This window comes from Ranitomeya variabilis, chromosome 2, assembly GCF_051348905.1.
Source record: "Ranitomeya variabilis isolate aRanVar5 chromosome 2, aRanVar5.hap1, whole genome shotgun sequence".
NCBI lineage: Eukaryota > Metazoa > Chordata > Amphibia > Anura > Dendrobatidae > Ranitomeya > Ranitomeya variabilis.
In genome coordinates, this window is record NC_135233.1 from 351,923,091 (window position 1) to 351,995,179 (window position 72,089).

Genomic DNA, 72,089 nt, shown 5'->3' on the forward strand with positions numbered 1-72,089 from the left:
ACAGACGAACGATTCTATGGCCAACAGTTGTCTATTGTGTATGGAGGAATTAGGTCTGAATATATTTAGAAAAATGGATCTGTGTAGTTCCAGAAAAATTGCCACTGTCTTCTTTGTGTTATGTCCAATATTGCAACTCAACCCTATTCCTGACCTGCGTTAATGGACACAACCTATGTACAAGTGTGGAGCTGTTTCTGAAAAAAACAAAAGAAAAACCCGATCCATTTATTTTCTTCTAATCACAATAAATAAGTGTTTGCTGGACCCCTATGGCAAGTTGGATTTATATACTGTATGTCTGAAGCGGTCCCAGCCACTGATATAATCCATGAAATGGACCAAAAGTTAAAATTTCTCTAGGACATGAAAAAAAAAATCACAACAATTCTACTGACGGTTCAGAGCAATCCGATGGAGCAGCGTGTATAATGCACGGTATTACTGTACTTATTGTATATGTGCATAACTCCTCCACCCCCCACCTATATGTATCCGGTACTGGGAGCCAAGGTCAGTCCCATATGCTGAGGGCTATCCCTTTCCCAGAGTTCTTTGCAAAATGTATGTGTGTGCCGTCTTGCACGTCTCACTAGAAGTAATGAGGAGGGAGGGAGGGGGATTGGGAGAGAGGACCCAGCGGGAGGTGGGGGAGGAAAAGAGGGAACTTGTCCCTTCACTACTGTCTATACACCCAAATATACCAACATCATGTCCTGTCTGCATGCCTCGCTGGCTCAGGAACTATTTATGTTGGGCTGAGGACTCATCACTGGAGATATATGTTGTAGAAGTCGCTTCAGTCTATCTTATTATTATCTGGTTATGTCTCCGAACACTAAGATAAAGGTGACGTTCCGCGAAGTCTCGCTCTCTATTACGGCAGTGTGTATGGGAAGCCCCAATATTTTGCAGGGTTGCAAAATAAAAATTCTTTGTGGTCCCCGACATAATGTGCGGACTGCGGGCACTTGTCACCGGTGACATGTGCTTAGGCTCCAATGTAAAATCTCCAACATGGCGTCCAACTATAACTATTGGTATTCTCATAAGGGCCAGAGGAACATTTTGGCCTCCCCTAGGCTCCAGGGACTGGGTGCGATTCCAAAAGCTGCACCGATTTGCGCCCGTTTGACACTCATCCATCTCATCGCAAAAATTGACGTTGACTTTAGAAAAGTAAAAACCATAGAAGACAGCGGCAACTGCTTGGCCCACCATTGTGTGATATCTATGCACAAGGACATCTGGGTTCACACAATGTGTAGAAAATGTTTTAAGAAAATAGCGCATACATGTGCTGCCCATTATTTTCACGGACTAAGAGACTTATATGCGTAAAGGCAGATGCAAACGACTATGTTCTCCATCTGAGAAAATCCGCCCGAAATCACACTCTGACCTGAGTTTGATGAGAGTGGGATCCTTTTTTCTCAGATGTAGCGAAAGACAAAAATTTTTTTCTCTACCTTCTCCATTCAGTCAGATCTCATCTGAGTGCAGTGCAATGTTTTCCACAGACCCATAGACATGAATGGGCTAGTGCTGCCATTTTTTCTGCTTCATTGAATAACATTGGTCCGATTGTGATACGATATTTTGGTGGATCGCACATGGACCGAAACTACAGTCGTCTGCACCTGCCTTTATTTTGATTTGCGATGCGGATCAAAAACTAAAGTCTCCGAGATTTTTTTTTGCATGAGGGGCGATTCATTAAAACTGGCGTAGGAACAACGCCTTGGTCTATAATGGGTGCGTGTTCTATACGTGAAAAACAGACCCCTGAATGAGTCCTTCTGTCACTGGGGCCATCTGCTCCCTGTGGTATATTGGTATTGTAGCCGGGTATTGGTTGGTGGGGGCCTCTTTTCTGTGATTTTTTTTTGCAATTCATGTTCTTTTCAGTGAATGTTTTTTACTTCTAGTGCAGGGACTCATAAGACAATGAGGATCCATATCGCGGGTTTCAAGCTTGCATTTTTAGCCATAATATCAGCTAATATCTCCTGTATTTTTTCACTTTTGCAGGATGCAACTGGGGCCTGTAGTGTTTGGTGGGGTAATTGGGGTGTTCTTCCCTGTGGTTGCACTATTATCTAATAGTATGGGTATCATTAACAGGCTGTAAGCCGGAACGGTGCACTACACATCTACATGCATTTGATGTTCTCAAATAATGTTTTACAGAACCATCTATGTGGATGAGATGTATGTGCTGTGTTTTCTATATGGATGGTGTGCCGAAACTTGCTTTTCTTGTCTTTTTCTAAATCCAATACATGTCATGTTCAATGGGAGAAGGGCAGATTTTACCCAGTAATTTCAATGTGGACCCTTAGGGTATGTGCACACGCTGCGGATTTTTATGCACTGATTTTGGTAAATCCGCAGGTAAACTGCAATTACTGTGGATTCTGCCTGCGGTTTTACACCTTCGGATTCCTATTATGTAAACCCGCAGCGGACTCCGCACTAAGAATTGACATGCTGCGGAATATAAACTACTGCATTTCCGTGTGTGTGTGTGTGTGTGTTTTTTTTTTTTTTTTTCCTTCCCTCCAGAGCATGTGTACTGTGGATTTTTATTTTCCATAGGTTTATATGGTACTATAAACTCATGGAAAACTGCTGCAGCGTCAAATCTGCTGCGGATCCGCAGCAAAATCCGCAGCGTGTGCACATAGCCTTGAGGTGTGTGCCCCTGCAGCCAAAGCCTACTCTTTTGGCAGTAAAAAGAAATTGCATGTGTTTAGAACACTGCTCTGTGTGAACATGTCCTTGGGGTATGTGTGCATATACTCCTTGTTTGTAGCAGAGAGATCTCTGTTGGCTGTATAAAATGGGTGTGGATTGTGTGGTTTTTTTTTTTTTTTAAATCTGTTGTTTCCAATTCATTTGGGTGAAAAAACACTGACAGAATTGACCTGCTGCTGAGTTGAAACTGCTTTAAGTTTGCAAGGAAAAAATAGGCAGCGCGTGCATGAGCTTTCAGAAATCTCATTAATTTTGCCAGTACTGAAACTTTTTTTTTTTTTTTAAACTTGGCCATGCACTACTTAGTCCTAATTAGAAATTAAAGCACCCTTCTATTCAAATGAATAGGCTGGTGGAAAATGAGACATCATGCTCTGATTATTTTATTTATTTATTTATTTATTTTTTTTAAATAACATGGTTTGCCATCTTGCAGCAATTCTCAACTGTCATATTTTATCAGTCATCTGTAGCCTGATATCTGTATATTTAGCAAAGGGGAAGGTGAATGTTCTGTGATGTCTGTGCAGGAGAGGAGGAGTTGCCCTCCTCGTGACTTGTCTGTCAAGAGGAAACCATAGGGTCACTGCCCTGGAGTTGATGGAAGTTACCCTGATGGTTCCAGACTAGGAGGTCAGAGTTCAATGACCCAATTAATTGAAAGTGTCGTGTCCTGGTATTTGGTCAGAGTAGTTCACTTTCCCTCATTAATGGACCCTCGGTATACTCTCCATGTGGAGTCTCTGATGCTGCTAATCTGGGGAAATTAAGGGTATGTGTCCACGGGCCGTATTACATCCGGAATAGCTGCGGATTGAACACTGCGTAGAGCCGCAGCGTTCAATCTGCAGCGTCCAGATGTTACAGCATAGTGGAGGGGATTTTATGAAATCCCGTCTCCACTGTGCATGGTAACACGCACCCGGGGCCCTGTGATTCCGGACATGCGGCGCGTCTTTTTAGAACGCAGCATGTCCGTTTACCTTGCGGCAACACAACACAGGGCCCTATGTGTGGGGTGCGATGATTCCGGATGTGTGCAATCCGGCATCATCGCGTCTACAGAAGGGGGCGGAGTGAGTTTTCTGCTCCGGCCATCCTGAACGTCGACACGTACCCTAACGCAGCAAAAAAGGAGCATTATTTACCTGCCCAGGTCTCAGAACTAATCAGGATGCAGCAAACCTATATAGTAAAGATGGCGACAACACGTGCAAAATACAGATGAGACAACCACTCGCAACCTACCAGTTTATGGAGGGGTTGATTCCTTAGTTTTCAATTCAAAGAAGCTTTATTGGCAGGACCAAATAAACATTAGTTTTGCTAAAGCACGTGTACAGTAGGAACTGTGGGGACTGTAGGAACGATGGTGGGGGCTAAGTCCATAGCATATCATTGCTGTCTTTCTCGCAGCCTATGGCACGCGCTCACATGCTGCTCTGCTATCTCCACTGCGCTCTCCTCTTCCCTGCTTTCATCTGTGAAGAGCACAGGGTGCCAGTGGTGAATTTGCCAATCCTTGTGTTCTGTGGCAAATGCCAAGCGTCCTGCGCAGCGTTGCGCTGTAAGCACAACCCCCATCTGTGGACGTCGGTTTCTAACCGTTTGTGCAGACACATGCACATTTGTGGCCTGCTGGAGGTCATTTTGCAGGGCTCTGGCAGTGCTCCTCCAGTTCCTCCTAGTGCAGGGCCCCAGAGTCCTGGTCGTTGCAGTACTGATGCTCCGCCGCTAAGGGGGGCTATGGTACGTCTGATGGCACTGAAGGAGTTCACCTGACCAGGTATCACAGACACCAATACACTTCACAGTCTGGCCTCCAGGGGGAGCTAAGGGTGCTATGTATTAGGCCACTCCTCACAATCTGGTAAAACTGGGGGTTAGATAGGAAGTTAGACAGAAGCTGACTGGGTTGGAACCAGGCAACATCCTGTGGCAGAGGGTGTTGCAGGGGAAGATTCAGGGGGGTCCCTGTCAGGGGTGGGATCCTGACAGAGGCCTAGCGAACAGAAAGAACGTTACGGGACCGCGCCTGCACTTCATTGCGGCGGTACCCCAAGAAAGGACAAGAAGCGAGGTTTATTGTGCTGAGTGAGAAACAAGATCAACGCAAAGAGAAACACCAGTAGGAGTCGTGCTGTAAGATCGAGGCAACATCCTACTGAGGCGCGCAGCCGGTGGCCGGAACGCCGAGGAAGTATTGGGCTCCAGGCCTTACTTCAAACCTACGGCAGGACAGTCAGTTCTAGGCGGGCTGTCTCACCCAAAATCACCCAAGCAGACACAGGGGGCAACATTTGGAGAGGGGCGACTCTAGGGTCCCGGAAGACCTCCGAGCCTACCCGTCATACGGGTACGTCCTAGCCATATCATCTGGGGGACGAAGAAGAACATCATAATCGAGTTGTGAGGGAACTTCAGAAACAGACACAACAGTTGTGAGGACTATCCCGTAAGCACAGCAGGACTACAACACACAAGCGCTAGAAGGTAGGCACAGACTTCCACCTGCAAAGGGAACTCTGGAGGTGCCATCGGACCGGCTGGACTCAGGTAGCCCGGTTAACCGTATTCCAGACTGAGGATCCTGAAGCCTTCAGTAAAGAGGTAAAGAGACTGTAACCTGGTGTCCTCGTTATTCACCGCGACCTACACCACATCACAACATCCCCACATTCTCAACTTTCACTGGACGCCCCTCAGCAGGGTCACGGACCGGGCCTAGCCACCGTGACAACCCCAGACCTGAGACACAGAGGCCCGGTACCGGGTGCCCCTCGGCCCTGCGGCAGTGGGGGTGCGCCAACTTGCACAAAAGCTGAGGTAGCGGTCCTGCAGCTGGGTTGTTGTCCTCCTACGACCCCCTCCACGTCTCCTGGTGTACTGGCCTGTCTCCTGGTAATCTGCTTAAAAAACACAAGAGAACATAGCCTAAAACTGCTGTGGCAACAAGAAACCTTTCTAAGGCTAGGTTCACATTGCGTTATTGGGTGATCGCTAACGGACAGCGTTGCACGGCGAAAGTGTCGCAATTAACGCCGTGCAACGGGTCCGTTAGCGCACCCATTGACAGCAATGTTGTTTCTGCCTGAAGCGCATCGCTAGCGTGTGCCTTTTTCGGCTCGCGCTAGCGATGTGCCGTTCTTTTGTGGCGCGCCTCGGACGCTGCTTGCAGCGTCCGCGGCGCGCCCGAGGTCCATTCCCCGCTCTCGCAGATCGGGGATCTGCGAGAGCGGGGACGTTAACGCGACCCCTAAACGTGACCCCAACAAATACATTGCGTTAGCGCAATCTGCTAGCGCTAAACGGATTGCCCTAACGCAATGTGAACCTAGCCTAATAAGGCCATGTTCACATGTTGCGCCTTTTTTTTATTTATTTATTTTTTCCTGCAGGCAAAATCTGCTTGAAGCTGCTACAAAAAACAGGTTTTGCTGTCTCTTGTGCATGCTGATAAAGATTAGTGCCACAAAAAAAAAATCACGCTGCAACATCCTTAAAGTTTTTGTACCAAAAACTGATTATGATTTACTATGGGTGAATAAACGCTGGGAGAAGTGACATGCTGCAGTCTTAAAAAACCGCTGCAGTTTTCCAAATTGGTTTTATCTTTCTGTCCGATATATGTGTGTATGAGATTTCTGAAATCTCAGACTCTGCTGGTACTGTAAAACACAGTTGAAAATTTGCAAAAAAAAAAAAAAAAATGCTGCAAAAAATGGAATGTGTGAACATAGCCTGACAGTTTAAAAGATTAGTGGGGCTTTCCTCTCCATTTTATTTACGAAGATTCATTGCAGAAACCTTGTTAAACAAACTTAAAAGTACACAGGTACTATATATATATATATATATATATATATATATATATATATATATATATATATATATATATATATATATATATATATATATATTTTTTTTTTTTTGTTAAAATAAACCTATTAAATTTGGATAATAGTACCCCCCCCCATTACTATGGATCCAAATCATTATCACATTTGTCCCTGTTTTTTCACCATTTTGATGGACAAAAAACATGCGAAATATGTATGCTATAAAGGGGTTAATACTGCAGCAACAATAACCAAATAAATAACCGTGATAATGGCACAACTAAAGTGACTATGTATACTACAGCCTCCTCCCTCTTGTGGCCACTATTGGGAATTGCAGCTGTCCCCCTGTCACATGATCATGGTGCACGTGTATATGACACAAAGCCTTATGGAGGGGGAGACTTGGTCCAGAAGGAGGGGGCAGCTCAGTACTGTTAGACAAGCAGCAGCTACCTGTCTGCCAGGCTGCTCCAGCAGGGGATGTCTGCTCCTCTGAACATCCTCAGGACAAGAGCAAGGGAGTATCCTTGAAAACCTTGCAGCATTGCACAGCCCTCCATTGGGGGGTCTATTGATATTGCAGTCTGGGGGGGCCACAGGAGCAGGGGATAGACGTGTGTATTTTGCACCATTCCCCTGTCTTGCCTTGAGGGTGCCTCAGACAGGCACAGAGCCTCCATGATTATGCCTACTTGAGAACCTTCTCCCTGTCTGGTGGTCTCCTCCAGCTCAGACACAAGCCTTCCAGACTGCACTGCGGGGTCTGGGCTGGTGGGCTGGCTGCTTTGAGGCGCTCTCTGGGATCCTGTTTGGGTAAGTGTTTTCTCTTTTGGGTTAAATATACTAGATGAGGTGTATGATGGAGGCTTTTTTTTTTTGGTCTCCTTGGGTTTGATGCTGCATTTATGGTTTCATGTGTTCTGCAGTGTGTAGGGAGGGTGGGGTGTCAGTGCTTACTCATAACTCTTCTCTCTTCTTCAGGACAAAGTTGTGTGTCTCTTGTACCCTGTCACTGCTGTCAAGAGTGCAAAGGGGAGAGTCGGCGGGCGAAGCTCTGCACTGTAGAATGAGTGCCCTACCTCTGCTGACTGGTGCTGTGACCTACAGTAGGAGCTGAATGATGATGGAGCTAGGACGTGTGCTACGTGCAAGGGACATGCTGACACTGACATGGATAGAGTGCATCAGCTGGGGAAGTCCATAAAGAGTGAAGCGAATCCATCTAGCCAAGAACAGGGTCAAACCAGAATCGTATCTGCCTTGCAGGGTGTCAGGATGGGGGTACAAGGATTTCTGCAACTCCCAGTGAACGCTTCCCATCCTCCGCCAGATGTCCACTCTGCTGTCAACTCTTTAAATACAGGTAATAGGTGCCATTATCGATCACCGCAGAAGACCTCCAACGGAGAGGACTTGACTTCTGAAGCAGAACCAGACCCCTTGTTGACCTGCTCTGTCGTACCTGTTAGACCATGTGTTTTAATGAAAGGTGAGATGCCATTGGTAATGACTGGTGCGGTAATGAGCAGGGAGATTGATGGATCCTTTTCCCGGGAAGCTGAAGGTGCCAGCTCTTGCCAAGATGGGTTGATGACCATCAATGGTCGAAGAGATGGACTGTCTATTAAAAGAAAATGGAATGGGATGGTAGAGAATGGAGTTATGGTGGCAGAGTGTGGACCTTCTGTATTCCCTCCTATGGAGGGCAAGAGGTGGAAATCTGAGGTACATCCAGGTACCCCAGCTCAAGATCATACCTGCAGAAGCGAGGACCACCATAGTACAAAACCTCCATGGAATAACAATATGGTGTTATCTGCCCAAAAATTGGCTTTAGACTATATTGTCCCTTGTATGATGTACTATGGTATTTGTGTCAAGGACCACTTTTTAGGAGAATCTTTAGGTTCCCGTGTCCTGGATGAGGTGGAATTACTGAACCGGAGTGGGAAGTTTAGAGATGGACAACTTGTTAGCCAGAGAACCATACCCTCCAAAAATATTCGGGGGGATCAAATTGCTTGGGTTGAAGGAAAGGAACCTGGCTGTGAGAACATAGGGACCCTTATGTCCAGGATAGACGAGGTCATCATGCACTGCAGCGGGAAACTTGGCAGCTATATCATCAATGGCAGAACTAAGGTGAGTGAGACCTTAATATCCAATATGCAATATACCAGATCCACTCAAATTGTGTATGTATGTATATATATATATATATATAATTTTTTTTTTTTTTTTTACCTTTCGTCCTGTTTTCTGAAGAGCTTTCAGTCTTAATTGAGGAGAGGGGTGGGCCTCAGTTGTCTGCTGCGTCATGCAGGTTAGGGACTGATCCAGGAGGTTGTTTGCTCATCTTTGGTCAGTGCAGTGCCCACTCGGCCATAAGGCCATTTGATCAGGGTCATTATAAAGTAGAGTAAAGCTTACAGGCTGAAGTGTCGTGTATCTGAGTAGACAGCTTTTCAGTAACTACACAGTCGTCAGGAGTCTGAGGACCTCCTATTTTAGCCGTCTCCTGTGTCTCAAACACTCCATGTACAGTGGTTCTCTCTGTTCATCGTGTGTCCTATATACAAGTAGTGGTTATTCCCTTGTCCAACCCTCTTCATGCTACAGCCGACACAGGCTTAGAGCCCCTGCCAAAATTCTGCACCAACAGCTAACCATTACTTCTGAAGGTAACGTTTGCCCAAGGATTTACTCGAAGATCCCTGCGTTATGCCAAAGTGTAATTTGGCATAAAGTATTCACATAATTTATAGTGTGGAAATCCTTGGAAGTGCAAAATGATGATGACTAAAAAATAAAAAAATTCTAATGTTCGTAGAGCAGAACATGCCTATTAAAGAACTGGAATTCCCACCATGCCCTGGTCTTGGGGTCACCTGCTGCTTTCACCCCAGCTAAGGAGCACAAGTTTGATGCAGATTTAGGACTCATTCAAATGTTGGTGTCTCTTCTCTCACTTCGTAAAAACAGGACCCAATGGCCAGTTTTTTGTTTTTTTTTGTTTGTTTTTTTGCCTCATGTTCTTCTTGTATGTGCAAAAAAAAAATAAAATAATATAAAGCTTCCCACCCATTCCAAAGCAATGTTAATAATAATAATAATTAATGTGGTGGCGCACAGATGACCCCTGTCTAAGAATATAAAAAAAAAAATTCCAAATCACTCGGTCCTCAAATCCGCACATGTGAACAGGAGCATAGACCACCTACCCTTTATGGTCTATTTGTGAAAGTCACAGAACAGGTACATATGGAAAACAGAAGTCTAAATATTACATTTATTACCCCAGGGTACAAAATACTGAACAGGACATGGTGTGTTAGATCACCGTGAATAAAAAAAAAAAGTGGAGGTGAGGGGAAATACTTCACCACCTTCGATATTATGGCGGGAGGTAATCGATAAGACTGGAGCTTCTTGTATAAATGGAAACCTTTTCTCTTTTTTTTTTTTGAGAAATTGCTCTTTAATACGGGTATAGACATTCCAAGGGACATGTAAATTTTCTTGTCTGGTGTAACTGGATTTTCAGGATCTTCACTATCTAGTGAACCCCCTCACCCCTATCCTTTTAGACTGAATCTTTGTATATGGTGACCTCAAGATATAGAATATATTTATAAATTGATAATAGTGGCCTAATAAGGACATAAGGTGTATATGGGGGGTTGTTAGCAGAACTTTTTTCTTTTATTATTATTATTATGATAAATCCCCCTACCCTGCAGATTTTTTTATTTTTTTTTTTATTTCGATGTTCTGAAAGGGGGTTGTCTTCTGAAAGGGGGTTGTTATATCAAATCATGTGGCATAAAACCTGGCTGGAACAAAGTGTCATGACTGCCAGAAAAGTGTTCTGCAACTTTGGTTGACTGAGCTCACATGGGATGACTTGGCATGTCGCTTTCTTGGTTAACCATAAAAGATGTGAATCCAGTGCAAACCCCTTAGATATCAATTTTTCTTAATTTATAGAAAAAAAAAACTGCGTTTGAGCTTTGTCGGTGTTATATGGCCGCCTCCCTTTTTTTTTTTTTTTTTTTTTTTTTAAACCATCAATTGCGGAACTCATTTATTACAGCAAAGCACAAACATTTTAGGTTATGTAACTGAAGCAGATTTCTGACAGGACAGGAAAACTTCAACCCCCCCCCCCTCCATGATTAACTAAAGTTGGGGGGGGTGTTGCGGGAATGGGGATCAGACGCCAATCTAATTTTTGTGGTCCCTCCTGACTAATGTCAGAGATGAGAAGGATTTGGACTATTGGCTTTCCGATGGCTGATCGTTTTTTTTTTCTTGAGGAACACTAGGCCGTGCACTAATGTGTATGGGGAAGTCGGCCGAGAGAGTTGTCAGATGTACCGGTATACAACTATCTTGAATGGGGTCCTGAAGCTGACCAAAGTAATATCTCCACTTCAAGGATGTTCTGTTTTGTACAGTGTTTCTTGAGAAAAGACGTATTGTTCAGTCAGCCTATATTCGTTGACCTGCGGCCTGAGATAAGCTCTGGACTGGTTAATGATTACTAGTCAGCACCAGATACTGAGTCACCATGACTCCAGAGTACAGCATTAACCCGTACTGATGCACGATAACGTTCAGTCTATGCCTAGCCTGCAGAATCTCCAACCTTCAAGGGTTTTCCAAGTTATATTTATTTTTTTTTAATTTGCCCTTAAGCTTTCCTTCAGCAATGATAACGCTTTAAATGATATAACTTCATTAAAATAAAAAAAATACTGTCCTGTGGGCTATATTGTCACACTGACTGTCCACATACAGCCTCAACTACACAGTAGACATAATGTCGGGGGTTAAGGTCCGTATACGGACAGCACTGAAGACCTAGGTGCATACATGATCCCTCATTCCTCTCCTGCACTCTCAATAGATGACGTTGCATCCCACAGGTGCAATCTCCCCCACCCCCAATTCTCTACATGGGCCTCCTGATGAGCCAAGATAATCATTAGGAGTTCTTTGCAGAGTAGGAATCATGTTAACCCGCTCATATTGCTCCTCTCACATTTAAGAACAATACAAGTTCCAACTGACATGAGCGATATGCTCTGTCAACTGCACCGTCCCAAGTGGGCCACCAGACAAGACCAGAGTCTGGACATTGGTGCTGCATGAGATGGAGCCAGGCTCTCACAACTGCTCCAGCACATGTGCAGGAAAAAGGCAAATGAGAACTCAGGGGAGCCACATACGCATTAATTGGGTGTTAGCTGGTACATTAATAATTGATCAACAATCTAGCCACCCGTTCCTCCACACACTGGAACATTCGACTTGGCCAATGCTCTTGTGTTCTCTGAGGGAACCACTGCCAAACTCCGGTCTTCCTTCAGACTCCTTGGGCATGTCTTGGAGCTAAACAAAACCTTTACTGTTGGAAACCAACAGGCTGGATTGTTAAATCTATCTTGTAAAATTTCATCTAGTTATCAATATTATGGGCATTTTTGTGGTTTTTGACATGGTTCTGGGGGTAACCCCCACACCATTAGGCCACGTGCACATGTTCAGTATTTTACTTCAGTGTTTTTTCCACTCCTGGTTTTGGCTTACAATCAGAGCAAAAAAATAAATGTCACCCTCTGCATTTAAAAAAAAAAAAAAAAAAGAAGCCATCTCAAAACTGCTGCCTGTCAACTCTTTTTGCAGCATTTTTCACTCGAAACAAAAAAGTGCCTTTTGACAATGGTTAACTTGCCAAGAGAGCAGAAATGTGGGCACCAAAATAATGTAACGTGTGGAGCGCTCGCTAGGGCCGTGGGATACTTGGAACTGGGCCGGTACTTAAAGGGGAAGGTCAAGGCAGTAATGACCTGGTCCATGGCCCTGGGTGTCCAATAAAATGTGAAAAAGAGGTATAGAGTTTATGGGATAAGTGTTCATGACACCACCTGTGGTACTCGGCCAGGGATGGCCGACGCTGCTTAAAGGGGTCCACTGGGGATGATGGTATTGCAGCAGAGTTGGTATAGCTCCCCACAGGTAAAGCCTAGTCCCCAGGGCTCCTGGTGCAATTGGTAAAGGATGCTAGATGGTGAAGTGCCGGAAATATTTGGAGGACACAGGACTTGCCGTCTTTTACTGATGAAATCGCAGCCCAGGGCACTGGTTACAAGTGATCTTTGAAATCCAGGCAGCCTGGAAGCGGTTCGGAATCCTCCCTAGCCAGGTGGGGTTGGAAGCCTTCCTTACTGCGCTGAATTCTAGGTTCTTGATGCACTAGTTTTCCTCAAGTCCCTCTCTCAATCTGTCCCTTAGGTGGAACTCTACCCGCATGGCAAGCAGCTTGAGCCTTTTTACAGGTGTCCCTCTCTCGTGGTGACTCCGGGCTCTAATCTGCTGCTGTGCCTTCGGGTGTCAGTTGTGGCCAGGAGACCTGCAATCTCCTGCACTCTGGTTTCAGCTGTGGTGCATACAGTTCCCACACAGCCTCGGACTCCGGTGTCCGGTTTCTTGCTCTCAAACCTGGAGTGAGCCCAATCGCAGCTCCACTCCAGTTTCTCTCTTCTCCTGTGCTTCCTCTCCCTTCACCATCTCACACACAGACCTCTAACTCCTCCTCCAGACCAGAACTTATAGGGAAGCTACCCTAAAACTGGGTCTAGAGCTCCCCCTTTTGGCCTGGATTCCTGTAGTGTCACATGTGCACATGTCCAAAGAAGCAGCGGTTTCAATGAAAAATGAGACGCATACAGCAGAATATCAATCAGTGACAACTAGAGTCCAGAGGGCCCTTGAGCAAAATTTGTATCTAGGTACCTACCTGCATGTTGGTCAGATATATGGGGCCATAGTAACATTCTAGATCCTATAAAGGCAGGTGTCTACCTACCTCCAAACCCCCCCCCCCCCCCCAGCCATCCTGGCAGCTACCTGTAATGATGGCCTTGCAGCACCCCAGGAAGCTGGTTGCTGCAGTGATCTTGCCTTTCCTTTTGGGGAGGGTGGTGTCATGCTTGGAGGCAAGGGGGATTCTTTCTATCAGGTAAGGCACTTACATTCAACACATCTGAATCCAGGCCAGGAGGGGGAGCTTTCTTACAATTTATGTATCCTGGTCTGAAGGAGGAGCTAGCGAGTCTGAGGGAGACAGTAGAGGGAGACAGTTGATCTCCAGGAGAGCAGAAGGACATCTGAAGCAGACGTGGGGGCCGAGCAGCCACGAGGGAGCTGCTACCCCTGGAAAGAGAAGCAGAAGGAGAGTTGAATTGTGGAAGAGCTTAGAGGGAAGAAACACAGAGGAGGAAGAAGCTCAGCAGGGGAACAGCGGAAGGACACCCTGTGAGTAGGAGCGCAGAATCGGATACCAGGAACCCGAGGTCGTGTTGTTCTCCAGGATGCGTGACAGAACCGGAGGGCATAGTACTATATGTCAATTGCTTGTAATAAGTCTGAGGTGAAGCAGTGACCTTAAGAGCTGGGTCTTCTAAGAGATCCTATAAACAGGCTCAAACTGCCTATCGTACAGACATCTGTTTTAGGACAGGAGAGGGGACCTCGCCATCTGGCGCGAGTAGGAAAGGCTAACGGACCTCACCTGGGAGAGGGATCCCCTATTGCCTCCAAGCCGGCCGGACTACGGCTACCCTACACCTGGTACCCTGGACCGAGGCCTGTGACAACTTCAGTAAACCTGGTAAAAGACTTGCAAACTTGTGTCCTCGTTCTTTGTGCATTCATCAGCTTACACCACCTTGCCATACACTTGGGAAGCCCTGGGGACCCCGCTTCACCTGTGGGAAGCGTCACTATCTTGCTGCATACCATCACCCCAGAGGACCCCTTTTAAGCAGCGTTGGTCCCAACTGACCGAACACCACAGGTGGCGTCACGAAGGTAGACAATGCAAATCCCCTTTAAAGACCTTTACTTGGATGCCCAGGGCCATGGACCGAGTTGCAGCCACTGTGACATCCCCTTTTAAGACCAGACCCCGTACCGAGTACCCCGCTGCCCTGGTGGGGCGTTTCACCCTTTTCTGGTATGACCTCCATCCTAAGCCACTTCCAGTAATATCCCTGGATATCTCTGGTATGACCCCCATCCTCCCACGACGTGCAATGTCGTCCTCTAACCGGTAAGTTGACGTCAGCTGCCAACCTCTGACTGGCTGGTAGCATGTATTGCAGTGCAAGGAGCCGGTGGGTCTCTGTGCCACAATACACTTCAGCTGAATCCAATAACTCAAGACTTTGGCAGGACACAAACCTCTTGGGAGGTGCATCTGAATGGAGGTGAAATATGTACAAGTCACCCAGTCTATATTTCTGATCCTTTTGGCTTTCTCTGTGACACTTAACCTCTACGGCACAATATGGAAAATGTGACTATTCCTATATACTATATATGGGTGCTCTTAGTTACACCATTAGCTATGTATATTGCTAGACAGGGAGTGGACCCCTTGACTATCCTGGCAGCAGTCTAGAAAAAAAATTCCTTGGACCATTGACAGCAAAAGGCCTCATGTCTCATTGGTCATGGCCAGCCCCCCTATGTGCGCAAGGAGTTCAGCTCAGGAATTCTAAACAGATATACAGAAGCTGCCAGAAAACAATTCCAAAAATGAGTAAAATGCCGGTCTGTTCTCCAACCAGTCACAACAGTAGGGCTACCGGTAACCCATTCACTGCTAGTTGTGGCGAACAGGAAAATGCTACGTATCCGGAACATACTGTAGGTGTTTGTATAAATGAAGTACTGATTAATTACCCCCCCCAACAAAACACTGACAGAAAATCGATAATAAAAAGGGGTGGGTGAGTGCTTTGCTCTTTTGCAGACAGGTAGCTGGCAGCTGGACCGAGAAACGCTGTCTTTTATATATTGTTCTTTGGCTCCCTTCAAAAAGTGCGACAATCAAAATCCCAGGAAAGAACCGCCAAAACATACCGGTTTTAACTGGAGTGAACCTGCTCGTGAATCCACAGCTTACGGAGATGACCTATTAATGAAAGCTGACCAGATAATTGTGTACCATTTTAAAAAAACAAAACCAACCCATGTGTTAAATTAAAATGTAGATTTTGTGGTACCATGAGCCCACCCATGATATTTCGGCTTCTTGGGGGAGGGGGGCTTTCATTAGGGTAAGAAGATCTAGGTGAAAGGCGCACCCAAAGTGGATGAATTGTTAAGAACGATGAGAAAATTGATTAAAGCCACAACGCGTCAAGCCTTAGGCCGGCGTCACACTGGCGAGTTTTACGGACGTAAGAGCGCAGAAACTACGTCCGTAAAACTCGCATAACATACGGCACAATTATTCTCAATGGGGCTGCTCCTATTAGCCGTATATTACGGTTCAGTATTATACGGCTTTCTACGGCCGTACAAAATCGCAGCATGCTGCGTTTGTCAGCGTATTGCGCAAAAAAATCGCCAATGAAAGTCTATGGGGGCGAGAAAAATACGGATTCCACACGGACCAGCAGTGTGACTTGCGAGAAATACGCAGCGGTGTTAGTGAAAAGTCGGTAATTCAATTGCCGGCTTTTCATTTCTCCTGCACAAACCCGACAGGATATGAGACATGGTTTACATACAGTAAACCATCTCATATCCCCCTTTTTTTTGCATATTCCACACTACTAATGTTAGTAGTGTGTATGTGCAAAATTTCAGCGCTGTAGCTGCTAAAATAAAGGGTTAAATGGCGGAAAAAATTGGCGTGGGCTCCTGCGCAATTTTCTCCGCCAGAGCGGTAAAGCCAGTGACTGAGGGCAGATATTAATAGCCAGGAGAGGGTCCATGGTTATTGGCCCCCCCGTGGCTAAAAACATCTGCCCCCAGCCACCCCAGAAAAGGCACATCTGGAAGATGCGCCTGTTCTGGCACTTGGCCACTCTCTTCCCACTCCCTGTAGCGGTGGGATATGGGGTAATGAAGGGTTAATGCCACCTTGCTATTGGAAGGTGACATTAAGCCAGATTAATAATGGAGAGGCGTCAATTATGACACCTATCCATTATTAATCCAATTGTTGGAAAGGGTTAAAAAACACACACACACATGATTAAAAAGGATTTTAATGAAATAAACACAGCGGTTGTTGTAATAATTTATTGTTCTCTCAAATCCATTTGCAGTCCCTCGCTTGGCAACATAATAAACGCACAAGATACATACCTTCTGATGTACTGTCAGGTCCAACGATGTAATCCATCTGAAGGGGTTAACTAATATTACAAGCAGGAGCCCTGCTATAATGCAGCTGTGCTCCGTGCTTGTAATTCCCCTGCGAATGAATGAAATGTAGGTCATTGACCTACATTTCCTTCAGTCGCGGTGATGCGCCCCCTGGTGGATGTCCTCATATGACCTGGAGCGTGGGAAAAAGTTCCCAGGCTGCAGTTCATGAGAACATCCACCAGAGGGCGCCTCACCGCGAATGAAGGAAATGTAGGTCAATGACCTACATTTCATTCATTCGCAGGGGAATTACAAGCACGGAGCACAGCTGCATTATAGCAGGGCTCCTGCTTGTAATATTAGTTAACCCCTTCAGATGGATTACATCGTTGGACCTGACAGTACATCAGAAGGTATGTATCTTGTGCGTTTATTATGTTGCCAAGCGAGGGACTGCAAATGGATTTGAGAGAACAATAAATTATTACAACAACCGCTGTGTTTATTTCATTAAAATCCTTTTAAATCATGTGTGTGTGTTTTTTAACCCTTTCCAACAATTGGATTAATAATGGATAGGTGACATAATTGACGCCTCTCCATTATTAATCTGGCTTAATGTCACCTTCCAATAGCAAGGTGGCATTAACCCTTCATTACCCCATATCCCACCGCTACAGGGAGTGGGAAGAGAGTGGCCAAGTGCCAGAATAGGCGCGTCTTCCAGATGTGCCTTTTCTGGGGTGGCTGGGGGCAGATGTTTGTAGCCACGGGGGGGCCAATAACCATGGACCCTCTCCTGGCTATTAATATCTGCCCTCAGTCACTGGCTTTACCATTCTGGCGGAGAAAATTGCGCAGGAGCCCACGCCAATTTTTTCCGCCATTTAACCCTTTATTTCAGCAGCTACAGCGCTGAAATTTTGCACATACACACTACTAACATTAGTATTGTGGAATATGCAAAAAAAAAGGGGATATGAGATGGTTTACTGTATGTAAACCATGTCTCATATCCTGTCGGGTTTGTGCAGGAGAAATGAAAAGCCGGCAATTGAATTACCGGCTGTTCACAGATATCGCGCTGAATGAAATCTAAATACAGAATATATATATATGTGTCTCAATGACATATATATATATATATATATATATATATATATATATATATATATATATATATACTGTATATATGTTTTCCCGAACATTTGAGCACATAAATCCATTAGATGTCGGTTTTGCAAGCCTGCGCGAAAATCTCGCAGTACGGATGCCATACGGATTACATACGGAGGATGCCATGTGCAAAATACGCTGACACACCCTGCCTACGGATCACTATTTTGGGAACATTTCACCGTATTTCGGCCGTATTACGGCCGTAAAATACGGACCGTATTGTCCTACGCCGAGTGTGACGCCGGCCTTACTCAGGTGGAGGAAGACTAGATACAGCCAAAACGTGATTTTTTTTTTTTTTTAATTACTGGTCCCTAACCATGCTCTGCCAGAACACTTCCTGGAGGATTTTGCTACACAAACAGGCTTGCTGTACCCATTTGTTTTTCTCATGTGAAGTGGTGCCTTATCTGCACAACCTTGGCAGTTGAGGCGTTTCTTTTAATGGCCAGATCGCTTATTTACCATTCTACTGTGTCCTGACAGTAAAATCCGTGTTATATATTTCCCAAATCATGCGTTTCACTCTCTAGTAGTGTTTTATAGTGTCCATCTAACACTGTCATATCACAGTGCCCTCACTGGCCCCCAGGGGCCGCCTCCAGGTTTTTGTGGGCCCATTGGTGATGGACCCATAGGGCCTCATCTTTGCCTTAGATCTCTGCTTCCAAGAGCTAAACTGCATAAATATCCTCCATTATCGGTAGCGCACCACCCCATGTTAAGAGAGGATGTGCTGCTGACAAGATGGCTGTTTTATGGGTACAACGATTATTCTCCCATTAGTTTGTGGCGCTCGTTTATGTCGCTTGATACTTAATGGGCAAAACTGGCTTTTCTGAATGTACCTTATGTATTTTATCATCAAATTTTATATATTTGGAGGATGTGTGAAAGTGTAACTCTTACTATGGAATGTGACGTTTGTGCCACAATCACCGACACTCCCATTAAGCATGAATGGAGCAATTTAATGCACACGATTTACCTCCTTTCCGTTCTCAGGATCGGTGTAGGCCACATTGGTCAGATGCCTAATGATTGGAAAGTTGACACTCCCAACCCCCATCCTTTTTAGATAGGAGATAATAATAATAATTATTATTAAAATATATATATAATTTTTTTTTTTTATGTTCTGGTAAGGCTATATACTTGGAGATAATTGGGGTTCAGAAGCCCATGTTGCGTGTATGCCTGGTACAGAACTAATGAGGTGTGCACAGACTGGAGTGTTTGACTATAGTATACACCCATGAGTGGTTTATTTATTTTTTTAGTATAGAGGTATACCTCCTGGTCTCTGACGTCTGCGTTATCTTTAGCTGCGTAGGTCCTGTGGTTATTAGAAACCTTATATAGGTGCCATACATAATGTGTGGGCTTGATTAACCCCTGGTATGCTTGTTCTCACGGCTGGCCGCTCTGTTAGGTATTTTTATTTGGAATGACCTTGTTCTGGTTTGCATTACGTTGACATCTCATAATACACAATCCTTTTTTAAAGGGGGTAGTCCAGTAATTTTAAAAACTGGTTAGAGTACAGTCTGGTTCCGCTGAAATTTTGTAATTGCCCTAGAAAAAACACTTGCTTTGCACACTTTTTCGAACAGTTGTAATTTTTGTCCTAACCAAGCACCATCATTTTAGCCATTCAGTAGTTGGACCTCTTGTTTCGAAAGTCCTCATCCTGTCTGGACCTTTTTTAATTTGGTTATTGTAGTAATATCTTGCAAACGTGGTCAGTAATTTAATCCATGGCAAATGCCTACTCCAATCGACTATGTAACAAACCGATCGTGCGTGTCTAATAGTTCATTAACACAAGCCATTCCTTGGTATTGTATGTATGCTTTGGGTATAGTTTGTAGCCATGTCTCCCACTCATCCGACATCCGAGTTAGTCCCAGATTGATGTTGCTGTCCTTGTAGGTTTAAGCAGGACATTGCTTCAAACTTTATCTGCTTCTTTAGGTCGTAGATACAGCTGAATATATAGGTGGAGCAGTCAGCTCCTCACTCCACCATTTACTTGAGGTCACTGAGCAGAGACCTACTCCACTCTAAGATTTGGGCTTGGGTGGGTGTGGGTTTTTTTTTTTTTGTTGCCAGTGGAGGGGCATCATGCTGATGTTGAACTGGTGCCGTGTGTGGTCAGCAATTATGACACATCATGGTATGTAGTGGCCAAACTGTGCGGGAAGACTAACGGGCTTTGCTTGCCACAATATGTTACTGTTTCCGACTCGACTTGTCAAGAGTTGGGAGGTGTGCTGGTGGCAAGTGGTCTTTAGGCCACTTTTAAGCAGATGTGTGCTACCTTTGCACCCTGTATGTGATTAAAAATCCCCTCTGGTTTAGGAACTTGACCTTATTTTCTGTAGAGGTAGTAAGTGTGCTGTCACATACTGGTGTTGCCCCTTTAAGAGTAGCCTAGAGGAATGCGGTGGCCCCCTGACACCAGGCGATTTATCTTCAGGATATTGTGAGGGTTCCTATAGTGGTGACGCAGGTGGGGCCCAGTGTTGGGGAAAGTTTAGGGTCAAAATTTTATTGTATAGTAATGCTGAGCATGTAGATTCGGATACACAAGAATGAGCATGGGGGTCCTGGTATTTTCTAAAACATCCTAGCTGAGAACCTAGATTATCTGCTCCTATGAGATGCTTCCAGAGAGGACTTCACTTTGTTGATTAGTAAACTATACGATCTGTGGGAAATATATTCCTGCATGGAAGACCGAATATCGGGCTCATTCTAGTGTGTAAGAACAGAGGAGCAGGGCTACATGACTGTAGAAAGCAAAATGGCTTATTCCGCAAATGTACTTCTTTTTTTTTTTAATAGACACCCCCCCCTTATGATCCAGTACTAAAGAAGTCATAGAATTGTAGGATTTATCTACTGATGTATACTTGCTCATCTATGTAAATGAGAACACACAGGGCAATAAGCCAGACATTGGCTCATGTAAGCACGGTAGTGACAATGGTCGTCTGAATTTGGTAGCCATCATTTGCCCTGTACAGTTTGGATTGTCCCATGTTAAACGGCTTTTACACAAGTCTTTCTATATAATTTATCAGAGCGGCTTATGGGTAAATTGTAAAGGCACCTGATCCTTATACCCAGGGTTACTGTTTCCAGAGGTCCCACTCTACCTTGAGTCCACTGGATATATGAATCCGGCTCAGGCGCTGAGCCCGCTCCATAGCTGAGACGCCAGCTAAGTCCTGATTTGTAGCAGTTTAGCCCCTAAATTCGCTCTTGCACCCCCTCCCCAGCCAAATGATTATATCTCCTGACTTGCCTACACGGCCCACCTCTGTGTTTAAGGCTATGTGCACACGTTGCGGATTTTGCTGCGGATGCGCAGCGGTTTTGCCGCTGCGGATCTGCAGCAGTTTTCCATGCGTTGTACAGTACCATGTAAACGTATGGAAAACAAAATCTGCAGTGCACATGCTGCGGAAATGCAGCAGTGTTTTTTCAGCAGCATGTCAATTCTTTGTGCGGATTCCGCAGTGGTTTACACCTGCTCCTCAATAGGAATCCACGCAAAAAACGCAGTAAGGCTACGTTCACATTTGCGTTGTGCGCCGCAGCGTCGGCGACACAACGCACAACGCAAACAAAAACGCAGCAAAAAGCATGCACAACGCTGCGTTTTGCGCCGCATGCGTCCTTTTTTTAATTGATTTTGGACGCAGCAAAAATGCAACTTGCTGCGTCCTCTGCGCCGGGACGCGTGCGCCGCAGTGACGCATGCGGCGCAAAACGCAAGTGCGACGCATGTCCATGCGCCCCCATGTTAAATATAGGGGCGCATGATGCATGCGGCGACGCTGCGGCGCAGACCGCAAATGTGAACGTAGACTAAATCCGTGGCAAATCCGCGGGTAATCCACAGTGTGGTTTACCTGTGGATTTTGCAAGAAAGAGTGTGGAAAAATCCGCCCACCAATCTGCAATGTGGGCACATAGCCTTAACCTTTCGGCTTGCTTTCAGTATTGTTCAAGTGATCCCCCTTTTCGCACATTATAAAAGCGAGGAGGAAAAATCTAAGCGAAAAGGGGTCCACTGCTACTTTGCTGGTTAAGGCAGTCTCTGCTTCTTCTCTCCCACAAACACTTGTCGGACCCCTATACACAGAGGCCTATCGCTTTTTGGTAGAAAGAGCTGACTTTTTATCAAATGTGAAGAGCATGTGTAATGTCGTCACAAAGTTCTGCATAGTGTCAAAAGGGTGTAAGCCGTGCATTTAATGGTAGCCAGGTTACCCCAATGCTGTGTTCTCATAAGTATACACAACATATCAGAAAATATTCTCCCTTTTCGTTTCTTCCAGGCAATGGTCGCTTGTTATCCAGGCAATGGGATGGGATATGTACGACATGTGGATAATCCAAACCGGGATGGTCGCTGCTTAACTTGCATTTACTACCTAAATCAAAACTGGGATACAAAGGTGAGTCCTCCCAGCGATGTGCCCCATGGCCTCCAGCCCAAAGTCAAGGTTTGACGAGGCGAGGAATGTGCGGACGTCATGGGGCACAATCATCTGATATGTTGTCCGTGACTCTGCATCGTAGCGATCTGTACAGCTGTGTGGCTGGCATCATCCTGACTTTGATACGGGCTCATATAATCTCCTCATAGATGTACATGATGGCTGCGGACAGAAAATAATTTAAAGAGAAATGTCTATGATCGGCTTATGCCATGTTGGATCACTACTACTGAAGCCATTCTAGAGACTGTCCTCATGGTTCCTCATTTATTCATCCTGGAAAAGTTTAGATAAACTAGGTGTCTTCATTCTTGGTCAGTAAGGAATAACCCTTCAAAGGGTGAAGCCGTTAGTGCCAATTAGTGTCATTTTTGAGAGATACCTCACTGACAAGGGGGACAGACAGACTGGCTCTGAAGAAGTTTAAAAGTGGTGACTATTTTTTTATTTTTTATTTATTTATTTATTTTTTTTAATTCCTCTACCAAGAGCCATGAGTTTAGTTTTTTTTTTTTTTTCCAAGCTACTAGCAGCCAGCAAATGCATTATGGTGGGGGGAATAATGGGTGGTTTGAAGTGACCCTTACCTCACCCATTTTTATAAAAGCCACTGTGACTGTTGACAGTCCCCGCTTCATATAATGATGGTGCACGTGTGTTGCTAAGGGGATAATCTGACACCACTGCGTCATACACCACTTTTATGAGAGTCACGGATTATGGTGCACACTATATATCTTTTTTATATATTTTTTTCGCTGCTCGTTCAAAATTGACGAGAAAAGTGGTTGCGGTACAGGGTTTCCAACAGATTTACCAAACACATGTAAAACCATCAGAAACCTGTGCCTGCTTATAGGTGGCATCAACATCGGTTTTCAGGGCTGTATCCAGATGTATGGAAAGGGGTGCACTTCTCTAGCAAATTTGGCACATTGTGCACCAATGGCACTTCAGGTTCAGTTTGAGGTCGCAAATGGCAGTCTACAGAAATGGAATTTAGCAATAGTTATTTCTCAGAATTTAAAACAGTTCTAAGGTTCACACATTTATAGTAAGATCCGTATGTTCTCACAGTGCGTTTTTGTTGCGTCTTTTCCTAATGTGGCAAACATACTGCAATTTTCTGACCATCATACTGTCATACTTGCCAATTTTTGGTGGCTGGTTCGTGGAGATGAGGGGAGCAAAGCTCGCCACAGAAAATGTTCATCCTTCGTTATGTCCCTTCTGAAGGTTGCACTCCTCTCACCCGTTCTCCACCCCATCTGTACTTCAAGCCCTGCCACCACGAGATGTTGGGTTATAAGAAACCCCTTTCAGAATTGCTGGATTTTGGGAAGATTTGGGTTTTTCAGCAGTACCTTGTGGAACTTGCAGAATTTGCTGTGCACAAAGCATGCCTCAGTAAACGGCCTAGATCTTTTGGGGGAAGTGGCTCGTTTCGTAAAAGTGCAGATCGAGTGGCTTGAGGTTTGTGCACTCTTAATATTACTGTATATCGTATAGACGTTTTGGGGATCTCTAAAAAAAACAAAACAAAAAAAGTAGCGACTGGAAGAAGTTCCTTCTCTTGTTCCAATCAATAACTGACTTCTACCATGGGGGAAAAAATGAGCAGTGATTATGGAAAACAGCATAGCTCGTCATGAGGTTCTGACCACCGAATGTGACATCGTGCCCTTTCAGGTTGGTTTCACACGTCTGTCTGAGTAATTGCTGGGTGTCTAAACATATCAGCCTCCTATATGGCCATGAGACATTGTGGTCCATTCTCAGACGGTGAAACAGATCTATGAAACCAACTTTTGCAAAGACGTTGCTGGAAAAAATTCTGTGATGTGTTGTAATGATGTAATAAAATCACCAGAGTACCACCCCCCCCTCCCCCCCACCCATACATGCCAATTGGATGTATGTGATCAATGATGATCCTCTGATCTTCATTCTCTATACTCAGGTCCACGGGGGTCTCCTACAAATCTTCCCGGAAGGACGTTCCGTTGTAGCAAACATTGAGCCATTATTTGACCGGTTATTGATATTCTGGTCTGATCGCCGCAATCCTCACGAAGTGAAGCCAGCTTACGCCATGCGGTAAGTGACCCTATTTCCATACAATCGGCTTCCATGGTCAGGATCATACAGATGCTCATACAATACAGTGTTACTTTTGATGTCTCCATTTGCAGGTTTGCCATCACTGTCTGGTATTTTGATGCAAAGGAACGGTCAGAGGCCAAAGACAAATACAGACTAGGTGAGTGGCTGAGGGATGTGTCTGTATACAGGATATGTTTTAATCTTGTAGATACTCCAGGATATTTGATCAAGTATCTTTTGTGTAGAGTATTTGCACATGGGTCCTGTGGAGAACTACTCTGCTCAAAAAATAAATAAAGGGAACACTAAAATCCCAAATCCTAGATATCACTGAATGAAATATTCCAGTTGTAAATCTTTATTCATTACATAGTGAAATGTGCTGAGAACAATATAAAACCTAAAAATGATCAACGTAAATCACAACTAATATCCCACGGAGGTCTGGAGTTGGAATGATGCTCAAAATCAAAGTGGAAAATGAAGTTACAGGCTGATCTAACTTCAGTGGAATGCCTCAAGACAAGGAAATGATGCTCAGTAGTGTGTGTGGCCTCCACGTGCCTGTATGACCTCCCTATAACGCCTGGGCATGCTCCTGGTGAGGCGACGGGTGGTCTCCTGAGGGGGGTCTCCTCCCAGATCTGGACTAAAGCATCCGCCAACTCCTGGACAGTCTAGTGCAACATGGTGTTGGTGGATGATGCGAGACATGATGTCCGAGATGTGTACAATTGGATTCAGGTCTGGGGAACGGGCGGGCCAGTCCATAGCTTCAATGCCTTCATCTTGCAGGAACTGCTGACACACTCCAGCCACATGAGGTCTGGCATTGTCCTGCATTAGGAGGAACCCAAGGCCAACCGCACCGGCATATGGTCTCACAAGGGGTCTGAGGATCTCACCTTGGTACCTAATGGCTCAGGCTACCTCTGGCAAGCACATGGAGGGCTGTGTGGCCCTCCAAAGAAATGGCACCCCACACCATTACTGACCACTGCCAAACCAGTCATGCTGAAGGATGTTGCAGGCAGATCGCTCTCCACGGCGTCTCCAGACTGTCACGTCTGTCACATGTACTCAGTGTGAACCTGCTTTCATCTGTGAAGAACACAGGGCGCCAGTGGCGAATTTGACAATCCTTGTGTTCTGTGGCAAATGCCAAGTGTCCTGCACGGTGTTGGGCTGTGAGCACAACCCCCATCTGTGGACGTCGGGCACTCAGACTAACCTCATGGAGTCGGTTTAAAACCATTTGTGCAGACACATGCATATTTGTGTTCTGCTGGAGGTCATTTTGCAGGGCTTTGGCAGTGCTCCATGCACAAAGGCTAAGGTAGCGGTCCTGCTGCTGGGTTGTTGCCTTCCTACGGCCCCCTCCATGTCTCCTTGTGTACTGGCCTGTCTTATGGTAGTGCCTCTGGACACTACGCTGACACAGCAAACCACCTTGCCACAGCTCGTATTGATGTGCCATCCTGGATGAGCTGAACTACCTGAGCCACTAGTGTGGGTTGTAGAGTCCATCTCATGCTACCACGAGTGTGAAGGCACAACCAAGGTTCAAAAGTGACCAAAACATCAGCCAGAAAGCATTGGTACTGAGATGTGGTCTGTGGTCCCCACCTGCAGAACCACTCCTTTATTGAGGGTGTCTTGATAATTGCCAATAATTTCCATCTGTTGTCTATTCCATTTGCACAACAGCACGTGAAATTGATTCAGTCAGTGTTGCTTCCTAAGTGGACAGTTTGATTTCACAGAAGTTTGATTTACTTGGAGATATATTGTTGTTTAAGTGTTCCCTTTATTTTTTTGAGCAGTGTATAATAGATAGAAATGTTGGGACCGTTTTTCATAATTATTGAACTTTCATTCCGTTACCCCTCGGTGTAGAATATCCGGCCCCATTGCCCGTGGTTTATAACATCCATCTACTCTTCTGACTGTGGTGGGCCCACTGTACAGTTTGGTGGAGGAGAGATAATGCTATGGGCTTGTTTTCCAGGGTCAGGCTTGGCCCCTTACTTGCAGTAAAGTAAGATCTCAATGCTTCAGTACAGGACCTTTTGGACAATTGTAGTTCCCCCCCCCCCCCCCCCATGACTGTGCCCAGTAAACAAGTTCCCTAAAAAAAATTTGGGACTGAGGAACATGACCTCAACACCACTTTTTTTTTTTCTTTTTTTTTTTAAATGTTGGCCATCTGTCCTAGTCATCCCAGTGCCTAAACTCACAAATGCTCTTCTGGATGACGAGGCAAAAATTCTCACACACTGCAAAATCTTGTATAAATCTTTCCCAGAAGAGTGGGAGCTGTTATCTGCAAATGGGGTCCACTCCTTACTAATATCTAGTGGTTCTAGAACTAGATGTCATAAAGCCTGTAAGTGTAATATGTAGGGGTTATAATACTTTTGTCAACATACTGTTTGTGCATTGCATGGTCTCCTTACGCAACCTTGGCACTCTCTGCAAGGAGAGAAGTTGGATCTTCTTAATAGTAACACATGACTGGTTTTTGTATGTAATCTTACCATTGGGGCCTCACTTCTTGCTAACTTGTAGGGGGGGGGGGGGTAAAAAATGTAATTCATTGTAGGTTGGATAATGATGGGTGAATGCAGCCTATTCTTGGTCTTGGCTTCTTGGTACGTGACGGCAAAACTGAGCGCATGGAAACTAACAGCTGCATAAGACAAATCCTGCTTACAGCTGGTATGAATGTACAGATGGGAGGAAGGGTGCTCGTCACGGATAGGAAAGTTAGTTGTAAAGTGTATCGTACTTGGTGCATTAATGTATTAAAATCTGGAATTTTAGTAATGGGTAAAATCTGCCTCCTAGGATAATCCAAGATGCCTCTTGGGACTGATGTACTCCTTAACAAGGAAACCCCCACAATGTTCATCAACACTGTTTTTGCCACCTAATCTGAGAGCAGCATGATGTAGGGGCCTAGACCCTGACGGGGCTGCCACTAGGAATTTCGGGGCCCCATACTGGCAAAATGTTCGGGGCCCCTTGAGACTCTGCCCAGGCTCCACTCCAGCCCCATATCCACCCCTTCAACTGTCCACAGTCCCATCTCTCTTGGAAAAACTCCACTTCTCACCAATCACACATTAACAGTTCCCATCACCAGATCACACACATTTTTTTTTTTTTTTTTTTTTTAAGCTGCAAAAACGACAAGGTAGACTCTTTTTTGGCCTTGCACTACTTTACTCTAACCTATTAAACATTTGTTAAAATATCCAATACAATTTAGGTATATTTTTATTTTTTCAATTTTTAAAATTGCCAATAATATAATTTACAAGGGACAAGTAGCCGCACCATGAACAAACACCATATTACCACCACATGGAGACCTATAATACCACATACAAGGAACAAAGACCACCACATGATGTGCAGACCACATATTACCACCACAGTGACCGAATACTACCACATACAAGCAACAAATACCACCGCACCATGTCCAGACACCATATTACCACCCCATGGAGACTTATAATACCACATACAAGGAACAAGGACCACCACATCATGTGCAGACCACATATTACCACCACATAGTGACTGAATACTACAATACTGATCATTAATTTAATAAAAAAAAACAACAACAAAACACAATAGTAAGATCACTAAGTGCCATTATACACAGGAGATCTGTACTTGGTATGCAGTGTCTGTGTAGAGGTAATACAGTGATCACTGGTGACATTATACACGAGCTCTGTATAGTGTCCGTGCACAGGTAAGTGATCACCAGTGATAATATACACGAGAACTGTATATATTGTACAGGGTATACAGTGGTCAATGACATTATACACAGGAGCTCTGTATATAGTGTCCGTGTAAAGATAATAGTGATCACTGACACTGTACACAGGACCGCTTTATACACTGTGTGCAGAATTATTAGACAAGTTGTATTTTAGAGGATTATTTTTATTATTGATAAACAACTATGTTCTCAATCAACCCAAAAGACTCATAAATATCAAAGCTTAATAGTTTTGGAAGTTGGAGTGGTTTTTTTTTTTTAGATTTGGCTATCTTAGGAGGATATCTGTTTGTGCCGGTAACTATTACTGTGCAGAATTATTAGGCAACTTAATAAAAACCAAATATATTCCCATCTCACTTGTTTATTTTCACCAGGTAAACCAATATAACTGTACAAAATTTAAAAACCTTTCTGACCTGCAAAAACAACCCCCCCCCCAAAAAAAAAAAAAAAAAAAATAGTGGCCAATATAGCCACCTTTTTGTTATGATGACACTCAGCAGCCTTCCATCCATAGATTCTGACAGTTGCTTGATCTGTTTACGATCAACATCACGTGCAGAAGCCACCACAGCCTCCCAGGCACTGTTCCGAGAGGTGGACTGTTTTCCCTCCCTGTAGATCTCACATTTTATGAGGGACCACAGGTTCTCTAGGGAGTTGAGATCAGGTGAACAAGGGGGCCATGTCATTATTTTTGCTTCTTTGAGACCTTTACTGGCCAGCCACGCTGTGGAGTAGTTGGAGGCATGTGATGGAGCATTGTCCTGTATGAAAATCAAGTTTTTCTTGAACGATACCGACTTCTTCCTGTACCACTGCTTGAAGAAGTTGTCTTCCAGAAACTGGCAGTAGGTCTGGGAGTTAAGCTTCACTCATTCCTCAACCCGAAAAGGTCCCACAAGTTCATCTTTGATACCAGCCCACACCAGTCCCCCACCTCCACCTTGCTGGCGTCTGAGTGGAGCTCTCTGCCCTTTACTGATCCAGCCTGTGGCCCATCCATCTGGCCCATCAAGAGTCACTCTCATTTCATCAGTCCATACAACCTTTGAAAAGTCAGTCTTAAGATATTTCTTGGCCCAGTCTTGACGTTTTATCTTATGTTTCTTGTTCAAAGGTGGTCGTTTTTCAGCCTTCCTTACCTTGGCCATGTCCCTGAGTATCGCACACCTTGTGCTTTTTGTTACTCCAGTAACGTTGCAGCTCTGAAATATGGCAAAACTGGTGGCAAATGGCATCTTGGCAGCTTCATGCTTGATTTTCCTCAATTCACGGGCAGTTATTTTGCGCCTTTTTTGCCCACCACGCTTCTTGCGACCCTGTTGGCTATTTGCCATGAAACGCTTGATTGTTCGGTGATCACGCTTCAAAAGTTTGGCAATTTCAAGACTGCTGCATCCCTCTGCAAGACATGTCACAATTTTGGACTTTTCATAGTCCGTCAAATCTCTCTTCTGACCCATTTTGCCAAAGGAAAGGAAGTTGCCTAATAATTATGCACACCTTATATAGGGTTTTGGTGTCATTAGACAACACCCCTCCTCATTACAGAGATGCACATCACCTGATTTACTTAATTGGTAGTTGGCTCTCAAGCCTGAACATCTTGGAGTAGGACAACATGTATAAAAAGTATCATATGATCAAAATACAACTTGCCTAATAATTCTGCACACAGTGTATATTATACAGTGTACAGGTAACACACTGACTCACCAGTGACGTCTCTAGGTGAAGTCCTTCATCTTTGCTTTTCGTCTTCATCCAGCAGAGACCGCCATCATTTCTTCCAGCCAGGTCTAGTCTGTGCAAGAAATAAGTTATCTAGAACTCCACTTGCAGAACACATTGCTTACTTTTTTTTACCAAATTCTAAACTACATCAGATAAGGAAAAAAAAAAAAAAAAAAGGCGACAGTGTCGCTCTGCACAGTAACAGGACCGCCTCCCCCATTTAACAGTATCCGCAAAAAATAAAATAAATAAATACATCACTGCAGTAATAATATCCCTTAATTAGCCCCTATGTTAATAATATCCCCATCCTGGCCCCCCTTGTGTCTCATTCCTGGCTCCAGCCATGTGTTATTCCATCCTGCCCTCATGAGTATCCATTCTGCCCATGTGCTGTCCCATCCTGCCCCATGATCCTGCCCTGTGTCTCCCATCCTGCCCCTTGACTCCATTTTGCGCTGGGCAGGTGTTGTGAATTCCGTCCTTGGACTCCCTCTGGTGGCTTTGAGTGGTACTGCTGATCCTTGAGGTTGGCTTTCCCAGCTGCCCTCGTTTATCGCTAGGCTGGCTTCTCTATTTAACTCCACACAGATCATTACCTCATGCCTGCTGTCAATGTCTCTGTACTGGTTCAGATCTCTCTTGGATTTCTCTGTTGACCTGACTGTTCCAGCAGAAGCTAAGTTACTGCTAGCTCATTTATTGTTCATGGCGTTCTGAATATATTTCTTAGTACATGCTAAGTTCTGTCCTGCTTGCTTTCATGATATTTCCTTGCTAGCTGGGGGCGCAGGGTTGCACCTTCACACCGTGAGTCGGTGTGGAGGGCTTTTTGCACACTCTGCGTGGTTTTTGTAGTTTTTTGTGCTGACCGCATAGATCCCTTTACTATCCTCTGTCTATTTAGTGAAGACTGGCCTCCTTTGCTAATACCTGTTTCATTCCTGTGTTTGTGACTTTCCTCTTAACTCACCGTCAATATTTGGGGGGGCTGCCTTTTCCTTTGGGGAATTTCTCTGAGGCAAGGTAAGGCTTTATTTCCTATCTTTAGGGGTAGTTAGCTCTTAGCCTGTGAAGAGGCGTCTAGGGAGAGTTGGGTACGCTCCACGGCTATTTCTAGTGTGTGTGTGATAGGAGTAGGGTTTGCGGTCAGCAGAGCTCCCACTCCCCAGAGCTTGTCCCGATTTCCAGTTTAACCATCAGGTCATTCTGGGTGCTCCTAACCACCAGGACATCATAACAGTACAGCAGGCCCGCAAAGTGTTAATGCATCTCAAAAGAGGGATAAGAGAAGTTCTGAGACCATTTTTTTTTTCTCTGCAGTGTGTTTTGTCTTTCTTTTCCCCTTAACCTCTGGGTGGTTCAGGACTCAGGTGTAGATATGGATATTCAAGGTCTGTCCTCTTGTGTCGATCAACTCACTGCAAGGGTACAAAGCATTCAAGATTATGTGGTTCAGAATCCGATGTTGGAGCCTAGAATTCCAATTCCTGATTTGTTTTCTGGGGATAGATCTAAGTTTCTGAATTTCAAAAATAATTGTAGACTGTTTCTTGCTTTGAAACCCCGCTCCTCTGGTGACCCCATTCAGCAAGTAAAAATCATTATTTCTTTGTTACGTGGCGACCCTCAAGACTGGGCATTCTCCCTTGCGCCAGGAGATCCTGCACTGCTTAATGTAGATGCGTTTTTTCTGGCGCTTGGATTGCTTTATGACGAACCTAATTCTGTGGATCAGGCAGAGAAAATCTTGCTGGCTTTGTGTCAGGGTCAGGATGAAGCGGAGGTATATTGCCAGAAGTTTAGAAAGTGGTCTGTGCTTACTCAATGGAATGAGTGTGCCCTGGCAGCAATTTTCAGAAAGGGTCTTTCTGAAGCCCTTAAGGATGTTATGGTGGGGTTCCCCACGCCTGCTGGTCTGAATGAGTCAATGTCCTTGGCCATTCAGATCGATCGGCGCTTGCGTGAGCGCAAAGTTGTTCACCATTTGGCGGTTTTCTCTGAGCAGAGGCCTGAGCTTATGCAATGTGACAGGACTTTGAACAGAGCTGAACGGCAAGAACACAGACGCCAGAATGGGCTGTGTTTTTACTGTGGTGACTCCACTCATGCTATCTCTGATTGTCCTAAGCGCACTAAACGGTTCGCTAGGTCGGTCACCATTGGTACTGTACAGCCTAAATTTCTTTTGTCCGTTACTCTGATTTGCTCTTTGTCGTCCTACTCTGTTATGGCATTTGTGGATTCGGGCGCTGCCCTGAATTTGATGGACTTGGAGTTTGCCAGGCGCTGTGGTTTTTTCTTGGAGCCCTTGCAGTATCCTATTCCATTAAGGGGAATTGATGCTACGCCTTTGGCCAAGAATAAACCTCAGTATTGGACTCAGTTGACCATGTGCATGGCTCCTGCACACCAGGAGGATATTCGCTTTTTGGTGTTGCATAATTTGCATGATGTGGTCGTGTTGGGTTTGCCATGGCTGCAGGTTCATAATCCAGTATTGGATTGGAAATCAATGTCTGTGTCTAGTTGGGGTTGCCAAGGGGTACATGGTGACGTTCCGTTGATGTCAATTTCTTCTTCCACTCCTGCTGAAGTCCCTGAGTTTCTGTCGGATTACCGGGATGTATTTGATGAGCCCAAATCCAGTGCCCTACCTCCTCATAGGGATTGTGATTGTGCTATCAATTTGATTCCTGGTAGTAAGTTTCCTAAGGGCCGACTTTTCAATTTATCTGTGCCAGAACACGCCGCTATGCGGAGTTATATAAAGGAGTCCTTGGAGAAAGGGCATATTCGCCCGTCGTCGTCACCGTTGGGAGCAGGGTTCTTTTTTGTGGCCAAGAAGGATGGTTCTCTGAGACCCTGTATAGATTACCGCCTTCTTAATAAAATCACGGTCAAATTTCAGTACCCTTTGCCTCTACTGTCTGATTTGTTTGCTCGGATTAAGGGGGCTAGTTGGTTCACCAAGATAGATCTTCGAGGGGCGTATAACCTTGTGCGTATTAAACAGGGCGATGAATGGAAAACAGCATTTAATACGCCCGAGGGCCATTTTGAGTACCTGGTGATGCCTTTCGGATTTTCTAATGCTCCATCTGTGTTTCAGTCCTTTATGCATGACATCTTCCGAAGGTATCTGGATAGATTCATGATTGTATATCTGGATGATATTTTGGTCTTTTCGGATGATTGGGAGTCTCACGTGAAGCAGGTCAGAATGGTATTCCAGGTCCTTCGTGCTAATTCCTTGTTTGTGAAGGGGTCTAAATGTCTCTTCGGCGTTCAGAAGGTTTCCTTTTTGGGCTTCATTTTTTCCCCTTCTACGATCGAGATGGATCCTGTTAAAGTTCAGGCCATTTATGATTGGACTCAGCCTACATCTGTGAAGAGCCTTCAGAAATTCCTGGGTTTTGCTAATTTTTACCGTCGCTTCATCGCTAATTTTTCTAGTGTTGTTAAACCGTTGACTGATTTGACCAAGAAAGGTGCTGATGTCGTGAATTGGTCCTCTACGGCCGTTGAGGCTTTTCAGGAGTTGAAACGTCCTTTCTCTTCGGCCCCTGTGTTGTCAGCCAGATGTTTCGCTCCCTTTTCAGGTCGAGGTTGATGCTTCAGAGATTGGAGCAGGGGCTGTTTTGTCTCAAAGAAGTTCTGATGGCTCTGTGATGAAGCCATGTGCCTTCTTTTCTAGAAAATTTTCGCCTGCTGAGCGTAATTATGATGTTGGCAATCGGGAATTGTTGGCTATGAAGTGGGCATTCGAGGAGTGGCGACATTGGCTTGAGGGAGCCAAACATCGCGTGGTGGTCTTAACGGATCACAAGAATCTGACTTATCTCGAGTCTGCCAAGCTGTTGAATCCTAGACAGGCTCGATGGTCGCTGTTTTTCTCCCGTTTCGATTTTGTGGTTTCGTACCTTCCGGGTTCTAAGAATGTGAAGGCTGATGCCCTTTCAAGGAGTTTTGTGCCTGATTCTCCGGGAATCCCTGAGCCGGCTGGTATTCTCAAAGAGGGGGTGATTCTGTCTGCCATCTCCCCTGATTTGCAGCGGGTGCTGCAGGAGTTCCAGGCTGATAGACCTGACCGTTGTCCAGCGGAGAAATTGTTTGTCCCTGATAGGTGGACTAGCAGAGTTATCTCCGAGGTTCATTGTTCGGTGTTGGCTGGTCATCCTGGGATTTTTGGTACCAGAGATTTGGTGGCTAGGTCCTTTTGGTGGCCTTCCTTGTCACGGGATGTGCGTTCTTTCGTTCAGTCCTGTGGGACTTGTGCTCGGGCTAAGCCCTGTTGTTCTCGTGCCAGTGGGTTACTTTTGCCCTTGCCGGTCCCGAAAAGGCCCTGGACGCATGTTTCCATGGATTTTATTTCAGATCTTCCTGTCTCTCAAAGGATGTCTGTCATCTGGGTGGTTTGTGATCGCTTCTCTAAGATGGTCCATTTGGTACCCTTGCCTAAATTGCCTTCCTCCTCTGATTTGGTTCCATTATTTTTCCAGCATGTGGTTCGTTTGCATGGCATTCCGGAGAACATTGTGTCGGACAGAGGTTCCCAGTTTGTTTCGAGGTTTTGGCTGTCCTTTTGTGCTAAGATGGGCATTGATTTGTCTTTTTCTTCGGCTTTCCATCCTCAGACAAATGGCCAAACTGAACGAACCAATCAGACCTTGGAAACCTATCTGAGATGCTTTGTTTCTGCTGATCAGGATGATTGGGTGACCTTCTTGCCATTGGCTGAGTTCGCCCTGAATAATCGGGCCAGTTCGGCTACTTTGGTTTCGCCTTTTTTTTTGCAATTCTGGTTTTCATCCTCGTTTTTCTTCGGGGCAGGTTGAGCCTTCGGACTGTCCTGGCGTGGATTCTGTGGTGGACAGGTTGCAGCAAATTTGGACTCACGTAGTGGACAATTTGACATTGTCCCAGGAGAAAGCTCAACGTTTCGCTAATCGCCGTCGCTGTGTTGGTCCCCGACTTCGTGTTGGGGATTTGGTTTGGTTGTCATCTCGTTATGTTCCTAGGAAGGTTTCTTCTCCTAAGGGTCCCTTTCCACTTGCGAGGAAAACGGATGCGTGCAATCCGATTAAAAATCGGATTGCACTCGGACCAATGTTATTTAATAGGTGTCTTTTTTGCGGCAATTGAATTAGAGGCTTTTAAGCTATCTAGCGCTGCATTAAATATAAATATACATATATAGGTGTCTCACTGACATGTATATATGTATATATACACATTCTATGTGCATATATCTACTCTATTCTAACCTGTCAGTGTGATTTTACTGTACACGGCGCTGAATTGCCGGCTTTTCAAAGGACACTGGTGCGTAAAAATCGGACAGCAATACGGATGTCATACTGATGTCATAAGGATGGTGCGATTAAAAAATCGCATGACAATCGCATACGTTCCATCCGTTTTTTCGGTCCAGATTACGGACCGATTTTTATCTCGCAAGTGGAAAGGGACCCTAAGTTTAAGCCTCGTTTCATTGGTCCTTATAAGATTTCTGAAATTCTCAATCCTGTGTCGTTTCGTTTGGCCCTTCCAGCTTCTTTTGCCATCCATAATGTGTTCCATAAGTCGTTGTTGCGGAGATATGTGGCGCCTATGGTTCCCTCCGTTTGACCCTCCTGCTCCGGTGTTGGTCGAGGGGGAGTTGGAGTATGTGGTGGAGAAGATTTTGGATTCTCGTGTTTCGAGACGGAAACTTCAGTACCTGGTCAAATGGAAGGGCTATGGTCAGGAGGATAATTCCTGGGTTGTTGCCTCCGATGTCCATGCTGCCGATTTAGTTCGTGCCTTTCATTTGGCTCGTCCTGATCGGCCTGGGGGCCCTGGTGAGGGTTCGGTGACCCCTCCTCAAGGGGGGGGGGTACTGTTGTGAATTCCATCCTTGGACTCCCTCTGGTGGCTTTGAGTGGTACTGCTGATCCTTGAGGTTGGCTTTCCCAGCTGCCCTCGTTTATCGCTAGGCTGGCTTCTCTATTTAACTCCACTCAGATCATTACCTCATGCCTGCTGTCAATGTCTCTGTACTGGTTCAGATCTCTCTTGGATTTCTCTGATGACCTGACTGTTCCAGCAGAAGCTAAGTTACTGCTAGCTCATTTATTGTTCATGGCGTTCTGAATATATTTCTTAGTACATGCTAAGTTCTGTCCAGCTTGCTTTCATGATATTTCCTTGCTAGCTGGAAGCTCTGGGGGTGCAGGGTTGCACCTCCACACCGTGAGTCGGTGTGGAGGGCTTTTTGCACACTCTGCGTGGTTTTTGTAGTTTTTTTGTGCTGACCGCATAGATCCCTTTACTATCCTCTGTCTATTTAGTGAAGACTGGCCTCCTTTGCTAATACCTGTTTCATTCCTGTGTTTGTGACTTTCCTCTTAACTCACCGTCAATATTTGTGGGGGGCTGCCTTTTCCTTTGGGGAATTTCTCTGAGGCAAGGTAAGGCTTTATTTCCTATCTTTAGGGGTAGTTAGCTCTTAGCCTGTGAAGAGGCGTCTAGGGAGAGTTAGGTACGCTCCACGGCTATTTCTAGTGTGTGTGTGATAGGAGTAGGGTTTGCAGTCAGCAGAGCTCCCACTCCCCAGAGCTTGTCCCGATTTCCAGTTTAACCATCAGGTCATTCTGGGTGCTCCTAACCACCAGGCCATCATAACAGGCAGGATGGAGACACATGGTCCATGTCTCCATCCTGCTGGTGTAACACATTGCGGCTTGCCGCTTTCAATTTAAAGAAAAAAATAAAAATTTCTCCTTACCTTGCCGCGCTCCTGCGGTGAAGATCTCTCCCGCCGTTTCAAGCGCGCACTTGCCGGTGAATGACAATGACTGCAAGGCAATCGAGTAACTGAACCTGCGTCTCAGACACAGAATCCTGCCGTTGGGGCCTGGGCCTGATGAGCAGAAGAAACAGGACCCGATGTAGGCCCCTTACACCAGTCGGGGCAGTAACGCCCTGATGGCGGCCCTGGACCCTGATTCAAGCGATGTCACTTACTGGGCTGCTTGCTATATATTTTATAAGATCAGTATGATCACTAGAGGACTACTAAACCAGCTCTCATTTAGTCCTTCACATTTGAGTTCCGTAGAACCTTGCATCCACCACTCATGGGCAGCTTTCTGCCTATGCGCAGTGCACACAGCTGCCAATCGGTGGTGTGGATAAGGTTATACAGAGCTCAGCATTTGGAGAACTGGTCCATCTGCCATAGGTGAAAATGTGATTTTTATCAAAACTACAGCAAGAAGCCCAGTGAGTGACACGCCGGAGGCTTTAATCCTACATCATGTTCTTCTCGGATAAAATATCAAAAATCCAGTGGTGGTTTTCCTTAAACCTCTACCACACCGCTAAAAAAAGCTAAACACATTGGTGTTTTGAATGCAGCGTCTTTTCTAAGAAGCTGGTTTTGGCTGCAAAAATAAAAATGTTATACTTCTGAACATGGCCCAAGTCCTGAACAACTTTATACTACTTTATACTTTAAAAAATAAAAAGGAAAAATTACTTGTGTAACCTTAGTACATATTAGTATAGCACCATTTATTTCATGGCGCTTTACATACCTCTTAAAATGTTGCGCTTGTTTCTTGGGCCACCTAGTTAACAAAGGGGCTAATGCTTTTGTGACGAATGGATTTTGTCTAATTTATAAATAAAATATTTTAAAAAATCCTAAATTTTTACCGTTTAAATCTTTTATGTAGCAGACAAAAAGACCTAGACAGAACAGACATTTTAAAGAGGCTCTGGTGCAATTTGCCCTGGTTCCCAAAAAAAGTATCTCTCTCCGTTTATCGTGTGTGGTGTGTGTTTTTTTTTTTTTGTTTTTTTTTCTTTCTGAGCCATGTAGATAGAACGGCAATCCCAAATGGGTGTTAAATGGACACTACCCCTAAAGAAATGTCAAATAGTATTCAATAAAGGGAAGAGGTGCGATGTACTGATAATACAGAAACAATGCAGTATCTAAACAATATAAAGGAACACGGTAACACTTTAAATTAGGAAGCCTCCTCCTGTGGCGAAATGTCTGGGATCCTGATTGTATTATGATGTGACTATGCACGTGGCACTTTGTTGCATAAAGACTTAATTATATAAAATGTACATTCTAAATTTTGAAAATTTTTGTTCATTTTAGTTAGAAGTCTCAAATGTTTCCCTTCCCACTTTTTTTTTTTATTTTTATTTATTTTTTTCTCTCCAGCCAGTGGACAGAAGGGAATCCATGTTCCGGTATCCCACTCCGCAGATGTGTGACGTGGGGTTAGAAACCTCCTAGTGGTCGTTCTGTAGGAGCCTCAAAGCTGCTATCATCCTGGCAAGAGTCTGACGCCAATTACCGAACAGATGTCTTGTTGATTTCACCTCCTCGAGGCCTGCATTGAGATCGCCTGATCAACCTCTTTCCTAAAATGTGAAAATATATATGATCTATCATGCGGATGGGTGATATGACCGGCAGAACATTACACCAGAATGGCACCTGCCCTCTGCAGAGCGTTGTGCTTGGTTCAATCAAACCTTGCAAATGTACAGTGCTGAGGTGAAGCAGCCGGGGTCTGCCTGCCTGGGGCTTTAGCACTCACTTGTCCTGGCTTGTCACGACCTCACCATGAAGGGAAAGCGTTGGGGGGTGGGCAAGATATTGCATTGGGATAGGCTCAGGAAAGGGGGATGGATGATAAACCATGGATGTCAGACTCATCTAGTGATAGACTGCCTTGAGGGCAAGGTGAGGATGCAGCAGATAGTCATAAGGGCAAACGAGGGACAACCATGACCTCTTAGAAAATGATACAAGGGAGCAGGGAGAGATCACAGGGCTCCAGAAGGTGATCACAGTGGAGCAGGGAGAGATCAAAGGGCTCCAGAAAATGGTCTCCATAGGATAGTACAAAGGAGAAGTAAAAGTTGTCCTGTTGTGGCGCTCCTGACCCATAGCCAGATACTCACCCTTTGTTTCCTGCTGCTACTGGCTCTCAGTTTTAAGGGTTAATGTAGGAACATTTTTATTTTTCTTAACTTTTTTTTCCTCAAGTCTACCCATGACAAAATGAGGCTGAGATCAGATGTTTGTATGAAAAGAAGAAACTGATTTATATTTTAACAGCTGCAATAAAATTTTACCTCATGACATCCCGTGTCTGTTTTCTGTTTGTACCTCCATGACACACATAGTGCAGCTGCCCCATCACCGCCTGTTATACTCCACCAGTGGAATGGAAGACATTGGTCGCGCTTAGATCCACGGGATTAGACGTCACCACACGCCACCACCTCCCTCTCCCCCCAAAGCCAAAAGTTTTGAGACTGGCACACCTTTTATTTATTTATTTTTTAAAGTGTGTTTTTTTTTCTGCTTGTACCTTTACATCTTTTTAGTCGTATGTTGCTGATAATTGCGCTGCAGTAATTATAGAATTTCATACAGTTTCTAACCCTTCATTGACAAGTGCACAAAGTTTATGCAAAGACTGAATATTTACAAAGTCGACCCTTATTTTTCAAGACTTTATGCCCTTCGCCTTGGTGACTGGATATCCGCTTCTGGGCCAAATCCTAACAGATGGGAGGCCATTATTTTACCTAATCGGTGCTAGGGGATTGTCACAATTTTTCTGCTTTTGTCCACTTTTTTTTTTTTTTTTTTTTAAAGAATTGACAACAGGTTTTCAATGGGATTTAGATCTTGAGTTCTCGGTCCATGAACCCAAAATTCCAATGTTTTGTTCACTGAGCCATTTGGATATCATTTTTTGCCTTGTGACATGGTCTCCATCATGCTGGAAAAAAGCATTGATCATCACCAAACTGCTCCTGCACGGTTCAGAGAGGTTGTTCTTGGAGGATGTATAGATTTAATTCTTCATGCAGTGTTCTTGGGCAAAATTGTGAGGGGTCCCCCCCACACACACACTCTATGGATAAAAAGCCCCCACACATGAATGATCCAGCTCATGGATTAATACTGACTTTTTTTAAAATTTATTTTGCTTTTTTACCCCTATGGTCACGGCACCCCCTTGATGCACTTGGTTTTGCTCTTCGGGACTCAGTCAAACTAAAAGCCAATTTAGAATTCTGCTGCCAACCCCCCCCCCCCCCAATAAAAACAAAACAAAAATAAACCCTCAAACCAGTCTAGGAATAAAGATTTATCACAGTATTTTACACTCCTAACACTGGGGGCCATATATCTCCCAAAGATTGGTCATGGTACAACATCTAAGTGACCTGATCCACAGATATTGGGGGCTTAAGGTCTCCGAGCTTACATCAATTTGCAGACAATAAAACTTTCACACTGCTGAACTGTGACATCATTAACGATTTCCTCTCCAAGTGTTTATTTTTTTCCTTGTCTGTTCATTATACAGTCCAGTCTTTGTGTGTGTTTGTATAAAATCTACCGTATATCTTCCTTTACACACTTTGTTATACCACGTCTGATAATTATTTATTTTAGTTATTAAAGGGCGTTATTACTGCCGTACTCTTATTTTTATGGTTCTTTTTATTACTTTAGTTTTGTTTTTCCTTTTATAGGCCACATTCACATGTTCACACGTACTGACCAAATACTGAACATGGCCTTAGGGCTCATTTCCACATGCGAGGCACACGTCCGTATCTCGCATGTGGAAACCAAGCCCTGGCGCCGGCACTCAGGAGCGGAGCTGTGCAGCTCCATGTGTTCCTATGCGGCCGCACAGCTCCGCTCCTCAGTGCCGGCGCCAGGGCTTGGTTTCCACATGCGAGATACGGACGTGTGCCTCGCATGTGGAAATGAGCCCTTAGGACGAATTCAGTCCTCTGTGTTGCGGTCCAAGTATGTACTGGAATGCAAGAAGTGGCCGTGTGTCACTTGACCGCTGCATAGGCATTACTCGGACCGTCATACATGGACAACTGAATTCAGCCGGAGGACAGGTGCAGACAAGTGTCTATTCTCTCATCTTAGAGAATTGGCCTATTATGCTGATCATAGTAGGAGCTGATTGTCCATTCTGTCAGTCCATGGAAATCTGGCTGCGCTCAGATGTCATCCAAGTGCATTTCGATGTTTTCTACATACTCCATGACCAGCATGGCCAAGTGCAATGTTCAGTCAAGGAAAAACATTGGACGTGTGCACGGCCCCATAAACTAACGCTGGTCAAAGTGCTATCCGGTGTTGTCAGATCGGTCAGCCTCAGGGCAAGTGTAAACAACTGTATTTTTTTAAGGCTGTTTTCACGTCTGATAATTACAATCAAAATATGGACCGCAATGAATAGACCGATCATGGGTCTCTTGACCTGAACTGGAGTCTCGTAGGCTGCTCCTAAATTTACCAACACCACTGGCTTGTGAAAATAATGTTTCTGAATAAAACCTAGGTTGTCAGTCTGTTGTATGGTTATCCTAGAAGGTACAGTCCATGTTTGTAGGGAGTATATAAAGTGTCCACATGTTGTGATATTAACCCCCTGCAGGACCTAAGACGTGTAGATATGTCATGGGTCGCCTCCCTCCTTTTTGAGGCGGGCTCTGGTGCTGAGCCTGCATCTTTTCTGCCACATGACAGCTGACATGTGCACCTTACAGCCACGGGTGGAATCACGATCCACCTGCAGTTAACATGTTAAATGCTGCTGTCAATGTCTGATGGCGGCTTTTAACACTCACGCTTGGAAGTGGGTTACTAACCCCACCCATGGGTGCCCCAGTCACATGATGGGTTTGCATGACAACTGGGGGTCTGCAGAAGACCCCAGTGCTTGTCATAGATGATCTATGAATGCCAGCCTGTGACCTGCGTTCATGGATGATGATTTCTGCCACACATATGTGTGTGTAGATCTCGGCTTCAAGTCTGCTAAGGAGACTATTGAAGCAAGTGAAAAAAGTAAAAAGTGTTTTCAAAAATATCAATATCAAATCACTCCCCTTTTGCCCCATTCAAAATGAAACAATAAAAAAAGCAAAAATTACACATTTGGTATAGCTGCTTTCAGAATCGCCCGATCAAAATAAAGCAATCTGATCGGTAAACGGCGTAACGAGAAAAAAAAATAATCAAAAAGCCAGAATTACTTTTTTTTCTGGTTGCCGCAACATTACAATAAAATCCAATAATGGACAATAAAAACATCGAATCTACCCAAAAATGGTAAAAAAATAAAAAATAAATTGTGGAATTGCACTTTTTTTTTTTTTGCAATTTCACCGCATTTGGAATTTTTTTTTTTTTTCCAGTGCAGTATATGGTAAAATCAATGGTGACATTGAAAAGAACAGCTTGTCTCACAAATAACAAACCCTCACATGGCCACATTGACTGAAGAAGAAAGTTATGGTTCTGGGAAGAAGGGGAACGAAAAAGCCAAAAAAGAAAAAAAAAGGAAAGTTCTAAGGTCGTGATGGGGTTAATGTGCAATTGATTGATCAAGAAAGTGTTCAGGTGGAAGTCTATACATGTATTGTTGTGCTTAGGCAGGCGCTGCACATTTCAGAATAAGTTCTCATCGTCTAGGGGCTGCTTTAGATCCTCAAAAAAAACAAAGACGTGTCCTATTCTAAGTCACGCAACAAAATCTCACATTGAACTCGACAAGTCTGTAAAAAAAATAAAACAATTGATAGCTCACTGATGGTATCCTGGTTGCATCCTAGCACTGTCCAAGTTTAACTGATTCCGAGCAGAAGATTGAGAAACCTCCATTAGTTATTTTTGAAAACAGAAAAAAAATGAGGCCTAAGCAGGAGGTTCTGAACTTGGTGACCTGGGAGAAACCCTTGTTTTGAAATTTTTACTATTAGAGTGCCACCTGCTGGACATTGTGAAGAACAGCACCGATAGTGATAGCTGGGAAACACCACAGATTTTAAAATATCCATCGCCACCTGCTGGTCAAAGTGAAGCACAACCGAATTTCCTCTTGCATGAAAATAAAACAAAGTGGGCGATTTTCATCAGTGACACTGACTGGTCAGTGACAGAGGCGTAGCTAGGGTTTTGGTTCAGGGGGGCGAAGCTTCTGAGTGGGCCCCTAACCAGGTAACCTTGATTACAACTGGGTGACACCCCCTAATAGTGGAGGAGAACCTCAGCAGATGACAGCGCTGTTACTGAAGATAATCTCTATATAAAGACAAACATGGATATTACCGCCATATGGTCAGTGGTAGATATCAGCCCTACAGAACATATAAGAGATCACTGCACAGTTATTATTATTATTTATTTATATAGCGCCATTGCTTCCATGGTACTGTACATGAGAAGGGGTTACATACAAATTACAGATATTACTTACAGTAAGCAAACTAACAATGACAGACTGATACAGAGGGGCGAGGACCCTGCCCTTGCGGGCTTACATTCTACAGGGTTATGGGGAAGGCGACAGTAGGTTGGGGGTTGCGGGAGCTCCGGTGTTGGTGAGGCGGTAGCTTCGGTAGTGATGAGGAGGCAGCGGGGTCAGTGCAGGCTGTAGGCTTTCCTGAAGAGAAGGGTTTTCAGGTTCCGTCTGAAGGATCCGAATGTGGTTGATAGACGTGTTGGGGCAAAGAATTCCAGAGGATGGGGATATTCGGGAGAAGTCTTGGAGGCGATTAGGTGAGGAGCGAATAAGTGTGGAGGAGAGGAGGAGGTCTTGGGAGGACCGGAGATTACGTGAGGGAAGATATCGGGAGATTAGTTCAGAAATATATGGAGGAGACAGGTTATTGGATGGCCTTGTAGGTCAGTATTAGTAATTTGAACTGGATACGTTGAGGGAATAGGAGCCAGTGAAGAGATTTGCAGAGGGAGGAAGCAGAGGAGTAGCGAGGAGAGAGGCGAATTAGTCGGGCAGCAGAGTTAAGGATGGACTGGAGAGGTGCAAGGGTGTTACCAGGGAGGCCACAGAAAAGGATGTTGCAGTAGTCAAGGCAGGAGATGATGAGGGCATGCACAAGCATTTTAGTAGATTGACGGTTGAGGAAAGGGCGGATTCTGGAAATATTTTTGAGCTGGAGGCGACAGGAGGTGGAAAGAGGTTGGATGTGCGGTTTGAAGGACAGGGCAGAGTGAAAGGTTAATCTGAGGCAGCGGACTTCCGGCACGGGGGAAAGCGTGATGTTGTTAATTGCGATAGATAGATCAGGTAAGGAAGATCTATGGGATGGAGGAAAGATGATGAGTTCAGATTTGTCCACATTGAGTTTTAGGAAGCGAGAGGAGAAGAAGGAGGATATGGCTGATAGACATTCTGGGATTCTGGACAGCAGAGCGGTGACGTCTGGGCCAGAGAGGTAGATCTGAGTGTCATGAGCATAAAGGTGGTACTTGAAACCATGAGACTTTATGAGCTATAGATGGTGTCTTACCGCTGACGTCCTTTCTGATGGGATCGTTCACTTTTCACGTCTTTTCCATCTGGCCCAGACCAACACGACAACGTCTGCCAGCCAGGACTCATCTGCAGAGATTACAACGAAGACATATTTCACTTCTCATATTCCAGCCCCATCACCATCTATTCCCAACCTGCACAGACTCCTCATCCTGCTGATACCCCAATACTGAGCCACTGCTGCCTTATGTGTCCCTATCACTGCCCCTGATACCCCAATACTGAGCCGCTGCTGCCATATGTGTCCCTATTACTGCCCCTGATACCCCATTACTGAGCCGCTGCTGCCGTATGTGTCCCTATTACTGCCCCTGATACCCCAATACTGAGCCACTGCTGCCGTATGTGTCCCTATTACTGCCCCTGATACCCCAATACTGAGCCACTGCTGCCTTATGTGTCCCTATCACTGCCCCTGATACCCCAATACTGAGCCGCTGCTGCCATATGTGTCCCTATTACTGCCCCTGATACCCCAATACTGAGCCGCTGCTGCCGTATGTGTCCCTATTACTGCCCCTGATACCCCAATACTGAGCCGCTGCTGCCGTATGTGTCCATATTACTGCACCTGATACCCCAATACTGAGCCGCTGCTGCCATATGTGTCCCTATTACTGCACCTGATACCCCAATACTGAGCCGCTGCTGCCGTATGTGTCCCTATTACTGCCCCTGATACCGCAATACTGAGCCGCTGCTGCCGTATGTGTCCCTTTTACTGCCCCTGATACCCCAATACTGAGCCGCTGCTGCCGTATGTGTCCCTATTACTGCCCCTGATACCCCAATACTGAGCCGCTGCTGCCATATGTGACCCTATTACTGCACCTGATACCCCAATACTGAGCCACTGCTGCCTTATGTGTCCTTATTACTGTACCTGATACCCCAATACTGAGCCGCTGCTGCTGTATGTGTCCCTATTACTGCACCTGATACCCCAATACTGAGCCGCTGCTGCCGTATGTGTCCCTATTACTCCTCCTGATACCCCAATACTGAGCCGCTGCTGCTGTATGTGTCCCTATTACTGCACCTGATACCTCAATACTGAGCCGCTGCTGCCGTATGTGTCCCTATTACTGCTCCTGATACCCCAATACTGAGCCGCTGCTGCCGTATGTGTCCCTATTACTGCACCTGATACCCCAATACTGAGCCGCTGCTGCCATATGTGACCCTATTACTGCACCTGATACCCCAATACTGAGCCACTGCTGCCTTATGTGTCCTTATTACTGCCCCTGATACCCCAATACTGAGCCGCTGCTGCTGTATGTGTCCCTATTACTGCACCTGATACCCCAATACTGAGCTGCTGCTGCCGTATGTGTCCCTATTACTCCTCCTGATACCCCTATACTGAGCCGCTTCTGCCGTATGTGTCCCTATTACTGCACCTGATACCCCAATACTGAGCCGCTGCTGCCATATGTGTCCCTATTACTGCCCCTGATACCCCTATACTGAGCCGCTGCTGCCGTATGTGTCCCTATTACTGCCCCTGATACGTCAATACTGAGCTGCTGTTGCTGTATGTGCCCCTATTACTCCACCTGATACCCCAATGCTGAGCCGCTGCTGCCATATGTGTCCCTATTACTGCCCCTGATACCCCTATACTGAGCCGCTGCTGCCGTATGTGTCGCTATTACTGCACCTGATACCCCAATACTGAGCCGCTGCTGCCGTATGTGTCCCTATTACTGCCCCTGATACCCCTATACTGAACCGCTGCTGCCGTATGTGTCCCTATTACTGCCCCTGATACCCCTATACTGAGCCGCTGCTGCCGTATGTGTCCCTATTACTGCACCTGATACCCCAATACTGAGCCGCTGCTGCCATATGTGTCCCTATTACTGCCCCTGATACCCCTATACTGAGCCGCTGCTGCCGTATGTGTCGCTATTACTGCACCTGATACCCCAATACTGAGCCGCTGCTGCCGTATGTGTCCCTATTACTGCCCCTGATACCCCTATACTGAACCGCTGCTGCCGTATGTGTCCCTATTACTGCCCCTGATACCCCAATACTGAGCCGCTGCTGCCGTATGTGTCACTATTACTGCCCCTGATACCCCAATACTGAGCCGCTGCTGCCATATGTGTCTCTATTACTGCACGTTATACCCCAATACTGAGCCGCTGCTGCCGTACGTGTCCCTATTACTGCACCTGATACCCCAATACTGACCCGCTGCTGTCGTATGTGTCCCTATTACTGCCCCTGATACCCCAATACTGAGCCGCTGCTGCCGTATGTGTCGCTATTACACCTGATACCCCAATACTGAGCCGCTGATGCCGTATGTGTCCCTATTATTCCACCTGATATCCCTATACTGAGCCGCTGCTTTCGTATGTGTCCCTATTACTGCCCCTGATACCCCAATACTGAGCCGCTGCTGCCGTATGTGTCGCTATTACACCTGATACCCCAATACTGAGCTGCTGCTGCCGTATGTGTCCCTATTACTGCACCTGATATCCCAATACTGAGCCGCTGCTGCCATATGTGTCCCTATTACTGCACCTGATACCCCGATACTGAGCCGCTGCTGCCATATGTGTCCCTATTACTGCACCTGATACCCCGATACTGAGCCGCTGCTGCCATATGTGTCCCTATTACTGCACCTGATACCCCGATACTGAGCCGCTGCTGCCATATGTGGCAAAAGTCACAGAAGGATAATTTTCCGTCCCATTCCAAAATGAACAAGCCAAACGTTAAGAAACGTAAATTCAGAAAACGCAACCAATTTCATCGCAATGAGTACATAACCACTGAGTCAGATTCGAGTCTGAGTGAAGGGCAAACTACAGGAATGGATCCAATGGACAGTTCTATCTCTGAAGCTTCAACTTCCACAGCACCCCCTTTAGGAGAAGAAGTGTTCCTGGTGTGGGACGGCACGGAGGACGAGTTTGCACTCTTTGTTGAGTACTTGAATGACACTAACACCATGGGGATGCGATTCACTTCCGTATTTGGAGGTGATTGCCTAGAGTTTTTGGACGTGCGAGTTACCTTCGAAAACGGGGATTTGTGTACATCTATCGAAAGCCCACCGCGACAAATTCAGTTTTACATTTCAATAGCTTTCATCCCCCCCATACAAAACGTTCCCTTCCCTTCAGTCAATTATTGCGGACACGTAGGGTTAACAATACACCTCAGGGTTTTGAACAACAATCTGGCGAGCTTTGCAATAGATTACGGGCTAGGGGCTACCCCGAGGGTCTATTGCAGATGGCGAAAAACCGGGTCGATGTCCGTTTACATGAACAAGATTTGGGTAGAGTCACTCCAGCGGCGCCGCGTTTTAATTTTTGTTTCAAGTACGGTCCTTTGGATCGGGAGATAAGGGCCTCAATCAGGAGACATTGGCATCTCCTGGAGAGGGACAAGGAGCTCTCGGATAGGGCGGTTGTAGGTCCCTTAATCTCAAACAAACGCAGCACACGCATTAGGGATGTGTTAGTTCATAATAGCAAATAGATAATGGCTGCACTCAATTTTATTGTGCTAAAACAAGGAGATGTGCAATATATGAAATGTGAACAGCATAATGGCTTGTGAAATTTATGAAAAAACACATGAGATTTTTAGCACAAGATTTGGCCAAAAGTTGTGAGCCCATCCACCAAACGTCAAGGTAATCTCAAAACGGATGGGTAACTAACCTGTCTGCCTAGTGTGAACACTTACCTATGGCTAATAACATGGTAAAGCCTGCATTTATAGGGGAGGTTAGAACCAACTGTGTTTGGATGTAGTTAAAATCACAGCATTGTGAAGGGCGGGGCGTTCAAGTCAGAAAAAGCAATACATAGTAAATATAGAAAAACTGACTGAACAGCCATCTAGTCTGAACTGGTGCATAACCAAAAAGTCTTACATAGCAAATAGATAATGGCTGCACTCAATTTTATTGTGCTAAAACAAGGAAATGTGCAATATATGAAATGTGAACAGCATAATGGCTTGTGAAATTTATGAAAAAACACATGAGATTTTTAGCACAAGATTTGGCCAAAAGTTGTGAGCCCATCCACCAAACGTCAAGGTAATCTCAAAACGGATGGGTAACTAACCTGTCTGCCTAGTGTGAACACTTACCTATGGCTAATAACATGGTAAAGCCTGCATTTATAGGGGAGGTTAGAACCAACTGTGTTTGGATGTAGTTAAAATCACAGCATGATGAAGGGCGGGGCGTTCAAGTCAGAAAAAGCAATACATAGTAAATATAGAAAAACTGACTGAACAGCCATCTAGTCTGAACTGGTGCATAACCAAAAAGTCTTACATAGCAAATAGATAATGGCTGCACTCAATTTTATTGTGCTAAAACAAGGAAATGTGCAATATATGAAATGTGAACAGCATAAGCAATACACAGTAAACAGCAATTTACTAGCAATACATAGCCAAATCTTGTGCTAAAAATCTCATGTGTTTTTTCATAAATTTCACAAGCCATTATGCTGTTCACATTTCATATATTGCACATTTCCTTGTTTTAGCACAATAAAATTGAGTGCAGCCATTATCTATTTGCTATGTAAGACTTTTTGGTTATGCACCAGTTCAGACTAGATGGCTGTTCAGTCAGTTTTTCTATATTTACTATGTATTGCTTTTTCTGACTTGAACGCCCCGCCCTTCACCATGCTGTGATTTTAACTACATCCAAACACAGTTGGTTCTAACCTCCCCTATAAATGCAGGCTTTACCATGTTATTAGCCATAGGTAAGTGTTCACACTAGGCAGACAGGTTAGTTACCCATCCGTTTTGAGATTACCTTGACGTTTGGTGGATGGGCTCACAACTTTTGGCCAAATCTTGTGCTAAAAATCTCATGTGTTTTTTCATAAATTTCACAAGCCATTATGCTGTTCACATTTCATATATTGCACATTTCCTTGTTTTAGCACAATAAAATTGAGTGCAGCCATTATCTATTTGCTATGTAAGACTTTTTGGTTATGCACCAGTTCAGACTAGATGGCTGTTCAGTCAGTTTTTCTATATTTACTATGTATTGCTTTTTCTGACTTGAACGCCCTGCCCTTCACCATGCTGTGATTTTAACTACATCCAAACACAGTTGGTTCTAACCTCCCCTATAAATGCAGGCTTTACCATGTTATTAGCCATAGGTAAGTGTTCACACTAGGCAGACAGGTTAGTTACCCATCCGTTTTGAGATTACCTTGACGTTTGGTGGATGGGCTCACAACTTTTGGCCAAATCTTGTGCTAAAAATCTCATGTTTTTTCATAAATTTCACAAGCCATTATGCTGTTCACATTTCATGTATTGCACATTTCCTTGCTTTAGCACAATAAAATTGAGTGCAGCCATTATCTATTTGCTATGTAAGACTTTTTGGTTATGCACCAGTTCAGACTAGATGGCTGTTCAGTCAGTTTTTCTATATTTACTATGTATTGCTTTTTCTGACTTGAACGCCCTGCCCTTCACCATGCTGTGATTTTAACTACATCCAAACACAGTTGGTTCTAACCTCCCCTATAAATGCAGGCTTTACCATGTTATTAGCCATAGGTAAGTGTTCACACTAGGCAGACAGGTTAGTTACCCATCCGTTTTGAGATTACCTTGACGTTTGGTGGATGGGCTCACAACTTTTGGCCAAATCTTGTGCTAAAAATCTCATGTGTTTTTTCATAAATTTCACAAGCCATTATGCTGTTCACATTTCATATATTGCACATTTCCTTGTTTTAGCACAATAAAATTGAGTGCAGCCATTATCTATTTGTTATGTAAGACTTTTTGGTTATGCACCAGTTCAGACTAGATGGCTGTTCAGTCAGTTTTTCTATATTTAGTTCATAATAGGACCCCAAATCCTCAGTTTAAATGGTTGGAATTATCGACATTAAAGGGCAACTACCGCTGTGGACATTGTCATTTTTGCACATATCATGTTACTGGACGGGCCTTGAATATTGGCCCTGTAAAGCACACAGCTCAACAGTTTATTTCATGCAAAACTGACTATGTCGTATATGTACTTTTCTGCCCCTGTAAGCGGTTCTATGTGGGCAAAACTATCCGTCAATTATATGTACGCTTCAGAGAACATGTCAGATCCATCCAGACGGGCAAAGGTGTCCCGAGACTTATTAATCATGTCAGGGATTTCCATGAAGGAAGATCTGAGGTTCTAACTTTTGCAGGAATAGAGAGGGTAGTCTTACCAGTGCAAGGAGGGGATCTGCATAAATTATTATTAAGACAAGAAACTAAATGGATCATCCGTACGCGGGCTATGGGTCCTGCCGGTTTTAATGACCGGATTGATATGTCTGTATTCTTATGACCCCTGTCTGTCTGGTTTCCCCTGCCTAATTCCCTATAGTATTTATTTATCACTGGTCCTCCTAATCTTGTTTGCTCTTATCATTCAGTCTTTGTCCATTAATCTGGAATCTATATATATAATTTTTTTTTTTTTTTTTGTTAGTACTCATTTGCATATTTGCACATATATTCATAATATTGCTATTTTTCTGTTGGCTTTAGGTCCGCGGTCTGTTGCTTTCATAGGTATGCTCCGCCAGCTTTTGTTTTTAATTGATTTCATTCATGTTATGTATATGTTTTGTGTCATTATCTGTTGTGTTAAGGCACCTGTATTGTGGGCGTGTGACGGCAGTGGGTGGGTTTGCTCACCTATTTCCATCAGCGTCACCTCAGTGCTTCAGACCTGTTGAAGCGCTGCTTCAGCGCAAAACGATCATCGTCACTCCTGCTCACCTCCTCTCTCCTGCACTCCCCCGAGCTGTGAAGACGCGGCTATGAATATGCTTCAATAAAAGATTGGACCACACTTCCTGGTGAGTGCTGCCGCATTTTTTTCTTGGTTTCATTCGCTGCCATATGTGTCCCTATTACTGCCCCTGATACCCCAATACTGAGCCTCTGCTGCCGTTTTTGTCCCTATTACTGCCCCTGATACCCCAATACTGAGCCGCTGCTGCCGTATGTGTCCCTATTACTTCACCTGCTGTGTGGTTCTCTGTGCCATCTAAATTCTAAAGCAACCCTCTATAATATAGTAATGCCGGGTGCAAGTGCCCTAGAAAACAGTGCCCATATTTTGTTCCCTAGAAAGTAATAATGCCCTCTGTGTGCCCCGTTTGTCTTGATTAGATGCTGGGGTACTTTAGTGACATAGTATCTCTGTAAAGGTTCTCCACTTTTTATCTGTTATTCTTTTTGTAATTTAATAAAAATCATTTGACTTTCCTCTTAGGTGTTATGCTTCTTTTACTTTGTAAGTTTTTGTATTTACGAGAAGTGTCCTTTGCTCTCTCTTTTTTTAACCACATACAAGAATGTGCAACTTTTACTCCAGTTCATTTTTTGGTTAAGTTTCATGTTTCTCCACTTAGTGCAGGTAAGGGTGCGGCCTCCCTTTCTTTTAGCTGGACATTACATTTATACAGCTTCCTATTTTCTTGGTATCCGTATTCGGTGAGCCCAGAAATGGGGACACCTGCGGATATAACATCAGAAAAAATTACGTCTGTAACGAGTTGGAGGGATCAGCCCTGCCATATCCATGGCCTGTGTGTATCTGGACTGGGGAACAGGGAAAGGACTGAGGGAAGTGGGTGCATCAGACTCCATCCCTACCAATGTGTTGCTAGTCACAGACCTGGGCAGGATGGTATCCCACTATGTCCCTGCGGGCAAATGACTGTCACAGAGAAAATGGAAGCCATTGACCCACCTGGGAGCCTGTGTGATGCACTGAGGGGCTGTAATATACTTATGTGGCAGCTGTGACCTGCAGTCAGGCTGCTGCTAATACTCAACCCAAAGGATTAGCTGATGAGTCTCAGAATGAACTGCCAGAACAGGAGGACCCTCCTATGGCCAAGGAACCTCCCCACATGGCAGACCTAATGAGGTTCCCGATAGCATACTCAACCTCTGACCAGCGTCTGGCATTCCCACAAGGCCCTTGCCTACAAACTGATAGTCAGAGCTTTTGTAGGGGGTCAGCCCCTATTAGGTACTGAGTGACACTGTGACTTTAAAGAGACCATGCTCTCCTCTGATTTATGTGCACTTTGACTAGTCCTTTCTCCCCTGAATTTTCTTCCCTTCTTTCTATTTAGGGTATGTGTACATTGTCAGTAATTGGAAGTGCTTTGGACACAGCACAAGTCCGCTGCGTCCAAAGTGCTGCCAGCTATTGAACGCAGGTGAATCCACATGTGGTCACTGAACTGTGCTGATCCACTGAGTCCAATAAACTGTGTGGCACCCCAGAGTCTCGTTGCCATGGTGACGTTGCCTCCCTCTGTTGGGTGATGTCATGCCTGGAAGCAGGAAGAGGTCCCCATGCCAGGTAATACACAGTATGTATCACAGTTCCTGCTCCAGGCCAGAAGGGGGAGCTCTAGACCCGACTTCTGGGGAGCTGCTCTCTGGTCGGGAGGAGGCGTAAGAAAAGAATGTGAGGGGTTAGTCTGAGGAGAGAGGAGCGAAGACAAGGGCTCTGGGGAATTGCAGCTGACCCCGGAGTGGAGCGCTGACAAGAAGGACACCAAAGTCCTTGGCTGTGTGGGTGCTGTATGCCCCGACAGCCGAATCTGGCGGGCAGGGGACTGCAAGCTCCCTGGCCACACCAAACACCTGGAGGCACCGCAGCAGACCAGGAGTCCGGGGCTGCCAGTGAACAGGCAGTGCCCGTGATAGGTTCACACTGTCTGCCATTTTGGTCAAAGCCAACAGGCAGCTAGCTACAGGCAGCAGGGACCCGAGAAGAGAGCGCAGCAGGAAGGCCTCCAACCCCATCTGGCAGGGTGGATCCACTGAATGCTTCAAGGCTAGCCGGACTCCTTCTGTCATCTCTAGCTGTTACCCCGGATTGCCTTGTCATCCATTAAGAAGTAAAAAAGTGAAGAAAACTGCACTTTCCTGCGTCCCTAGCTTATTTTCTGCACCCCAACGTTCAGCAACACCTGAACCGACTGTTATATCTGCCCTGGGGCCCCGCTCTACCCGTGGGGAGCTGTATCATATTTGCTGCGCCATCACCGGCCCCAGTGGACATGAACTGCAGCGTCGGCCATCCCTTGCCAAACACCACGGGTGGCGTCACGAATCAATCCCATATAATTTTCCCCCTTGCATTTTTATTGCACGTCCAGGGTCACGGAGTTCCCTACGGCCCTGGTGGGTGCCACAATTGTACGGGTGAAATTTATCTTGCAGAGACTCTTGTCTCCGCAAGGTAAATAGACATGATGACGTCTGGAGAGACGTACCGCATGTCCGTCTCCACGGGTGAGCTGTGCACGCATAGTGAGCATGGGATTTCATGAAATCTCATCCACTATGATGTAACGTCAGGACGCTGCAGAAGTACGCAGCATCCAATCCGCATCGCTTACTGACCGTGTGCACCTACCCTTACTCCGCCTGAGGAAGAATGATTGGTACAGATAGTCCTTAATACAGTATAATGCAGGTCCCATATAGTACATATAGTAAAATGCACTCCCCATGGTGCTTGATAGATTATAATGCAGCCCCCCTCATAGAGTATACTGTAGCCTCCTCAGAATTTTACTGCAGCCCACCTCATAGAGTATAATGCAGCCCCCTCAGAGTATACTGCAGCCCCCCTCATAGAGTATAATGTAGTCCCCTCATAGAGCATAATGCAGCCCTCTCAGAGTAAAATGCAACCCCCCTCAGAGTATTCTGCAGCCCCCCTTATAGAGTATACTGCAGCCCCCTCAGAGTATACTGCAGCCCCCTGAGAATATACTGCAGCACCCCTCATAGAATATACTGCAGCCTCCCTCATAGAGTATAATGTAGTCCCCTCATAAAGCATAAGGGTATGTGCACACATCAGGATTTCTTGCAGAAATTTCCTGAAGAAAACCGGAAATTTTCTGCAAGAAATCCGCTTTTTTTTTTTTTGCATTTTTTTCCCGTTTTTTTTAGCATTTTGCAAGCGAAATTAGCTTGCAGAATGCTAAAGTTTTCCAAGCGATCTGTAGCATCGCTTGGAAAACTGACTGACAGGTTGGTCACACTTGTCAAACATAGTGTTTGACAAGTGTGACCAACTTTTTACTATAGATGCTGCTTATGCAGCATCAATAGTAAAAAGATATCATGTTAAAAATAATAAAAAAATAAAAAAATGGTTATACTCACCTGCAGACAGCCGATCTCCTCAGCGGCGTCCGTTCCTATAGATGGTGTCTGCAGGACCTTCGATGACGTCGCGGTCCTTCACACACACCATCTATAGGAACGGAAGGGGCAGCATGCACCGATGAGAGGCGGGAAGACTCCGGAGGCCATCGAAGGTGAGGAGTATATGACTATTTTTTATTTTAATTCTTTTTTTTTTTTAACAATTATATGGTGCCCAGTCAGTGGAGGAGAGTCTCCTCTGTTATGGTCTGGTGATGTAGGAGCGACATGTGACTAGCTCTGAGCAGGTGGTAACTATACAGACCGCAGTTCCTGATCTTAACACAGACACTAGCAGTAGCCGTAGGATGTTCCTGTCACTCCCTGGACACCTCGTCACAGCCGGAGAACTAGCTACCCCTAAAGGTAGAAACAGGAAAGCTATCTTGCCTCAGAGAAAATCCCCAAAGGATAGGACAGCCCCCCACAAATAATGACTGTGAGAGGAGAAGGAAATGACATACGTAGTATGAAACAAGATTTAGCAAAGGAGGCCACTTCTAGCTAGATAGAATTAGTACAGGACAGAACACTGTGCGGTCAGTAATAAAAACTAGAAAAAGTCCACCGCAGAGAAATGCAAAAATCTCCACACCTGACTAAAGGTGTGGAGGGCAAACTCTGCTGCCCAGAGCTTCCAGCTTAGCGGAATAGGTTCATACTGATAAGCTGGACAAATGAGCAAAACATAGAAAGTGCTGAACAACAAAGTCCACAACAAGTGAACTGCAAAAGGACAAGCAAGGACTTAGCTTTGCTGAACTGGTCAGAGTGTCAGTGAAATCAAAAGAGCCGTGACTCCAGGCTGGAACAATTGACAACTGGCATTGAATGAGAGAACAGGCCAGACTAATATAGCCGAGCCAGAAAGACGATCAGTGAAAACAGCTGCTGATGCTAAATCCCAGAAGCAGCCATACCACTCAAAACCACAGGAGGGAGCCCAAGAGCAGAATTCACAAAAATGCCACTTACAACCACCGGAGGGAGCCCAAGAGCGGAATTCACAACAGTACCCCCCCCTTGAGGAGGGGTCACCGAACCCTCACCAGAGCCCCCAGGCCGATCAGGACGAGCCAAATGAAAAGCACGAACCAAATCGGCGGCATGGACATCGGAGGCAACCACCCAAGAATTATCCTCTTGGCCATAACCCTTCCACTTGACAAGATACTGAAGCCTCCGCCTCGAAAAACGAGAATCCAAAATTTTCTCAACCACATATTCCAACTCCCCCTCAACCAACACCGGGGCAGGAGGATCAACAGATGGAACAACGGGTACCACATATCTCCGCAACAAAGATCTATGGAAAACATTGTGGATGGCAAAAGAGGCTGGAAGGGCCAACGAAAAGACACTGGATTGATGATCTCAGAAATCTTATAAGGACCAATAAACCGAGGCTTGAACTTAGGGGAAGAAACCTTCATAGGAACATGACGAGAGGATAACCAGACCAAATCCCCCACACGAAGCCGAGGACCAACACACCGACGGCGGTTAGCAAAACGCTGAGCCTTTTCCTGAGACAACGTCAAATTGTCTACCACATGAGTCCAAATCTGCTGTAACCTGTCCATCACGGAATCTACACCAGGACAATCAGAAGGCTCAACCTGCCCTGAAGAAAAATGAGGATGGAAACCAAAATTACAAAAGAAAGGCGAAACCAAAGTAGCCGAACTGGCCCGATTATTAAGGGCAAACTCGGCCAACGGCAAGAAAGCCACCCAATCATCCTGATCAGCAGACACAAAGCATCTCAAATAGGTTTCCAAGGTTTGATTAGTTCGCTCAGTTTGGCCATTTGTCTGAGGATGGAACGCCGAAGAAAAAGACAAATTAATGCCCATCTTGGCACAAAAGGCACGCCAAAACCTGGAAACAAACTGGGAACCTCTGTCAGACACAATATTCTCCGGAATGCCATGCAAACGAACCACATGCTGAAAAAACAATGGAACCAAATCAGAGGAGGAAGGCAATTTAGGCAAAGGCACCAAATGGACCATTTTAGAGAACCGGTCACAAACCACCCAGATAACAGACATCCTCTGGGACACAGGAAGGTCCGAAATAAAATCCATGGAAATATGCGTTCAAGGCCTCTCCGGGACAGGCAAAGGCAAAAGCAACCCACTAGCGCGGGAACAGCAAGGCTTAGCCCGGGCACAAGTCCCACAGGACTGCACAAAAGAACGCACATCCCGCGACAAGGAAGGCCACCAAAAGGACCTAGCAACCAAATCTCTGGTACCAAAAATCCCAGGATGACCGGCCAACACAGAACAATGGACCTCAGAAATTACCTTACTTGTCCATCTATCAGGAACAAACAGCTTCCCCACAGGACAGCGGTCAGGTTTATCAGCCTGAAATTCCTGAAGCGCCTGCCGCAAATCAGGGGAGATGGCAGACAGGATTACCCCTTCCCTAAGAATGCCAACCGGCTCAAGGACTCCAGGAGAATCAGGCAAAAAACTCCTAGAGAGGTCATCCGCCTTAACATTCTTAGATCCCGGAAGATATGAGACCACAAAGTCAAAACGGGAGAAAAACAGGGACCACCAAGCCTGTCTAGGGTTCAGCCGCTTGGCCGACTCGAGGTAAATCAGATTCTTATGATCGGTCAAGACCACAATGCGGTGCTTGGCTCCCTCAAGCCAATGTCGCCACTCCTCAAATGCCCACTTCATAGCCAACAACTCCCGATTGCCGACATCATAATTGCGTTCCGCAGGCGAAAACTTTCGGGAAAAGAAGGCACATGGCTTCATCAAGGAACCATCAGAATTCCTCTGTGACAAAACGGCCCCTGCCCCAATCTCAGAAGCGTCAACCTCAACCTGAAAAGGAAGAGAAACATCCGGCTGACGCAAGACAGGGGCAGAAGTAAATCGGCGCTTAAGCTCCTGAAAGGCCTCAACAGCCTCAGAGGACCAATTTGTCACATCAGCGCCTTTCTTTGTCAAATCGGTCAGGGGTTTAACCACACTAGAGAAGTTGGCAATGAAACGGCGATAAAAATTAGCAAAGCCCGAAAATTTCTGAAGGCTCTTCACAGATGTGGGTTGAATCCAGTCATGAATGGCTTGGACCTTTAACAGGATCCATTTCTATAGATGAAGGAGAAAAAATAAACCCCAAAAAAGAGACCTTCTGAACTCCAAATAGGCACTTAGACCCCTTCACAAATAGAGCATTATCACAAAGGATCTGGAATACCATCCTGACCTGCTTCACATGAGACTCCCAATCATTGGAAAAAAATCAAAATATCATCCAATTACACAATCAAGAATTTATCAAGATAATTGCAGAAAATATCATGCATAAAGGACTGAAATACAGAAGGAGCATTAGAAAGCCCGAAAGGCATCACCAGGTATTCAAAATGGCCTTCGGGCGTATTAAATGCAGTTTTCCATTCGTCACCCTGTTTAATACGAACAAGATTATATGCCTTCTCGAAGGTCAATCTTGGTAGACCAACTAGCCCCCTTAATCCTAGCAAACAAATCAGAGAGCAAAGGTAAAGGGTATAGGAATTTGACCGTGATTTTATTAAGAAGGCGATAATCAATACAGGGTCTCAAGGAGCCATCCTTCTTGGCAACAAAAAAGAATCCTGCTCCCAATGGTGACGAAGACGGCCGAATATGCCCCTTCTCTAAAGACTCCTTGACATAGCTCCGCATAGCGGCATGCTCTGGCACAGACAGATTGAAAAGTCGGCCCTTAGGGAACTTACAGCCAGGAATCAAGTCAATAGCACAATCACAGTCCCTATGTGGAGGAAGGGAACTGGACTTGGGCTCATCGAATACATCCTGGAAATCTGACAAAAATTCAGGAACATCAGAAGAGGGGGAAGAGGAAATTGACATCAAAGGAACATCACTATGTACCCCTTGACAACCCCAACTAGTCACAGACATCGATTTCCAATCCAGCACAGGATTTTGCACCTGTAACCATGGAAAACCCAGTACAACAACATCATGTAAATTATGCAACACCAGAAAACGGCAATCTTCCTGATGTGCTGGAGCCATGCACATAGTCAGCTGAGTCCAATACTGAGGTTTATTCTTGGCCAACGGTGTAGCATCAATACCCTCAAGGGAATAGGACTCTGCAAAGGCTGCAAAGAAAAGCCACAGCGCCTGGCGAATTCTAAGTCCATTAAATTCAGAGCAGCGCCTGAATCCACAAATGCCATGACAGAAAAAGATGACAATGAGCAAATCAGGGTCACAGACAGGAGAAACTTAGGCTGTACAGTACTACAGATCTAGCGACCCTCTTAATACGCTTAGGGCAATCCAAAATAGCATGAGCAGAATCACCACAGTAAAAACACAGCCCATTCTGACGTCTGTATCCCCTCTGTTCCGCTCTAGTCAAAATCCTATCACATTGCATAGGCTCAGGTCTCTGCTCAGAGGACGCTGCCATATGGTGCACCACTTTGCGTTCGCGCAGGTGCCGATCAATCTGAATGGCCAGAGACATAGATTCGCTCAAACCAACAGGCGTGGGGAACCCCACCATAATATCCTTAAGGGCTTCAGAAAGACCCTTTCTGAAAATTGCTGCCAGAGCATCCTCATTCCATTTAGTGAGCACAGACCATTTTCTAAATTTCAGGCAGTATAATTCTGCCGCTTCCTGACCCTGACATAGGGCCAAAAGTGTTTTCTCAGCATGCTCTACAGAGTTAGGTTCGTCATACAATAATCCGAGCGATTGAAAAAATGCATCTACATTAAGCAATGCAGGATCCCCTGACTCAAGGGAGAATGCCCAGTCCTGAGGGTCACCACGCAGCAGAGAAATAACTATTTTAACTTGCTGAATGGGGTCACCAGAGGAACGGGGTTTCAGAGCAAAAAACAATTTGCAGTTATTTTTAAAGTTCAAAAACTTAGATCTATCCCCGTAAAACAAATCCGGAGTAGGAATTCTAGGCTCTAAGGCCGGAGTCTGAACAACATAATCTTGGATACTCTGTACTCTTGCAGCAAGCTGATCCACACGAGAAAACAACCCCTGAACATCCATGCCCGCATCCAAATCCTGAATCACCCAGAGATTAAGAGGAAGGAAAAAGACAAAACAGACTAAAGAAAAAAAAAATGGCTCAGAACTCTTTTTCTTTTCCTTCTTTTGAGATGCATTCAGCTCATTTTTGGCCAGTTGTACTGTTTACTGTTGTGAATTCCGCTCTTGGGCTCCCTCCGGTGGTTGTAAGTGGCATTTTTGTGAATTCTGTTCTTGGGCTCCCTCCTGTGGTTTTGCGTGATATGGCTGCTTCTGGGATTTAGCATCAGCAGCTGTTTTCACTGATCGTCTTTCTGGCTCGGCTATATTAGTCTGGCCTGTTCTCTCATTCAAGGCCAGTTGTACTGTTATGGTCTGGTGATGTAGGAGCGACATGTGACTAGCTCTGAGCAGGTGGTAACTATACAGACCGCAGTTCCTGATCTTAACACAGACACTAGCAGTAGCCGTGGGATGTTCCTGTCACTCCCTGGACACCTCGTCACAGCCGGAGAACTAGCTACCCCTAAAGGTAGAAACAGGAAAGCTATCTTGCCTCAGAGAAAATCCCCAAAGGATAGGACAGCCCCCACAAATAATGACTGTGAGAGGAGAAGGAAATGACATACGTAGTATGAAACAAGATTTAGCAAAGGAGGCCACTTCTAGCTAGATAGAATTAGTACAGGACAGAACACTGTGCGGTCAGTAATAAAAACTAGAAAAAGTCCACCGCAGAGAAATGCAAAAATCTCCACACCTGACTAAAGGTGTGGAGGGCAAACTCTGCTGCCCAGAGCTTCCAGCTTAGCGGAATAGGTTCATACTGATAAGCTGGACAAATGAGCAAAACATAGAAAGTGCTGAACAACAAAGTCCACAACAAGTGAACTGCAAAAGGACAAGCAAGGACTTAGCTTTGCTGAACTGGTCAGAGTGTCAGGGAAATCCAAAGAGCCGTGACTCCAGGCTGGAATAATTGACAACTGGCATTGAATGAGAGAACAGGCCAGACTAATATAGCCGAGCCAGAAAGACGATCAGTGAAAACAGCTGCTGATGCTAAATCCCAGAAGCAGCCATACCACTCAAAACCACAGGAGGGAGCCCAAGAGCAGAATTCACAAAAATGCCACTTACAACCACCGGAGGGAGCCCAAGAGCGGAATTCACAACACTCCTCTCCTCCACCCTGGGTACCAACCGCACATGATCCGCTTACTTCCCACATGGTGGGCACAGCCCCGTGCGGGAAGTAAGCAGATCAATGCATTCCTTGGTGTGCGGAATCCCTGCAATTCCGCAAATTTAATGAACATGTTGCTTTTTTTTCCGCGGTGCGATTTTTTTCGTGGAAAAAAATGCAACATTTGCACAAGAAATGCGGAATACACTTAAAATAATGGGAGGCATATGTAAGCGTTTTTTTCGCGTTTTTATCACGTTTTTATAGCAAAAATTTTGCAGCCCGCTCAGAGTGTAGTCCAGCCCCCACACACAGTATAATGCAGCCCCCCACACAGTATAATGCAGCCCCTTCAGAGTATAATGCAGTCCACTAAGAGTATGATGCAGCCCCACACACATAGTATAATACAGCCCCTCCAGAGTGTAAAGCAGCCTCCTCAGAGTATAATGCAGCCCCCCACAAACACACACAGTATAGTGCAGCATGCAGCCCCTTCAGAGTATAGTGCAGTCCACTAAGAGTATGATGCAGCCCCACACACATAGTATAATACAGCCCCTCCAGAGTGTAAAGCAGCCTCCTCAGAGTATAATGCAGCCCCCCACAAACACACACAGTATAGTGCAGCCCTCCACACATAGTATAATGCAGCACCTCCACATGCACAGTATAGTGAGGCCCCACACACAGTATAATGCTGCCTCCCACACACACAGTATAATACAGCCCACACATACCCACAGTATAATGCAGCCCCACCACACACAGTATAGTGCAAGTGCAGCGCCCCAGGGTCCTGATCGTTGCAGTAATATCATTCTCCTCTAGGGGGGAGTGATGTTACGTTTAGAGGCAAAGAAAGACAACTGAATCCAGGTATCACAAACATGCAACACATTTCACACTCCAGGCCGCCAGGGGGAGCTCTGCTCCTATTTATTAGGGGACTCCTCACACTTAGGTAAAACTGGTGACCTGGGGAGGAAGTTAGGGAGTTGTTGTCTGAGCTTCGCTCAGGTAGTTGGTCCCTGACAGGTGGGAGCCTGTCAGAGATCCAGACAGAAGGACACGGGGCTGTGCCTGCCCTAAGTGCGGCAGCTTCCAGAAAGAGACACTAAAGGAGAACTGTATTGTGGAGAGGGTGAAGAAGTCGTAGCAAAGGAGTGGATATCAGAGGAGTTCTGCCCTACACAGGCTGCCTCCTTCTAAGGTGCAGGATCCCGGTAGCCGGAACACCGAGGGAGCAACGCCTTTATGCCTTGCTCCAGAGACCGGCGGGACAGCTAATTTCACGTTACCTGTCCGCCCCTACACCCAGGAGGCAAGGTGGCACCCCTTAAATGCTGGGGCATGATAGAGTCCCTGTAAAATGCCTCAAGCCACCGGTCATACGGGTTTGTCCTATCCATCTGGGGGACAGAGAGAGACATAACATCTGTAACATCTTCAACAGTTGTGAGGACTGTCATGTTCTCAATGGCAAGAGAACATAGCTTCAGCATATATAGGAACTAGCTCTTGGAAGATGGGAACTGAGCTGACCATGAACTAAACCTAACACACAACTAGCAGTGGCCGGGTAGCATGCCTACGTTGATTCTAGATGCCCAGCACCAGCCGGAGGACTAAATAATGCTAGCAGAGGAAAATATTAGTCCTAGCTCACCTCTAGAGAAATACCCCGAAAGGAGACAGAGGCCCCCCACATGTATTGGCGGTGAATTAAGATGAAATAACAAACGTAGTATGAAAATAGGTTTAGCAAATTTGAGGTCCACTTACTACATAGCAGAAGACAGAAAGGACACTTTCATGGTCAGCTGAAAACCCTATCAAAACACCATCCAGAAATTACTTTAAAACTCTGGCATTAACTCATAACACCAGAGTGGCAATTCCTGTTCACAAGAGCTTTCCAGACACAGTAACGAAACTACAGCTGTGAACTGGAACAAAAATGCAAAAACAAACATGGACAAGAGTCCAACTTATCTAGTAGTTGTCTAGGAGCAGGAACAAGCACAGAGAGGCTTCTGATAACATTGTTGACCGGCAAGCAACTAACAGAGCAGCAAGGTTATATAGCGACTCCCACATCTTGATGGGAACAGGTGAACAGAGAAGATGAAGACACAGTTCAATTCCACCAGTAGCCACCGGGGGAGCCCAGAATCCAAATTCACAACAGTACCCCCCCCTCAAGGAGGGGGCACCGAACCCTCACCAGAACCACCAGGACGATCAGGATGGGCCCTATGAAAGGCACGAAGCAAATCAGAGGCATGAACATCAGATGCATTCACCCAAGAATTATCCTCCTGGCCGTATCCCTTCCACTTGACCAGATACTGGAGTCTCCGTCTGGAAACACGAGAGTCTAAGATTTTCTCCACAACGTACTCCAATTCACCCTCAACCAACACCGGAGCAGGAGGCTCAACGGAAGGCACAACCGGTACCTCATACCTGCGCAATAATGACCGATGAAAAACGTTATGAATAGAAAAGGATGCAGGGAGGTCCAAACGGAAGGAAACAGGGTTAAGAATCTCCAATATCTTATACGGGCCGATGAACCGAGGCTTAAACTTAGGAGAAGAGACCCTCATAGGGACAAAACGAGAAGACAACCACACCAAGTCCCCAACACAAAGCCGAGGACCAACACGACGGTGGCGGTTGGCAAAAAGCTGAGTCTTCTCCTGGGACAACCTCAAATTGTCCACCACCTGCTCCCAGATCTGATGCAATCTCTCCACCACAGCATCCACTCCAGGACAATCCGAAGATTCCACCTGACCAGAGGAAAATCGAGGATGAAACCCCGAATTACAGAAAAACGGGGACACCAAAGTGGCAGAGCTGGCCCGATTATTGAGAGCGAACTCTGCCAATGGCAAAAAAGCAACCCAATCATCCTGGTCAGCAGACACAAAACACCTCAGATATGTCTCCAGGGTCTGATTAGTCCGCTCGGTCTGGCCATTCGTCTGAGGATGGAAAGCGGACGAAAAAGATAAATCTATGCCCATCCTAGCACAGAATGCCCGCCAAAATCTAGACACGAATTGGGTCCCTCTGTCAGAAATGATATTCTCAGGAATACCATGCAAACGAACAACATTTTGAAAAAACAGAGGAACCAACTCGGAAGAAGAAGGCAACTTGGGCAGAGGAACCAAATGGACCATCTTAGAGAAACGGTCACACACCACCCAGATGACAGACATCTTCTGAGAAACAGGCAGATCTGAAATAAAATCCATCGAGATGTGCGTCCAAGGCCTCTTAGGAATAGGCAAGGGCAACAATAATCCACTAGCCCGAGAACAACAAGGCTTGGCCCGAGCACAAACGTCACAAGACTGCACAAAGCCTCGCACATCTCGTGACAGGTAAGGCCACCAGAAGGACCTTGCCACCAAATCCCTGGTACCAAAAATGCCAGGATGACCTGCCAACGCAGAAGAATGAACCTCAGAGATGACTCTACTGGTCCAATCATCAGGAACAAACAGTTTATCAGGTGGGCAACGATCCGGTCTATCCGCCTGAAACTCCTGCAAGGCCCGCCGCAGGTCTGGAGAAACGGCTGACAATACCACTCCATCCTTAAGGATACCTGTGGGCTCAGAGTTACCAGGCGAGTCAGGCTCAAAACTCCTAGAAAGGGCATCCGCCTTAACATTCTTAGAACCCGGTAGGTATGACACCACAAAATTAAACCGAGAGAAAAATAATGACCAGCGCGCCTGTCTAGGATTCAGGCGCCTGGCAGTCTCAAGATAAATCAAATTTTTGTGGTCAGTCAATACCACCACCTGATGTCTGGCCCCCTCAAGCCAATGGCGCCACTCCTCAAAAGCCCACTTCATGGCCAAAAGCTCCCGATTCCCAACATCATAATTCCGCTCAGCGGGCGAAAATTTACGGGAAAAGAAGGCACAAGGCCTCATCACGGAGCAGTCAGAACTTTTCTGCGACAACACTGCCCCAGCTCCGATCTCAGAAGCGTCGACCTCAACCTGAAAAGGTAGAGCAACATCAGGCTGACGCAACACAGGGGCAGAGGAAAAACGGCGCTTAAGCTCCCGAAAGGCCTCCACAGCGTCAGGGGACCAATCAGCAACATCAGCACCCTTCTTAGTCAAATCGGTCAATGGCTTAGCAATATCCGAAAAACCAGCAATAAATCGACGATAAAAGTTAGCAAAGCCCAAAAATTTCTGAAGACTCTTAAGAGAAGAGGGCTGCGTCCAATCACAAATAGCTTGAACCTTGACAGGATCCATTTCAATGGAAGAGGGAGAAAAAATATATCCCAAAAAGGAAATCCTCTGTACCCCAAAAACACACTTAGAACCCTTCACACACAAAGAATTAGACCGCAAAACCTGGAAAACCCTCCTGACTTGCTGGACATGAGAGTCCCAGTCATCCGAAAAAATCAGAATATCATCCAGATACACAATCATAAATTTATCCAACAAATCGCGAAAAATATCATGCATAAAGGACTGGAAAACTGACGGAGCATTTGAAAGACCAAAAGGCATCACTAAATACTCAAAGTGGCCCTCGGGCGTATTAAATGCGGTCTTCCACTCATCCCCCTGCCTGATTCGCACCAAATTATACGCCCCACGAAGGTCAATCTTAGAGAACCACTTGGCCCCCTTTATGCGAGCAAACAAATCAGTCAGCAACGGCAATGGGTATTGATATTTAACAGTGATTTTGTTCAAAAGCCGATAATCGATACATGGTCTCAAAGAGCCGTCTTTTTTTTGACACAAAGAAAAAACCGGCTCCTAAGGGAGATGACGATGGACGAATATGTCCCTTTTCCAAGGACTCCTTTATATATTCTCGCATAGCAGCATGTTCAGGCACAGACAGATTAAATAAACGACCCTTTGGGTATTTACTACCCGGGATTAAGTCTATGGCACAATCGCACTCTCGGTGCGGAGGTAATGAACCAAGCTTGGATTCTTCAAAGACGTCACGATAGTCAGACAGGAACTCAGGAATTTCAGAGGGAATAGATGATGAAATGGAAACCACAGGTACATCCCCATGAGCCCCCTTACATCCCCAGCTCAACACAGACATAGCTTTCCAGTCGAGGACTGGGTTGTGAGATTGCAGCCAAGGCAATCCTAGCACCAAATCATCATGTAGATTATGCAGCACCAGAAAGCGAATAATCTCCTGGTGATCCGGATTAATACGCATAGTTACTTGTGTCCAGTATTGTGGTTTATTATTAGCCAATGGGGTGGAGTCAATCCCCTTCAGAGGAATAGGAGTCTCCAAAGGCTCTAAATCATACCCACAGCGTTTGGCAAAGGACCAATCCATAAGACTCAACGCGGCGCCAGAGTCGACATAGGCGTCCGTGGTAATAGATGACAAAGAGCAAATCAGGGTCACAGATAGAATAAACTTAGACGGTAAGGTGCAAATGGAAACAGATTTATCAAGCTTTTTAGTGCGCTTAGAGCATGCTGATATAACATGAGTAGAATCACCACAATAGAAACACAACCCATTTTTCCGTCTAAAATTCTGCCGCTCGCTTCGGGACAGAATTCTATCACACTGCATACTCTCTGGCGACTTCTCAGTGGACACCGCCAGATGGTGCACTGGTTTGCGCTCCCGCAAACGCCTATCGATCTGAATAGCCATTGTCATGGACTCATTCAGACCCGCAGGCACAGGGAACCCCACCATAACATCCTTAATGGCATCAGAGAGACCCTCTCTGAAAGTCGCCGCCAGGGCGCACTCATTCCACTGAGTAAGCACAGACCATTTACGGAATCTTTGGCAGTAAATTTCCGCTTCATCTTGCCCCTGAGATAGGGACATCAAAGTTTTTTCTGCCTGAAGCTCCAAATGAGGTTCGTCATAAAGCAACCCCAAGGCCAGAAAAAACGCATCCACATTGAGCAACGCAGGATCCCCTGGTGTCAATGAGAAAGCCCAGTCTTGAGGGTCGCCCCGGAGCAAGGAAATCACAATCCTGACCTGCTGTGCAGGATCTCCGGCAGAGCGAAATTTCAGGGACAAAAATAATTTGCAATTATTTCGAAAATTCTGAAACCCAGATCTATTCCCCGAGAAAAATTCCGGCAAAGGAATTCTCGGCTCAGATACAGGTGCATGACAAACAAAGTCTTGCAAATTTTGTACCTTCGTGGCGAGATTATTCAAACCTGCAGTTACACTCTGAAGATCCATTACAAACAGGTGGACACAGAGCCATTCAAAGATTAGAAGGAGAAAAAAAAAAAAAAAAAAAAAAAATCTCAGCAGACTTCTTATTTCTCTCCTTTCTCAGCCAAGGATTTTAACCCTTTAGTGGGCCGGTCAAACTGTCATGTTCTCAATGGCAAGAGAACATAGCTTCAGCATATATAGGAACTAGCTCTTGGAAGATGGGAACTGAGCTGACCATGAACTAAACCTAACACACAACTAGCAGTGGCCGGGTAGCATGCCTACGTTGATTCTAGATGCCCAGCACCAGCCGGAGGACTAAATAATGCTAGCAGAGGAAAATATTAGTCCTAGCTCACCTCTAGAGAAATACCCCGAAAGGAGACAGAGGCCCCCCACATGTATTGGCGGTGAATTAAGATGAAATAACAAACGTAGTATGAAAATAGGTTTAGCAAATTTGAGGTCCACTTACTACATAGCAGAAGACAGAAAGGACACTTTCATGGTCAGCTGAAAACCCTATCAAAACACCATCCAGAAATTACTTTAAAACTCTGGCATTAACTCATAACACCAGAGTGGCAATTCCTGTTCACAAGAGCTTTCCAGACACAGTAACGAAACTACAGCTGTGAACTGGAACAAAAATGCAAAAACAAACATGGACAAGAGTCCAACTTATCTAGTAGTTGTCTAGGAGCAGGAACAAGCACAGAGAGGCTTCTGATAACATTGTTGACCGGCAAGCAACTAACAGAGCAGCAAGGTTATATAGCGACTCCCACATCTTGATGGGAACAGGTGAACAGAGAAGATGAAGACACAGTTCAATTCCACCAGTAGCCACCGGGGGAGCCCAGAATCCAAATTCACAACAGAGGACCTTATGAGAAGCTTAGCAGTAAGGTACTGCAACACCACGGCGCTAGAGGAAGGCTACTGATTTCTACATAGACAAGGGGACTCTGGATTTGCCTCCAAACAGGCCGGACTCTGCCTGCCCTGTGGTCTGCTACCCTGGATGTGGATGCTGAAGCCTTCAGTAAAAGGTAAAGAGACTGCAACCTTGTGTCCTCCTTCTTCACTGCGCCTCTCACCATCCACCATTTACACACTGGGAAGCCCTGGGGACATACTTCACCTGTGGGAAGGTATACCATCTAGCTGCCATAACATCACCCCAGCGGACCCCTTAAAGCAGCGTCGGTCACCCTGACCGAATACCACAGGTGGCGTCACGAACATATCCCTTTAAAGACCTTTCCCTTTTACACGGACGTCCCAGGGCCACGGACAGGGTCAGCCACCGTGACATCCCCCTGTGAACCGAAGGACCTGATACCGAGTACCCCTAGCCCTTGGGGGCGATCCATCTTTTGGCGTCACGAACAGGATCTACTTAAGCCTGAAAATCAGGTCATATGTGCCTAGAGACTGTGCCAGAATCGTGCTTGAACTGTGATTTATTAAAGGACTGTGTATTGCAAAAGACCGTCAAGATTCCCACCAAAACTGCCACCATTATAGCGCCAAGAGGAGCGCAGGAGGAGAAGAAGGGCGTGCCAACATGGGAGGAGACTACCAAAGCGGCGCCAAAAGTGACAACCGCCCCCTTCGACTGCTACTACAAGATGAAGACGTGCCCAGCAGCCAAGGAGGCCCGCCCCCTTATTTGCCATGGCGGGAACAAGGAGAACAAGGAGTCCCGCCCCCAGAAAATGGAGGAGCAGCGTGTATGTGCGGCCGCAGATCCAGGAGCAGGGATGGCGACCAGTGGGTACCTGAACGACAACGAAGTGACCCAGGACCATCCCAGGCGACAGGAGGCGAATCCGAACCCACCGCTGCTGGAGGATTTGGACTTCTTGTATCCGCAGGTGGAGGAGCTGAGCCACCAGCTCCTGGATGTGGAGTTGACAGCAGTGAAGAAATGGAAGTCAGCCCTGTGCAGGAGGATCGCGCTGGAGGAGTCGCAGTCTGTGCAACAGCTGACTCCAGCATCCTCATCAGCGGATCGGACTGGCATCGATGGAACCACATCAGACGCAGGTACAGAAAACGCCCCTGCCCCAGTGACCGATCCTGCTCCAGCGACCGCTCTCCCTCTAGCTGCTGATCCCTCTTCAGTGACCGTTCCTCCTCCAGACTGCGACCGAACGCCAGCCGTCACTCCACCTCTAGCGACTCCCCACACCCCTGACAGGACACCACTCCCGCACCTAACGACCTGGGGGATACCGCTGGACGTGAGCCCTGAAGGGGTGATCTTCCGATGGCACGCTCCGAGAGATGGGGTGGACAGGGCCTATATCAGAATCCTCATATGGGAGGAGTATAGACGTTGCTTGATCTAACAGTGGAAAGACAGAAAAGGGCGGAAAGCCCGACGTAGGGAGTTGACCCACAAAACCCAACGTAGTAACTCGCGTCCAGCAATGCGGGGGATAGTAATAGCCTTTCACCCGAAAAGGGGTTGGGGCTTCATTCAGGAACCGGGACTGCAGACAGAAGTCTACGTCACCAGCGGTAACGTGGAATCCCATCTCCGGGACGGACGTCCTGACCGAGACTTGCATCGAGGGGATCACGTAACATACACCCACCACTGGAGTGAGAAAGGTTGGTACGCCAAGAACGTTGAAAGATGTGTGCAGCGCCCCAGAGACCTGGTCGTTGCAGTAACATCGCTCCGCCGCTAAGGGGAGTGATGGTACGTCTGATGGCACTGAAGGAGTTCACCTGACCAGGTATCACAGACACCAATTCACTTCATAGTCTGGCCTCCAGGGGGAGCAAAGGGCACTATGTATTAGGCCACTCCTCACAGTCTGGTAAAACTGGGGGTTAGATAGAAAGTGAGACAGAAAGCTGACTGGGTTGGAACCAGGCAACATCCTGTGGCAGAGGGTGTTGCAGGGGAAGATTCAGGGGGGTCCCTGTCAGGGGTGGGATCCTGACAGAGGCTTAGCGAACAGAAAGAACGTTACGGGACCGCGCCTGCACTTCATCGCGGCGGTACCTCAAGAAAGGACAAGAAGCGAGGTTTATTGTGAAGAGTGAGAAACGAGATCAAAGCAACAAGGAGAAAACACCAGTAGGAGTCGTGCTGTAAGATCGAGGCAACATCCTACTGAGGCGTGTAGCCGATGGCCGGAAACGCCGAGGAAGTACTGGCTCCAAGCCTTACTTCAAACCAATGGCAGAACAGTCAGTTATAGGCGGGCTGTCTCACCTAAATCACCTAAGCAGACATAGGGGGCAACAGTGGGAGAGGGGCGACTCTAGGGTCCCGGAAGAACTCCAGGCCTACCCGTCATACGGGTGCGTCCTAGCCACATCATCTGGGGGACGGAGAAGAACATCAGAATCAGTTGTGAGGGAACATCAGAAACAGACAAAACAGTTGTGAGGACTATCCCGTGGTGCTCAGCAGAGAAGGACTACAACACACAAGTGCTAGAAGGAAGGCACAGATTTCCACCTGCAAAGGGAGCTCTGGAGGTGCCATCGGACCGGCCGGTCTCAGACAGCCCTGTTAACCATACTCTGGATTGAGGATCCTGAAGCCTTCAGTAAAGAGGTAAAGAGACTGCAACCCTGTGTCCTCGTTATTCATCGTACCCTGCAGCACACATCATCACTCTTAACTTTCATTGGACGCCCCTTGGCAGGGTCACGGACCGGGTCTAGCCACCGTGACAATCCCAGAACCGAGACAGAGAGGCCCGGTACCGGGTATCCCTCGGCCCTGTGACTGTGGGGGGCGCTCCAACTTGGCGTCACGAACAGGATCCACTCAAGCCTGAAGAATCAGGTCATGTGTGCCTTGGAACTGTGATTTATTTTGCTTGAACTGTGACTTATTGCAAAGACTGTGGATTGCCACTTGCCGCCAAAAGTTCCCGCCAAAACCGCCGCCATTGCTGCGCCACGGGGAGCGCAGAAGAAGAAGAAGGGCGTGCCATGGGAGGACATTACCAAAGTGGCGCCAGAAACGGCGACCGCCCCCTCCAATTATTGCTGCAAATTGACGATCTGCCCCGAAGCAGAGAAGAACCACCCCCTTGTGTGCAAACGCAGGAACTCAGACAAGAAGAAGTCCGACCCCCACGAAATGGCGGAGCCAGGTGCATGTGCAGCTATCAACCTCGAGACAGCGAAGGTGACCAGCGAGTGCCTGAGCGACGACGCAGTGATCCCGGATTATCCCCATCGACTGGAGATGGACCCGAATCCACCGCAGTTGAAGGATCCGAACTCCTTGGAGCCACCGGCGGAGGAGCCGAGTCCACCTATCCCGACCACGGAGCCAGCAGATGCGAAGCCGTGTCGGGGGGACGTCTTGGAGGAACTGCGGTCCGGGCTGCTGCCAACTCCAGTGTCCTCATCAGTGGAGCAGATCGGCACCGGTGGAACCACATCGGATGCAGGTATGGAAAGCGTTCCTGCCCCACCGACCGATCCCGCTCCCGTGACCGCTCCTCACCCCGACAGTGACCGGTTCCTCTCAGCGGAGCTGGTGGTGCTAACCCCCAACACGATCGAGAAGCTGGTGCCTCCGCTACCGACCAAGATGGGGGAACCCTTAGATGTGAGCTCAGAGGGGGTGATCTTCCAGTGGGACACCTGTTATGATCCGGTGACCTTGGAGCCGCTAGAAACTTTCTCTGGAGTAGGTGGAAACTATACTGACCGCAGATCCTGAACTAACACCGCAACTAGAAGTAGCCGTGGGGTGTGCCTAACAAACCCTAGACACCTCGACACAGCCGGAGGACTAAATACCCCTATAGATGGAAATAGGAATACTACCTTGCCTCAGAGCAGAACCCCAAAGGATAGGCA

At 46.0% G+C, this 72,089-nt stretch overlaps 1 protein-coding gene across 1 annotated transcript; it reads left to right on the top strand.

The window, feature by feature from the left end:
• The first annotated feature begins 7,008 nt into the window (after positions 1-7,008).
• On the top strand, positions 7,009-39,258 carry EGLN2 (egl-9 family hypoxia inducible factor 2). The gene is made up of 6 exons (XM_077285598.1): positions 7,009-7,412; positions 7,581-8,741; positions 22,298-22,417; positions 24,420-24,556; positions 24,652-24,719; positions 38,329-39,258. The coding sequence occupies exons 2-6, from the start codon at positions 7,770-7,772 to the stop codon at positions 38,379-38,381; spliced, it is 1,350 nt and encodes a 449-aa protein (XP_077141713.1). The 5' UTR covers positions 7,009-7,412; positions 7,581-7,769; the 3' UTR covers positions 38,382-39,258.
• The last annotated feature ends 32,831 nt before the right edge of the window (positions 39,259-72,089 follow it).

What these genes read in the sequence shown, in the direction of transcription:
- EGLN2 (XM_077285598.1), top strand. Translation starts at nt 7,770, where the DNA reads ATGGATAGAGTGCATCAGCTGGGGAAGTCCATAAAGAGTGAAGCGAAT. An exon ending in TCATCAATGGCAGAACTAAG is followed by an intron (nt 8,742 to 22,297) that starts GTGAGTGAGACC and finishes CGTTTCTTCCAG; the next exon opens with GCAATGGTCGCTTGTTATCC. An exon ending in CAAAGACAAATACAGACTAG is followed by an intron (nt 24,720 to 38,328) that starts GTGAGTGGCTGA and finishes TTTTCTCTCCAG; the next exon opens with CCAGTGGACAGAAGGGAATC.